The 68,339-nt window shown below is 38.1% G+C and overlaps 12 protein-coding genes and 1 long non-coding RNA gene across 15 annotated transcripts; 6 read left to right on the forward strand and 7 right to left on the reverse strand.

Moving 5' to 3' along the window:
- Nucleotides 1-1,032: 1,032 nt before the first annotated feature.
- Nucleotides 1,033-6,753, reverse strand: LOC121787471 (aspartate--tRNA ligase, chloroplastic/mitochondrial-like). Its single transcript, XM_042186201.1, has 15 exons — nt 6,352-6,753; nt 5,559-5,702; nt 5,102-5,211; nt 4,551-4,662; nt 4,364-4,435; nt 3,750-3,841; nt 3,351-3,471; nt 2,657-2,779; nt 2,318-2,513; nt 2,046-2,233; nt 1,882-1,953; nt 1,710-1,808; nt 1,569-1,649; nt 1,430-1,487; nt 1,033-1,346 (listed from the first exon to the last, which is right to left on the reverse strand). The coding sequence occupies exons 1-15, from the start codon at nt 6,709-6,711 to the stop codon at nt 1,186-1,188; spliced, it is 1,989 nt and encodes a 662-aa protein (XP_042042135.1). The 5' UTR covers nt 6,712-6,753; the 3' UTR covers nt 1,033-1,185.
- Nucleotides 6,754-14,321: 7,568 nt separating this feature from the next.
- LOC121785880 (RING-H2 finger protein ATL47-like) lies at nt 14,322-16,108 on the forward strand. Its single transcript, XM_042184347.1, has one exon. The coding sequence runs from the start codon at nt 14,890-14,892 to the stop codon at nt 15,817-15,819; it is 930 nt and encodes a 309-aa protein (XP_042040281.1). The 5' UTR covers nt 14,322-14,889; the 3' UTR covers nt 15,820-16,108.
- A 1,271-nt stretch (nt 16,109-17,379) lies between these two features.
- LOC121785730 (abasic site processing protein YoqW-like) lies at nt 17,380-21,260 on the forward strand. Of its 3 annotated transcripts, XM_042184150.1 has the most exons (9): nt 17,380-17,680; nt 17,793-17,946; nt 18,166-18,251; nt 18,472-18,584; nt 18,681-18,746; nt 18,937-19,046; nt 19,139-19,204; nt 19,412-19,841; nt 20,122-21,260. In XM_042184150.1, the coding sequence occupies exons 1-9, from the start codon at nt 17,577-17,579 to the stop codon at nt 20,181-20,183; spliced, it is 1,191 nt and encodes a 396-aa protein (XP_042040084.1). In that variant the 5' UTR covers nt 17,380-17,576; the 3' UTR covers nt 20,184-21,260. The 3 variants fall into 3 exon arrangements, with proteins under 3 accessions (XP_042040084.1, XP_042040082.1, XP_042040083.1); XM_042184148.1 differs by having other exon boundaries at nt 18,472-18,746; nt 20,122-21,173; XM_042184149.1 differs by having other exon boundaries at nt 18,472-18,746; nt 19,412-21,173.
- LOC121785732 lies at nt 18,524-21,277 on the reverse strand. The gene is made up of 2 exons (XR_006047039.1): nt 21,161-21,277; nt 18,524-19,157 (listed from the first exon to the last, which is right to left on the reverse strand). It is a non-coding gene; the product is annotated as an uncharacterized LOC121785732 (long non-coding RNA).
- A 45-nt stretch (nt 21,278-21,322) lies between these two features.
- Nucleotides 21,323-23,348, reverse strand: LOC121785731. The gene has a single exon (XM_042184151.1). The coding sequence runs from the start codon at nt 22,246-22,248 to the stop codon at nt 21,472-21,474; it is 777 nt and encodes a 258-aa protein (XP_042040085.1). The 5' UTR covers nt 22,249-23,348; the 3' UTR covers nt 21,323-21,471.
- Nucleotides 23,349-24,374: 1,026 nt separating this feature from the next.
- LOC121788080 (protein NUCLEAR FUSION DEFECTIVE 2-like) lies at nt 24,375-25,551 on the reverse strand. Its single transcript, XM_042186952.1, has 3 exons — nt 25,394-25,551; nt 25,124-25,218; nt 24,375-24,959 (listed from the first exon to the last, which is right to left on the reverse strand). Exons 1-3 carry the CDS (start codon nt 25,463-25,465, stop codon nt 24,557-24,559), a joined length of 570 nt encoding a protein of 189 aa, XP_042042886.1. The 5' UTR covers nt 25,466-25,551; the 3' UTR covers nt 24,375-24,556.
- A 3,647-nt stretch (nt 25,552-29,198) lies between these two features.
- On the reverse strand, nt 29,199-29,906 carry LOC121786934. The gene has a single exon (XM_042185526.1). The coding sequence runs from the start codon at nt 29,904-29,906 to the stop codon at nt 29,199-29,201; it is 708 nt and encodes a 235-aa protein (XP_042041460.1).
- A 3,589-nt stretch (nt 29,907-33,495) lies between these two features.
- LOC121787996 lies at nt 33,496-37,608 on the forward strand. Its single transcript, XM_042186849.1, has 4 exons — nt 33,496-33,941; nt 36,646-36,726; nt 36,928-37,067; nt 37,160-37,608. Exons 1-4 carry the CDS (start codon nt 33,627-33,629, stop codon nt 37,413-37,415), a joined length of 792 nt encoding a protein of 263 aa, XP_042042783.1. The 5' UTR covers nt 33,496-33,626; the 3' UTR covers nt 37,416-37,608.
- Nucleotides 37,609-39,262: 1,654 nt separating this feature from the next.
- LOC121787403 (benzaldehyde dehydrogenase, mitochondrial-like) lies at nt 39,263-42,502 on the forward strand. The gene is made up of 11 exons (XM_042186112.1): nt 39,263-39,491; nt 39,978-40,112; nt 40,195-40,337; nt 40,412-40,565; nt 40,645-40,874; nt 41,054-41,143; nt 41,235-41,408; nt 41,478-41,615; nt 41,704-41,841; nt 41,934-41,995; nt 42,076-42,502. The coding sequence occupies exons 1-11, from the start codon at nt 39,422-39,424 to the stop codon at nt 42,347-42,349; spliced, it is 1,608 nt and encodes a 535-aa protein (XP_042042046.1). The 5' UTR covers nt 39,263-39,421; the 3' UTR covers nt 42,350-42,502.
- A 3,193-nt stretch (nt 42,503-45,695) lies between these two features.
- LOC121786343 (UDP-glycosyltransferase 90A1-like) lies at nt 45,696-47,360 on the reverse strand. Its single transcript, XM_042184957.1, has 2 exons — nt 46,439-47,360; nt 45,696-46,287 (listed from the first exon to the last, which is right to left on the reverse strand). The coding sequence occupies exons 1-2, from the start codon at nt 47,336-47,338 to the stop codon at nt 45,787-45,789; spliced, it is 1,401 nt and encodes a 466-aa protein (XP_042040891.1). The 5' UTR covers nt 47,339-47,360; the 3' UTR covers nt 45,696-45,786.
- A 3,929-nt stretch (nt 47,361-51,289) lies between these two features.
- On the reverse strand, nt 51,290-51,736 carry LOC121786935 (RING-H2 finger protein ATL74-like). Its single transcript, XM_042185527.1, has 2 exons — nt 51,398-51,736; nt 51,290-51,295 (listed from the first exon to the last, which is right to left on the reverse strand). The coding sequence occupies exons 1-2, from the start codon at nt 51,734-51,736 to the stop codon at nt 51,290-51,292; spliced, it is 345 nt and encodes a 114-aa protein (XP_042041461.1).
- An 8,304-nt stretch (nt 51,737-60,040) lies between these two features.
- Nucleotides 60,041-61,887, forward strand: LOC121785861. The gene is made up of 4 exons (XM_042184330.1): nt 60,041-60,281; nt 60,642-60,887; nt 61,308-61,389; nt 61,483-61,887. Exons 1-4 carry the CDS (start codon nt 60,061-60,063, stop codon nt 61,816-61,818), a joined length of 885 nt encoding a protein of 294 aa, XP_042040264.1. The 5' UTR covers nt 60,041-60,060; the 3' UTR covers nt 61,819-61,887.
- Nucleotides 61,888-64,160: 2,273 nt separating this feature from the next.
- LOC121787793 (E3 ubiquitin-protein ligase SIS3-like) lies at nt 64,161-67,267 on the forward strand. The gene is made up of 10 exons (XM_042186633.1): nt 64,161-64,448; nt 64,664-64,702; nt 64,882-64,948; nt 65,049-65,122; nt 65,435-65,573; nt 65,665-65,757; nt 65,927-65,992; nt 66,370-66,492; nt 66,561-66,674; nt 66,746-67,267. The coding sequence occupies exons 1-10, from the start codon at nt 64,420-64,422 to the stop codon at nt 67,112-67,114; spliced, it is 1,113 nt and encodes a 370-aa protein (XP_042042567.1). The 5' UTR covers nt 64,161-64,419; the 3' UTR covers nt 67,115-67,267.
- The last annotated feature ends 1,072 nt before the right edge of the window (nt 67,268-68,339 follow it).

A 68,339-nucleotide genomic window follows, 5' to 3' on the forward strand; every position in this document is an offset into this window, starting at 1 on the left:
TCCAGTCAAGTTGTTGGACAAACTGTTGCATGAATTGCTGCAGTCAACAAATTGTTGTTGTTTCTGAGGTTAATATTGACAGCACCCATGATGCTCATGTTTAATGTTATATAGAGATCATTAACACTTCTTTGCTTGTGAAACTTGTTAAAGGTGCTTGTGGCTGACATCAATATTGGATACGAGGATATCGTCAACTCCCAGGTTAGTGAAAAATGCCAGTCCTCTGATATAAGGTTAACTCAATAATAGATAATTGCTATCAGTGGAAAATTGGAATGACTATAGAGTCTTTGAACTTTGTTTACATTTACCTACTGAAAGTTGATTTCGGTTCCAAATTCTTCAATTTATTTTAATTCATTAATTTGTTTCCAAATTCATGATCCTTGAGAGATATCTGATGAGCAACATTGTTTATTGAAGATGGGCATACACGAAAAGCGTGAAAGTGCTTGTGATATCTCATCAGATTGACATTGAAGAAGTGCATGATGGTGTTACACAACTCTTGTACCATATTATGTAATTTGATCACCACTTTTTCCCGATGATATTTGAATCATAATGTAAAACACCTTGCAAAAAATTGACTACTATTATGTAATTTGTCAATCACCACTTTTTGCGGTTTGAGTTTTTCTAGTTTATATCGACAAAAAAAAAAGTGATTACTATTATGTAATTTGTGTCCTCCGATTTATTTACAAATTTGAGCTTCTCTTGTAAATTATTTTTCGTGCCCTCATTGTTGTTTTGGGGATCTTATGCAATTTCCTACCCTTTTTGAATAAAATTATACTGCCATAATTTCAAGATCAGATCTAGGGATGTCAATCTAGCCCGAAATCCACGGGTTGACCCGAATAACCCGGTAAAACCATAAGGTTAGAGACAGAAAATCGCGACCCAAATGCAGAATAGGGCTACACGGGTTGACCCGTTCGGGTCGGCGGGTGTTATGTGGGCTGGCCCGGGTGGGTTGCGGGTTAGCCGGTACCATTTCAATATATTATTATCCAACCAAAAGCATAAAGTCCAGCAAAATTAGGCCTGCATTTATTGGGGCAATACATCAAAAGATGGTGTGCAAAATCAATGATCATCACCAAATAATTGTGTATACAAGAAGCACTTCCATTTCTGTGTGAAGGTTGTAGAAGCCTTGCAATAATTTAAGGTTATCTACAATGCGAGATCCTTGAGCTGCTGAGAATCAACAACGGAGGGTGCACGAGTGAGGGCACATCCGGCAGTGGATGTCTTGGGGAAAGCTATGACCTCCCTGATGGAACTAGCCCCACCCAATAGCATTACCAGTCTATCCAACCCAAAAGCAATTCCTCCTGCGAAAACGAGACAATACAGCATTCGTGTCATAATAAAAGATGACCAAATGGCGGAAAAAGATAGAAATGCCATTCCGTACCATGAGGGGGAGCACCCATATCCAGAGCCTCCAAAAGATACCCAAACTTGTTTTCAGCCTGCACAATTGGTTTTATGAAATGAACACATTCTCTAATGATCCTTGATGTTAAAACGTTTGATGAATGAGTAGGATCTACCTGTTCAGAAGAAATGCCAACTATTTCCAAAACCTTCTGTTGGACTTCACGCTTGTAAATTCTCAAACTTCCCCCACCAATCTATCAAAAAACATAGGCTCTGAAACTGCTTAACGTATAGGAATACAAGGATTTATTTACCTCGACCCCATTGTAAACCATGTCATATGCTAAGGCTCGGGCAGAGGCAAGGTCTTTCATGTCCTCAGGATGAGGAGCTGTAAAAGGATGATGCAAGGCCTACAAACAGCAATTATAAACATGTATCTTGGAATGAGCCTTTCAGTCAAGCTAATATAAAAATTGTACAAACCTCAAGCCTTTCCTCCGAATCATTCCACTCGAACATTGGAAAATCAGTTACCCAGAGGATCGAGTGCCTTGACTAGCAAACACATAGATAAACAACATAAATGTCACAACAAAAACTGCCATAGTAAGGAAATGTGGTTCATAAAATCTACCTCAACAACTTACATGATCAAACAATCCCAACTCATGTGCTACGTACAGCCTTAGTCGGTCCAAGGTTTTATTAACTGATGCATTGTTACCTACGGCAAACAGGATGAGATCACCAGGACTAGCAGATAGTATCTTCAGTAAGAGATCTTGTTCGGTTTTGCCCAAACTCGACACCAGTGCGGGAATCCCTTCAAATCCACCTGCATTAAACATTATATTATGATGCAATGGAAACATTTTCACCAAGTAATGCTAGCTAGTATGTTGTTGAGATGCGTTATTACCATGACTTGAAACCTTTAAGTACGGCAGTCCCTTTGCTCCAGATTTAATAGCTTCATCATAAATATCACCCTTTTTGAGAGCACTATTTGAGTACTTCTGGCTTCCTGAAGGAATGCATATTGCTTTAATGATGCCGTCACTCGACAAGGTATCTGCAAAAACCTTGAAGGAAGAATTCCTGAACAAATCCGATACCTGAAGGTTGAATAAGATTTCATCAAAATCAGCAAGTGTAAGGTGAACAACTGGTCAAGCTCCAGTCTCTTATATAGATTGATCTCATCTATGATCCTATTTACATGAAAACAAAGTACTGAGGCGTGTCAACAAAAGATTACATCTTTCAGTTCAAGATCAAAACGAATATCGGGCCTGTCTGAACCAAATCTGCTTGTAGCTTCAGCATATGTCATCCTTGGGAAAGGGCTAGGTAGTTCAACTCCTTTGATATCAAGAAAAATCTGCAATTAATTAAATAGTCATTACAGACTCGATATAATTGGGGAAAAGAGTTTAATCCACTTGGCCTACCAAATAAGCTAAAGCTTGAAACAGCAGTTGACAAGGTAAAAGTCACATTTCCAGTACAAGATTATCTATTCAAGAATATTGATGTGAAGACTTGTATGGAAGAAAAGATTATCAGATTCATGAGGCCAGATTTTTTAAGCTAGTTTAAGGGCTAACAAGTGACTGTTTGCATCACAAGTGTGGAGCTCTACAAGATCCAATAAAGAATAACCCAAAAACTAATTACATGCTTGCTTGAGACCATGTGTCTAACACCTAGAATACATATGACATTCTTTCATGGTTGGATAACTGATTTAAAGCCCAATCACACAACATAAGGCAATGACAGCATACAGTGGAGAATCTGGGTTCCCTCAAGCTAGCCTATCAACCTATTATGTTTCCCAACATTGACAAAGATGTACATTTCCAAGATATACTATCATATGTCAAACTTTCATCATGGACACTAGTACTCAACTGAATAAAAGTTATGGAATGCAATGAAGTCAGAGTAACCTTTCTAATCAAATCTTCATTCAGTTTCAGCATATCCTCCAGAGGAGTGAATGCTATTTCAATGTCAAGCTGTGTAAATTCGGGCTGCCTGTCTGCTCTTAGATCTTCATCTCTGAAACATCTGCATGGCAAGAAACAGAAGTTAATCCAGATATTGTTCACATCATAAGTGCCAATAAGGAAGAATGAAGGCATGCAGAATGTGGAGTCTTCTTTGTGAAGTAAGAAAAAAAAATTATGGTTGTTCATATTCTGGAACATCAAACCATATTTTCAACTGAAAAGCTAGAAATGACATTCTCAATGGGGGAATGTGTATTAGAGCTGATGCGGTTCAGACAGATACAATGAAATCAAAAAGGGAAAAGCATTTATTATCCCCTCAGGGAATTGAATTACCTTGCTATTTGATAGTATTTATCAAAACCAGAGACCATTAGCATCTGCTTGAAGAGTTGTGGACTTTGTGGCAAAGCATAAAATGTTCCGGACTTCATAGAAGAATTTAAGAGAATAAGCATCAGATCTTTATTTTTTAAAGAAAATCATACAATCAATGGCTATATGATGGCAAAAGTGCATTAATTGACTTGTTGCAAAAACATTCATGTAACCAACTCAATGTGCTGTATCAACTGCCACAAGGAAATGTTATACTTTTCTAGATAATCAAACCCAATAAGGTACCATTGGTCATAGACTCGGAATATAATATATTTAGTATATTTAAGAAGAAAATAATTCCAATAATACACAGGATAATTTAATGGGCTCATAAGTCGTAACAATCAAGTAATTACAAGATCAACAAAGTTCGAGATGAATGAAGCATAAGTTAGGCTGAAATTCTAGATATCTTTTTCCTTTATTACCACCAAAAATTGTCAGTAAGTACGACTTTGAGTAACTTAGAATTTCACTACTTGCCCCACTATATTAACAGGTTGACGAAATGCCAAATCATGAAACCATATTGAGACAGTATATCTCCATTTAAAAGTAGTCAAAGATACCTGAACTCTTGAAGGCACTAAATAATCCCTCGCACCTTCCGGTGTAGATCTAGACAGAATTGGAGTCTCGATCTACCTTACAACAATTAAAAAGTCAGGATCAAGATCAACACAAGGATTATACTCCATGGAAGCTCTGATATGCTTTAATCACAAATTCAGATGGACTGAATACCAAAGTAAATACCTCAATGAAACCATGGACATCCTCAAGGTATCGTCGAATGAGTTTAACCACTTTATGCCGCAACATTATATTAGAATGCATTTGAGGTCGCCGTAGGTCTAGATATCGGTATCTGATATTGGAGGTTTTTATGAGTATGTGAACATATTAATAGAACTCGAATTCTTCATATATATCAACAATTCAACCAAAGAACTTGAAGTCTTTACTATTGCTAAGTTGGTTAAAACACCCCCAACCAAACCCCTTGAACCCTTCCTCCAACCCCAAAAACAAAGTCAAGTCATTATCAATGCAGCAGATATGATTGTTTTTCTTCTCAACTCAGACATAAAGCTCAATTTTAAGACATAAGGTCAGTGCACAAATTCTGGATGTCTGACATATATAATTGACAGTTGAAAATTGAAATCGTTATTTAGCATCTCAGATACATAATTTCTTCATAGAAAATTAAACATTTGGAACAAGGGCAATGAATTCCTAGAGGCATTGCTACAATTATAAGTTATAACACCCCATACTAGCGGAGATCATGGAAAACGGGCTACCTCAATCTGATTTCCTCTTTGACTGACTCTTTTGCCTCGTCAGCAGTAGTAACCAAAAACGGCAACTTTAATTTCACCGCATTCAAAACTTGGACATGCTCAGCAGCAACCTGGAATTGAAAATCACTAATAACCATCGAGATATCATAAAGGTTTTATAATCTTTTTTTATTTTCTCCCATTAACATTTCTTAGAAGCCTTATTCTCCGTATACACATCCATATAGGAACTATCAGAGAAGCAATTATCTTCATTTGCTTAATCAACCAAGAACAAACACGATGGTTTTGAAATTTTAGAGCAAGAAAAATGTATAACGACACGAGAAACTCTCAAAGTCAAGACAAATATTTGACAGAAAAACCAGATAAAGCGGTTTGGTGAACAAACTATTGCCAATTTCTAGTGCTCAATGAAAAAAAAAACTAATGGCCTAAATTTTTCAAAAGAACTCACCTCTACGAAGCCTGTTTTCATCTTTTCATTTATAGACTCAATAGGCCGCTGCCGGATAACCCCTTCCACTGAAATCACATATTCAAGCCTCAAATCATTGACAACTGCATGAGCCTCAGGGAAATCATCTGGAAGAGTAGTAACCTGTTCATCAATGGATATAAGTAAAGAGAGAAAATGTAATGAAGATTGAGCAATAACAGATACATTTTGGAACTTTGAAACTTATAGTCTGTCATCACAATCTTCCTTGAAAATTGCATTAACAGCATTGATGCAACATGAGCTGCATAGCAGAACCTAGACAAATAGCTAGGCTAGGGAATGAATTACGACTACAAAGTCATGTAGTAAATTCCTATGAGCATATTATGTACTCCCTCCCGTCCCATCATAAGCGAGCCACTTCATTTTTGCACTCATTTTGGAAAAATGATACTCCCTCCGTCCGCGAATAGGAGTCCCGTTTTCTATATTATTCTATCTTACTTTACATTTTCTCAGCTTTAACTATTTTATAATTTTTTCAAAACGAGTACAAATTTTGCAACAATTTGGCTCAATTTTTTTGATAATGTGTGGTTGAGATCATTAAACTTTTGGAACAAAAATCATGGATGTGAAATGGGACTGGTTATCAAATTCGGTACCAATTTTCCACATATAATTAACCATTTTTTTGTTCAATTTCATTTGATGCTGTGATTTGCAAAATGCAAGGGCAAAATCTTGTGCGCTGCTCTAAAAATGGAAACTGTGCTAATAGATTTTGAACTTCCCAAATTTTTATCACCTGCACGATTCCGGTGTGGTCGCGAAGGGTGAGGAATGTGAGACCGGCGTGAATACGGTGGAGCGCCACCCAGCCACAAAGGCGAACCCGTTTGCCAACGTCCGGTTCCCCCAATTCGCCGCAGAAATGAGAGCGTCTGACCCATTCAAGAGAGCTGGCGTTGGTCTCAGCAGCGGGAGACGGCGGCTGTTTGGTGCTGGCAACACTGAGAGTTTCCGAAGCGGAAGCATAAATGGATGAGTGGAGGCGCCTGTGGAGGAGCTTGGAGGGGATCAATTTTGGGATGGTGAGGAGTAGGAGCGGAAGCGAGGACTTTGCACGGAGGGCGACGGCGGGGATGGAGCGGAGAAGACCGGACATCACGGCGTGAAACCCAAATTCATAAATTGTTTAAGTCTTATCTTTTCTGAGAAATTGACTTTAACGGTAATTTTTAAATCATAATGTAATTATTACCTTTTAAAATATGTCTTCTCCGATGTTTTGTTTCGGAGATCCAATTTTTTCCTATTTTTAAAAATTTTTAAAATTGTTTGTTAGCTGCCCATTTTTAAGGTAAAATGTAAAAATTATCTTTTAAAATATGCTTTTGTTTATTTTTTCTCTGAAGAGCCGAGCACGTTTGAGCTTTGAGCAAGACGGGTTTGAATTCGAAAACTTCCGCAAACATGTCTTTGATCTATCGGGCAGGTATTGCGAGGAAGATATTCAATTGGTTTCTTTACGTCTCATTTACATTGATGGTCCCGCTGATGCATATACATATTGTCCTGATCATTTGTTGGCTTTATGGTTAATTGAATAGGCTATAGAACTGGGAGCAACAGAATTTAGAACTTATCATAAAAGTAGGCATAATAGATCTGGAACTGGATAACTTTCGAAATATCAATTTAGATATAAAAGTAGGCATAATAGATCTGAAACTGGATAACTTTCAAAATATCAATTTAGATTTACTAACACGTGTTCTTGAGTCAAATGATATCAAGTAACTCTTGTTCGACAAAGGGGCTATAACTTTTGGAAATACACAACCAATAGGTTGTCTAAGAGTTACATGCCTTCACTTGTACCGCTACCGACACTTCTCCTTCCTCTCGCCTGACATTACGGTGTGGAAAGGGAACCAAAGAATTACCTCGCGGTGGTTCCTGATAAGAGTGGAACTGATTTTATAGAGCTCTTGCAATCGGTTGGAAATTGACTCCAACACATAGAATTCGCTGAAATTTGTTGCTAATTCACACGATTTAAGCTAAGTATTTAAAATTCAAATTTCACCACCCTTATGTTTTTCCTACTTCCACCACTGTTACCGCCTTCTGTGCGGTTCCGATATACCTACCACTGATGGCAAACATGATCATTAAATTATTTATTTTGAATTTTATCTTGATCATCTTGGATTATTTTTATATATCCATCATACGGGCATTAACTAGATGGGGCAAACCTCAACATCACTCTACAAATATTAGAATGAATTTATAATTAGATGGGGCAAACAACACCATCACTCTACAAATATTAGAATGAACTTATAAATATTAGAAATAATTACTTAGCTTCTTCACGCTCACTTGCATATTGATCCCTTTTCCTATTTATAAGCAACAATCTTAGCCGACTTAATAAACCTAGATAATTCTAGTTGGTTCCCTAAAAAATAAATTTCTTACTATTAAATATATCTCAACTTTCTTCTCCCATCTCTCCAAAATAGGTGAAGTCTTTTTTTCAACTATGATCTTGGTAATAAATTGATCATTGATAAGTAAGTAGGGCCGGCAATTTTTGACACGACACGATAACACAACACGAACCGGTACAAAATTAATGGGTTTGGGTCAGATCTTATTGGGTTCGTGTCCTTATCGGGTCGACCCATTAAGGACACGAAAATTTCGTGTCGTGTTCGTGTCGGGTTCGTGCTATCCGTTAACAATACGTGTTCGTGTCGTGTACGTGTCGGGTTCATGTTATTCGTTAACAAATAATATTTTAATATTATTAATTCTTATTATTTTTATTTTTCAATATTTATTAAATTGACTCTCATAGTTTCATATGATCATATCTCATTTAAATTATTTAAATATTTAATCACTTTCCAATACGTGTTGTTATCGTGTCGTGTTGACCCGAAGTGGTTCATGTCGTTAATGGGTTCGTGTCGTTAATGGGTTCGTGTCGTGTTCGGGTTTGAGGGTAGCGGGTCGTGTTCGTGTTCGTGTTTTCTTAACAGGTCGTGTTCGTGTTTGTTGTTATCGTGTTCGTGTCGTTATCGTGTCGACACGATAACGACCCGACACGCACGATTTGCCACCCCTATAAATAAGGATTTTGCATGTTTTTAATACCTATATTTAGTTCATTTTAAATGTCAATCATGCAAAATTATGTTCTTAAGTTGCATATGTTATACATTTTAGTATTTTGTCGTGTTTTTTGAGAAATATTTAAAAAAGATAGAAAAAGGTGCAAAAAGGCCAAGGTGTAGCAGCCTTGGTTCAAGCAGAGTTTCCCGGCAGTTTTGGAGTCCAATCAATGATTAATGCATACCATTCTCTTCCTCTTCGAAAAGAGCTTCGCGTGGATGCCTTGAACGTCTCAATCAGAATTCTGTGGAGAAAGTTATAACCATTCTACGAACATTGCGCAGTGCTGTCAAAGCTGACCGAAATTTATGCGGAAATTCAAGGAATAAAATAAATTGTTGCTCAAATCTCTCCTATTTATTGCAGGGCATGAAAATTATCAAAACTAAACCTTTTTTCCAGCCTATAAATACCTATTAACCAATTCATAATCTTTATCTCAGAGCATGTATTCCTTCTCCCTCCCTACACATTCTTCCATCTCATATTCCACATATAATTCACCCATCTTCCATTGGAGCGGAGCTCTGCAGATCCAGACAAGAGAAGGCTGAAGATTGAAGATTCAACCTTGGGTTTTATCAATTTGTTTCATGTCTCGTGTACTTTAATTGTTGATTTTACTTGTCTATGAGTAGAACATCTTTTGTGGAACTTTTGGTGAAGATATTTAATTGTTTTCCTTGTTAGCTCTTGCAGTTATTTGATTTATCCTTGTACTTTCTATATTCAATTGATTAGCTCCATTTTGAATACATGTTAGAGTTGATTAGAGTACTCGGGAGAAGAAATAATTGATTTGGAAAAGGGATAATTCACAATTGAACTCGGGAGAGTTGAGGTTTTACCTAAGGTCTTTTGATCTTAACATTTTTATTGGGAGTTAGGGGTTAAGGGTTAAAAGGAGACTTTAATCCTAACACCTAATCTACGGATTTCTCACCTCGGGAGGGGGTTTAATCTAGTATTGTGACCGACTTAATAACTCTAGAGATCGTCATTTAAGGAAGTCGATTGGAGAATAGCTCATGATTGTGTTTTTGGATCCTAAAATTCCAATTTCTTATGCCGGCTGTGTATTATGTGTTTCTATGCTTTCTTTTTATTTATTTATTTTATTTCTATCTAGTTCAATAAATCAAATCAAAATCTTCGTGTCTTTAAATAGTATATGACGTTTAGTATATGATAGTCAGTTGCAATCGTATTCTCTATATTCGGTATCCGATATCAACCTCTAACTATACTAAATCTATTATGTATGCTTGCAGATATTTTTAGTGCTAATAAAAATTGCATCAATTACTAAACAGTCAAAGTGTCAAACCAATTGACAACAAACATTATAAAAAATGTGATCAGGCATAAATGTATAGGGATGCACTTCAAAAATATCACATTTTAAGTTCACGACATCCTTCCAATTACATGCTGCCACGTGGTACTTATAAGCAACAAACTTAATTGATCACTTAGATGATCAGATTGCATAAAAGACAATTTATGTTGCATTAAATGCACTTTATTTTGCATTTTAGTCTATAATGCAAAATAAAGTGCATTTAATGCAACATAAACCGTCCTTTATGCAATTTGGGGTAATTCTTTTGTGTCATCCTTTGTCATCCTTTCTTGCTTAATTATGTTGTTATGTTGCATCTACTTGTCACATGGCAGTATATGGTTGGAAGAATGTTGTGACTCTAAGGATGAAATGAAATTAGTGCATGTATATTCTGATATTCATTCAGCTCTTCATTTTGTGAATGTTTGAAAAATTGATTGCACTCAATTCTTGCAGCCATGCTTTGCCACCCAATATTGTACGATGTGGCAACGGGCAAATAGTTTAAGAGGGGATAATTAAATATAAAATAAATAAATTCTCAAATAATACAAATTACTATAAATTTCAGTATTTATTTTGAAACAAATCAAAATTTATTAACCTGTGTGATAAAAAGCCAAAGTTAGATACCCATTATTAAATCAAATCATTAGTATTTTCTAAATTCTAGTACACTACAACTGAAAAAATACGACAGCAAAATTGGCTGTTAATTAACTGATGTATGGTCCTTTTCAATTCAAACCTTTAAAATTTTGACATATTTTTACTTACTAAAATAAGGTTATATGGTTTTGACGCATGATAAAACTACCACCTTCCGATTACGATTGATGCTAAAAACATGTTTATGATCATATGATAGTAAGCTCTTTGCAACAGTTTTTAGTTATCATCAGAAACACCTAAATGAGTTCATTCATTTTCTTGTGATTTGATGATGCTTGTTTGTCAAACTTTGCTAATTTGCAGCCAAAACCTCCGATGCCTTAGCTTTTTGATGCATAAAGAAGTCGAACATACTAGCTACTTAGCAACGAAATGCAGCCCTGCATAAGACCATCCACAACGGGACTCGCCGGCGTCTCGCGTCTCGTCTCAGCGAGACGAGACCCCGGCGAGACGCGTTGCAGCCTCCATCTCGTCCCGTCTCGTCGCGCGTCTCGTCGCGCGACTCGTCTCGCCGAGCCAGGAGACGAGCTGGCTCGCCACGCGCCTCGGCGACGTGGCGCAGCCCGGCGTCGTGCGTGACGCCCACTCGCCGGCCCGCGAGTGGGCGTCGTCACGTGCTGACGCAATAAATATTTTTTTTTAAAAAAAAATCGAATTTAAATAAAAAAAAAAAAATTTTGTAACGGTATTATTACCGTTTTTTTGTTTTTTTTTTTATATTTTTTTTGTTTTTTATTAAATTTTTTACTCTATAAATACTCCTAAACCCATCCTCATTTACACACAACTACACATCTATTCTTCATATCATCTAAATTTTCTCTCAAATTTTCGCTGAAATTTTCATAACCCAACTCAAGATGTCCGGCGACGGCGAGGGCAACTATGGCGGCTCCGGCTCCGGCGGGTGGGATCTCAACTCATTCGGCGATTGGGAGAACATGATCAACACATTGGGCGGTGGAGGTTCGTCAACGCCGGGGACCCAGGGTTCGGCGACGCCGGGGGGGTACCAACCACCCAATTTTGACCTTGATGCATATGTTCGTCCCAACGTCCCGCGGTTTTCGCAGGGATTATCCCAGATCCGGGAGGATTTTCCAGTTGATCCCACGCCGGGAGTAGGCCGAGGCGGTGGAGGTGGCCGAGGCGGTGGAGGTGGCCGAGGCAGTGTACAACCCCAGACGGGCGAGGACGAGGAGGAAGAAGAGGAAGAGGATCTTGGCCGACATCCGTACAACAACCTCGAAACGATGGCGGTGTACAACGCCTGGATCACGGTCTCGTACGATCCCATCGTCGGGAATCAACAAACCCGGAAGTGTTTCTGGGAAAAGGTTGTCGAGGTCTACCACCAAATAAAGCCGAACCGCTCCCGCAAGCGCACAGTTAAAATGATCCGCTGTCACTTTGACCGAGTCGACCGACAGGTCAAAAAATTATGCGGCATCTACTCGGCGGAAGAGGCGCGCTACCAAAGCGGCGCCACGGCCACCGACATTTTGACGTCCGCTTTGCGCGCCTACTACCAGGACGAGGGACATCAATTCAGATTTGTTGATGTTTGGCGCGCCGTCAAGGACGAGGAACGATGGGCCGGCGGTTTCCGCTCCAGCTCGGGCTCAAACTCGAAGCGCACGAAGCATACGGCGAGTGGCCAATACTCGTCTAGTGCTGGTGCGTCTGGTGGTGACACTGCTGAAGGCATCAGCCAACATGATGCTGAATCCCAGGAGTTTGCGGGTACGGTCGGCGATGCAGGAGGATCCGCGAGTACGCGCCGTCGGCCGCAAGGGACGAAGGCGGCGAAAGCGGCTAGAGCAAGGAAGGGCCGAGGCGAATCAAGCCAGCCGGCCTCAGGATCGGGCTCGCGAGGAGGCTCGGACACACTTATGGTGGCGTACATGACCGCCACAATGGCGGACACTTCCCGTTTCTCGCACTCCCAATACGCGGCCTGGTGGAACGGAATTGTGCATATGGCAGCACAACTTGGCCTTCCGACTCCCCCTCAACCTCGACCGCCTCCGGAGGATGATTAGCCCTTCCGATTAATTTTTTTTTATTTTGTGTGTTTTTTTATTTTGTGTGTTTTTTTATTTTGTGTGTTTTTTTTATTTTGTGTGTTTTTTTATTTAGTGTGTTTTTTAATTTTGTTTTAATTTTAATAAAGTGTGTTTGTTTAAATTGAATTGGGTTTTAAAAAAAATTATAAATTAAATTGAATGAATAGTAATTAAGAGACGGTATAGAGACGGTTAAGAGACGGAGCGTTGCAGCCTCCGTCTCTTAGTTAAGAGATGGAGGAAAAAAGGACAGTGGGGCCCTCAAATAGTGCTCAAATAGTAGTTAAGAGACGGTTTAAGAGACGGTATAGAGACAGCGTTGTGGATGGCCTAAGTGAATATGGTCTCCAAGACCTAACACTTCTTGATTCAAAGCAAACCAGCCTGCAGCTGTTGCCCAAAATAACGCGTTTGAGGCAGTCGAAACGAAAGATTAGAAAGCGCGAACAAGGAGCAGATGTTGCAGTTGGCCTTGAATGAGAGGTTTCTGACATGAGAAATTCTAGTATACGTATATAGTTAAGGCAAGAGAAGTTTGTTAAAGTTGTAAACAATAATTATATGACATGATTTTTTGAGGAAACCATGAAATTTGATCATTAATTATGTTTTTTTGGTCTTACTGCATTTTACTCTGTTGTATGCTATTTGATGTCGGCTGATTAAGACAGTGCTACATAATTATATGTTCATATTTTACCTTGAGGTTCAAGTATAATAGGCCATGAGAATCCTCTCAATCTTCTAGGAGTACTACACACTCCATGCCATCCTCTCTCTCTCTCTCTCTCTCTCTCTACTCACACACACACATTGCTTTACCCAATTAGAACGAACTAACTTGTTGAGACATTGGCCATAATTTTCTTGTTTTAACAAAATTTAAGAAAAAAGAACAAATTTTTACAACAAACTTTGTCTAAACTTCACTAACAACATATGCTACACGTAAGTGAAGAAATATTCTATACTTCACATATAAAACCAAAAAAGAACAATCTTTTACAAAAGGGGTTGCTTCTCAGTAACTCAGTTATCAGTTGGAGAAAAAAAATGACAAATTATGATTAGTCATAATCACCCTCTTGAATAGGGAATTAGTTGGCATGCGTGCAAGGCAAAATTAGCAGTGTTTTTTATCCATTGAAATGGACCCTCCATAAGCTCCTGTCCAAATTCATGTCTCCTTTATATCATGATCAAAATTTATTTATTCATTTATTACTTATATTACTAATTTTTAATGTGCCCTTATATTATCTTATTATAATGATTAATCATTGGTTTTCAATTAATAATTTATTACTAGTATTTTACATTTTAAAATATTTATAAGAAATATCATTCGAAGTTAGGATGTGAAGTCAGCATGAGGAATATTCAGAGAAGGACAAGACTTAAAATATTTGAAAACAAAAGATTGCCGAAATCTTGTACTCCATATAAAGAAAAGGTAATCGAATAAATGTGTCCACAAAATTAGATAAAGACACTAAATACACACCATAAGGTTGGTGAGAGTGACAAATGAGGGCACCCTTTTGCTGATATCAGTTTAACTAAAAGACAGAAACCATAGTTTCAAATTTGCCTTTTTTATCCAACCTTCTCTCCCTCTGTGTTTTTTTGCAAATTTCGGTTCACATTCTCAACTCCATTTTTTATTATTTTTATTTGTCAATCTTGTTTTGACATATTTTCTCTGGCACAGTCTTGATATTCTCAAAAAGTAGTTCCAATACTTACCAACCCAATAAATCCCTATGTAGATTGTTAGTCTTTTCTTTCAGCTCAATTCAGTTTCTCAGAAAGAGGTAGGTTGCCTGCAAGATCAGATTTTTATTCTCTCACTGTTACATATTTTGCATTCTTTTATCTGTTTTTCCTTTTAACTTCTTCCTGTCTGAATTCCATTTGAAGTGTCAATTTGAAAGCATGAATCTTGGCAACTTCTTTGAGTTATTTTAAAGCCCCTGTTGTGAACCATATTCTTGAATTCTGATTAGATACTAAGTTTTAGGCCAAAGACAGAATCTTGATTTCTAGCCCTGAATTTCAGCAGTTCTCATCAATGGGTAGAATTAGCCCAATAATTCTCCTAGTGATAGTGATTCTAGCAATTGGCTTCTTCCTACTTGGATTGCTACAGCTTGTGATTAGGTGTGTGATGAAAAGTCCATCATTTTCCTCAATCTCACAATCCAGCAGGTTCCCTGATGCTGCTTCTGCTGCTTCACACACATTCCAGAGGCAGCTGCATCAGCTTTTCCGGCTACATGACTCGGGCCTCGACCAGTCGTTGATAGATGCTCTGCCTCTTTTTTACTACAAGGACATCATAGGATTGAAGGAGCCATTTGATTGTGCTGTTTGTCTCTCTGAGTTCTCATTTCTTGACAAGCTCAAGGTCCTGCCTAATTGCAGCCATGCCTTCCACATCCACTGCATTGAAACATGGCTGCTGTCGAATTCGACCTGCCCTCTATGTCGAAGCCTAATCGGATTTGGGAGTTCAGCTGATAGCCCCTTGTTCAGCACTTGTGATTTGGATCACCAATGGAGCAGCTTGTCTTTCCCTGATGGGCCTAGTGGCTCATCTCCTGCCAATTCTAGGCCCGAGACGAGCAATGCTGGGGCGGCCAGGACGCTCTCTGTTCGTCTTGGGAAGTTTAGGAGCACTAATGAAGGAGTAGGTAGTGAAATCCAGATGCAAAATGAAGTCAGTAGCAGCAACCTTGATGCTAGGAGATGTTATTCTATGGGTGCTTTTCAATATGTTGTTGGTGACACCAACCTTCAAGTGGCGCTGCCTCGCTGCAGTGGCGTTGCAACGAGGGCTAAAGTGCGATTTGGCAGCGAGGAAGCGGATGAGAAGAAGATTGGTGTTAGGAGTAGAGGTGATAGTTTCTCTGTATCCAAGATTTGGCTATGGTCCAAGAAAGGCAAGTTCAATCCTACATCACAAGCAAATGAAAATATAGTAGTAAGTGGTTTAGTATGAAAAAGAGGTTGTTTTGATATGGTGTTTGGGTTAAGAGAAACTATAGTATTTTGTTTTCAATAGAGAAAAGCATTAGTCTTTTTACCTTAGCAGCAAAGATGACTAATTTTTTACTATAACTAATTTTGTACAAAGTACATGCATGTTGCAAGTTTTCACACAGATGAAGGTGAAAAAGTATGTGACAATATGCTTTATTTTTCACATACCATATTCTGTTTTTAGAAGAAAATTTTGGTGGGGTGTTAATGTGATTCATGTGTAAGGACTTGCTTAGGCTTTAGCCTTCATTTTAGGTGCAATTGATTGATTTTATGTTCATTTTGAAGCAGTATTATTATTACAAGTTTGAAGCCCTTTTTGACTAAGTTTTTAGTCAATACTCCAAAGTTGATCATATTTGTGAATTAGTGACATCTAATTATGAGGATTCTGACTAGTTTTCGTTCATTGGGGTATTAAAAATGGCATTTTATTGAGAGAAAAAAGTATGCATGAAAAAAAGGTAAATTGGTTAAAGACTTAGAATAAGATTTTATTCGACCTTTAAAGGTAAAAAGGGGAATGCTAAAAAATAAGGCAAGTCGAATTTTTTATTGCTTTCATAGTGATTAAAGATGTAAATGGAATTAGATTCTCACTTGCAAAATCGTTATCCTATCTGTGTCTTAACGGAAATATAACATATTTTTGTAATTATTTTAATTTAAACAGCAATTAAACCACCATGTAATCTTTTTTATACTCCATAAGATAAATCAATATTTGTCATACTTTTGACTATCAATGTATAAAAAAAATTTGAATCTAAATAAAAGAAACCGATAAAATTTATTACAACGGTAGACTATGCAATGGAGGCACCATCCGGCCCCAACTTCTTCGACATACACCTCAATAGATCGTGGAATAAAATGAAACATGTAAAAAGAAGATGATCAATGTTGGTTCCTCATCTACCTCGTAATGACTCAAACTCCTAATCTATTGATGAGAGAAAAAAGATCTTACCAGTTGAGTTGTGTTCCATCGTTACACTTAAAATAATACTAACCCTAAACAAAACAAATGTGATGAAATAAGGATGATAGACTGATAGTACCACTTACTTTTATTAAAAGTATAATTTATAATTGTAATCTTTATATTTAAAAGAAATATTATCATTTTATATATATATTTAGTAGTAGTATATATCCCACATCTTTCAAAATTGCGGAATTTTATCATTTTGATATGTGTCACATTTTTGTAAATAACAAATAATGGGATTAAAAAAATTCTTAATTGTTCCATTGACAAAATTTAATACTCCCTATATTATTATTATTTTATTTATTTTTACTTTCTTAAGCTTAAAATGACATTTAGTTGTCCACGCCAATACGCCATCACTATTAAGTTATCATGGGATAAGAGGAAAATTTTGAAATTTTGTAATTTATCATTCAAAATTTAAGAAATACAGATTAAATTAAAATATGACTAAATTTAATAATTTATATTTAATGAAATATTGTATGCTATAAATTATAATGATTCGTGGGCATGATCTCATATATTAGTAATTGTTGTTGTAACGCACTTCGAAAATCCAAATTAAAACAGAATAGAGTATACTCGAACTCCGATGTCTTCTTAAAATCCGGCCGTCCAAATGAATCGTTATCACCACCTCTTAATAACGATAAATCCAACGGTCGATCTTCACTCTCAGAAACCCTCAAAACACAAAGCCCGCGAAAGAGGAGAAAGAAATGCAAGCTATGTGTGGAAGAGGAAGGTGTACTCTGCGAGCGGATGGCATTGCTCAGGCCTGCCATTTCAACTCTCGCCCCATCCTCCATGTCCACATGGATCGGTATGTTCTCGCAAATCGCCCTTTGATTTTCGCTGATTCGAGTTTGATTTACTACTTGCTTCCAACGAAGAAGAAAACTGTTGATTTTGAGTGAAATTGGTTTATGAATTAGGTATCGGCCGTCGTACAACGTCGCGCCGGGGTTCAACGTGCCGGTGGTTCGACTAGACGATGGCGGTGGCGATTGCGTCGTTTCGCACTGCATGAAATGGGGGCTGGTTCCTAGCTTTACTAAGAAAACTGATAAAGTCGATCACTTTAAGATGGTACTATAGTAATGGCTTTTTCAATAGTAGTAGTCTCTAATTTGACTCACATTTGAGCAGGTGTGTGCATTTGATGAGAGAGAGTTGACTAATGCTGTAACCTCTAATTTTGACTTACATTTGTGCATGTGTGTGAATTTGATGAGATAGAGAGAGATGACTGGAACATGAAGGTTGTTTTTGTTTCGGAGCTATCTCACTTGTGCTGTGATTTTATAGTTCAATGCGAGGTGTGAATCGATAAGAGAGAAGGCTTCCTTTCGTCGACTTCTTCCAAAGAACAGGTGTTTGGTCTCTTTTGAAGGGTATGGCTCTCTGCAACTCTATGCATATTCTTGTTTGTTGTTGCTGAAAGTTCATATATAGAGTGATTAACACCTTAATATCATGTTTCTTGCACCTGCTCCAACATCATCATCATCATTTCTGAATTTTCTGCTCTGAAAAAATGTGATGTATGCTTTTATGATATACTCCTATGACTGTATTAGTTCCAGTTTTTACCTGATAAAATTATGTTTTCAGATTTTATGAATGGAAGAAGGATGGATCTAAAAAGCAACCTTACTACGTCCACTTTAAGGACGATCGTCCAATGGTTTTTGCTGCTCTATTCGATTCTTGGAAAAATTCAGAAGGTGAAATACACATTAATGAAGAACATGTCCATAAGACTACGACCAATGCACTTTTGCTGAGCCATTTTTGTACTGTTTTTCCCATTCATTATTCAGGAGAAACGCTTTACACCTTCACTATTATCACTACTTCATCCTCATCATCTCTGGAATGGCTTCATGGTTTGTACTTTCCCTCCTTTTGATGATGAAATACACTTCCACTTGAACAGATCATAATGTAGTTTGTTCATTCAAGTACAACATCTCTCAGCCATGGCTGCTGTTTTGGGGGATCAATTTGATTTCAAACTCATGTCTGTCTGCATTCGTATTCGCAGCAATTGTTTGATTATTTGTTACCCCATTGCAGATAGGATGCCTGTAATCCTGGGCAGCAAAGAATCAACTGATTGGTGGCTGAATGATTCTTCTTTGTCCAATCTTGACAAAATACTCAAACCATATGAAGAAACAGATTTGGTGAGAACCCAACATCTCTGGTTGTTTGTCCTTGATGATATGTTGCTGGAGATGTGAACTGGGATTTGAAAGAAATTGGCTTTTTCTTACAGGCCTGGTATCCTGTCACACCTGCAGTTGGTAAAATTTCTTTTGATGGACCTGAGTGCATTAAGGAGGTAATAATTTTCTATTTAGCACACACACAGTTATTAATCAGATCTAGACTTGATTTGTAGTTGGTCTCAATCACCATTAGGAAGATATGCTGCATTTAGTCAAAGTTTACTTAAATGTCATCATTCTGGAAATAACTAGATAATGATATGATATGTTACATTCTTGCATGTTGAATCTTGTAACGAGACTAAGCTCTCTTGACACAGGTAAAACTGGAGGAGACCAAGACAATCTCTCAGTTTTTCTCAAAGAAACAAGCAAGCAAATCAGAGGATCCAACATCTGAAAAAACACCGATCAAAGAAGAGCTCCAGGAATGTATTGCACCAAAAATTGAGAAAGAGGAACCTCAAAATCAGTCTACAGTTGAAAGCGCTGCAATGAAGGATGAAGCTAGTGTGATGGAAGAACCAAAACAAGAAATTGTGAAAGAGGAACCTTGTAGCCAAGAAGAATCTGTTACAAAAACAGGCAAGAGTGATACCAAAGATGCAGATCATGCAAAGCCATCTGCTAAAGAAACTGATAGGCTAAGGCTACTGCACATGAGTCCAATCAAGAAAAGAAGAATTGGGGCCAATGATAAACAAGGACAAGGGGCGGGTGATAAACAACCAACTCTATTTTCCTACTTTGGTAATCACTAATAGTCGGTTGGTTTGTGGTTTTGTTATATTAGCACATCTTATGTATATATTAGCTTATGGAGAATATTAGCTGGAGGTTCTGAACTAGGTTAGGTTTACAAGAATAGATTCACTAGAAATTTTTGTGTATAACCATCATTAGGTTCTTTGATGGTTTGATGTTCTAGTTATATCTAATTCTTGATCTGATTAAAAGCCACCCAATATGAAAAACCACCCAGATTTTCAAGTAGCTAATGAGTTTCTTTTTCTCTTGTGCTTCAATAAAGATGAGACATCACGAAATCTCTTCTTAGCAAGAGTCAAATCTCCCTTGCGTGCTGCAGTATAGCATAGTTCTCATAAAATTGGGGTTTTCAAATTCTCGGTAAGCTGGGTTTGAGCCTCACGGGATGAGTTGGACTGGTTGGTTTGCTAAGCTTCGTGTGCACTCTATTCGAGGTATTTTGGTCCTGGTTGGTGTTGTTGCTCATTGCCATTGGGTTGTTGAGACCTTCTGGATATTCTCATCTTCGTGTTGATTCTTTTTTGTAATAGACGAATACACTTTTTTCTTTATTGCCATTTTCTCTATAGATTTTTCGCCGTAAAGTGAAAACTAGGCTCGGCTCCTATTTCGCAATATATGCTGTCAAGGCTTTCCTTTTCATAATCAAATTGTAAGTGTAAAGTAAGTAATATAATGTGATAATTTCTTGAATTGTAGAATGTCATAAACTTTTGTTTACACTCGATTCAAATAAAATTCACTCACAAAAACTTGAACACATATTAATGGCGCAAGTTTCTATTGCACAAAAAGCTCGCAATCCTAATGTTTAGCATATCCAATTTAATTACAGTAAAAAAGGATATCATTTTAATGATCGGTCTAGTACCTACTACCTAGTTTACCATATTGTCACTTCTGATGAATATATCAACTTTAATTTTTTTTTAAAAAGTACTTCAAAAGCCAAAATTTTAATAGGAGTATTAGATTAAAAAAACTAGAAAAATATTTATTTACATACTTACTTTCTATAAAAAAATTACTCTTTTTCTAATAAATCTATTAAAAATGACTCCTTTTAACAAACAATCAGTCAAAATTTGCTGCACAGTCACTTTCGATAAATAAGTTTATTTTTATTTTTAAAATTTAATTTTAGTAAAAAAAACATACTATCAGGAAAGAAAATGTAGAAAATACTTGTCAAAATATCATGACTCATAGCAAATAATCCAAAATTAATCAATGGCTTTAAGAAAAACAGGTCTTTTTAGGTCAAGAATAATAGAAAAGGCACCACCCACTCACCCACTCACCATCCCATCATATCTTCTGTTATACCTCACCAATTGGGATAATGCAAAAACAATCCACAAAAAAGGTAAGCATGCCTTCCAATTTCACTAGTCCACATCAAAACTTTATACCTCCAACTACAAACAATAATAACAAAAAACTATTGAGAACTGAGTCCAACATTGATGAGCTGTAATTATTCATAATTGCGCCTACCCAATTTTAATATATAAAAAAATATACAGCAAGTATTAATTCACAAACAAGTAATGAAAATACAATACTTACAAATTGAAAATGATTGATTGTAGTGTATACGAATACAATACAGCTAGACGAAGGTGGCCCCATCCTTGCCCATGTCCATCGATCCCTTGGCGTATCTGGACGAGAAATTCCGCGACGCGTAATAGTAACCGTCGGCATCTTCCCCTTCCTTGGCGAAATCCCCAATTTGCCCCCCCGGCCCCTCGTCGAAATTCATCGCGTAGCTCAGTGGATCGTATTGGAAATTCGCGTGCTTTCCGCCGCCGCTGCGGTTCCGATTGAACCGCCGGATGAACGTCTTCCACCTCGGCCCGGCCACCAGCTCCGACCACTCGCGGATCTTCTTCACCGCGCCCACGCCGCGCGAGCGCATCCTCTGCCACCACGTCGTCGCGCCGGAGGAAGGGGAGGCGGAGTCGCGGTCGAAGCAGGGAAGGCTGAAGCAGCCGCGGCGTCGGCTGCGGAATTCGGAGGATTCGTCGGATTGCTCGGTGATTTGGATTGGGGATTCGCGAGGAGGCTCCATGACTTGATTAATTAGCATGTATACTTCAATATACAAACTTGTGTATGTAATTGTGTGCATATATGTGTGAGAGAGCGGCGGAGAGTGAAATGGTTGGCGAATTATTCTCTCTCTCGAGCTCTGGTTTTGCAGCGAATAACGGATGAAATAGTTATTGATGTTTCCGAAAATGGGCTTTACTGTCAGGGGACAGTATAGCGGCAGTTTGGGGGTCAAATTGTAATTGGCGGAACTCACTGGGACCGGAAACCAGTCCATCCTTTGTATACGTGTCATCAACAGATAAGGTTCAGTCAAAAAGTATAAAGAATCCATTAAATACGATCAAATTTGTTTCAACTCACAAATTAAAATAGTTAAGAAAAACAACGAAATTTAGATTTATTTGTAATTATTCCATTCCAAGATTTTTCGATTAAATCATAAGTATCCGATATAGTATCTCTCTCTAGATATGTGAAGAAGACAAATGCGCTTTATACTCTAATTCTAATTTTCTAGTATAAAATATTAACATGCAGCTTGGGTGCGCACATCTCTATTCACAATATTGACAACACTAATTAAGAAATTAAATATAAATTATGGAATTACAGATTAATTATAAGATTACTTTTGTGTGTATTATGGTTGGTGGCTTGGCACAAGCACAAGTGCACAACCCAAATATTAATGGTTTCTTTTATCAAATTTGATTGGTTTATTACAAGATTTAAAACCATCAACTTGGATTAAAACTCACTCTGTCACACCCAATTATCACCCAATTGGAATTAAACATGCTCTGCAATACCTAATTTTCCTTTCAAACAAAGTTTGAATAAGTTGTTAAATATCATTAGTTTGGATGAAAGATAGTTAGATACATTTAGTAAATTTGAATCTTCGACCACCTCATTGTTTTTATGAATTCAAATAACTAGTACTCCATTCTAGTTAAGATTAGGATAAAGAAGAGGCCTAAAAAAATATCCAATAAATACTTCAAATCAGACTCGGATTTAATTAAATGAATATTATTAGCACCAGATTATAGTGGGAGCCCTAAAAAATTAAATTAAGTTAATGATTGTTGGAAGACAGCCACCAACCTTGCCAAAAAAATAACATATGTAAAAGACAGCAGTCTCCTTTAACTAAGAACCAAACATATGCTAGAATATGACTAACTTGATCCTCTACAGTTAGCTGTAGCAGATGACTTTTTATAAGTAAAAACACAACTTTTTTTAAGACAAACATACATACATATCCACATGTGTTAATGTGTGTGATGGACATGGATAGTAGAATATCACAATGTTACATAATACTCCCTCCGTCCCCGAATAAGAGTCGCTAATTTCCTTTTTGGGTCGTCCCTCATTAAGAGTCACTCTTCATTTTTACCATAAATGGTAGTAGGTCTCACATTCTACTAACTCACTCCACTCACATTTTATTATAAAATCAATATAAAAAGTGGGTCTCACATTCTACTAACTTTTTCAACCAACTTTTCTTTACATTTCTTAAAACTCGTGTCCGGTCAAACAACGACTCCTATTAGGGGACGGAGGGAGTATTAATCTCCCAAACTCAAAAAAATCTGCAGAAATGTCAATTTCTACTAATGGGGCCAATATAATGACAATGATATATGCACCTAATATGCCATCAAATATCAGCAAATATTTGTTGACACACTTTTGTTACATTAACTTCTTCACCATGCCCATATAGTATCGCAATCAGGAGCATCGACAGATCACAGAGCAAAGAGTATATGCCAAATGAGATACCAAAAGTATCCAACAAGTTTGCACAATTATACATGAATAATTCTCATAGAAAATCAACATGAAGATACACAGCAAAGAGTTGATTGCAAGACGCCCGCTGTCCTTTTCAGCTCTTAAAATTCTCATTCCATTATATGTCTCTCATTCAAAAAATCCTAAATATGAGTATAAATTATTCACGCGTTCAAGTTCAAAGACTCCTAAATACGAGTACAGACTATTTAAAATTTTGAAAAATCAAATTTAAGAACTGCTTGAAACAAGTACTCCTATAACCATTCTATTCAAATCCGAAAATTCCAAGAAATCTTAAATATGAGTATAAACCTGTTTATTAATTCAAAACAGACTAAAAAAAATCCTAGAAATGAGTATAACTTTTCTAACCAAATTGGATCCAATTCCATGTATTAAAGTTAGATGCATAACTTATCCTAGACTTGCATCTGCAAGATGATAAATACCATAACATAAGATTCAATTGAATTCAAAACAGAGAATTGAAAGAGACCTATATCCCATCCCCTTCCCCAAAGAAGAAACTAAACAAGATATGGATGATACCTACATATATACTGCTCTAAGTAAACTATTGAACAAGGCCTTTCTCTTACAATATTGCATTGTCATTCGCAAGGCCAGGAACCCGACTCAGAGCCATTTATAAGACAACTGAAAGGCTAGAGAGTCCAGCCCTCAGCAAAGCCACCGTTGTCATTTCACCACGAAATACTCAAAACACAGAGTCAAGTAATATACACATAACACTACTTAATTCAAACACATAAAGCATACACCATTGGTAATGGTATTAAACAGATACTAGCATCAACAACCTTTACCTACAATGTTACCACGCTCCAAACTCCACTGCGAGTTTTCCCATAGACCTCCCCGGCCACATCTGAGCTCCCAGAATCAATGGCAATTGCCCCAAAAAGAGCACGGAACGCACCACAGACCACAGCAGGAGCTGTGGCATTGGTCTTGCTCGCGACCCTCACAACGTTCTGCAAACCAAGCCGGATCCCATCAGCATTGCAGGAGCCCTCCACCTTAGCCGCCTCAGCAATCGCAAGGTTCAAATCCTTGGCAGAGATATCCACATCTTTCCTTATCGATTGCAACGCGACAGAGGTTTGAATGACACTTTCCCCCAATACGCTTAGAGCCTTGTTGTTCTCCTCAGAGTAGGAGGAGTGCGTCATTGCTCGTCGCAGCAATCCAAATCTCTTAAATGTGTAGCTACAAGCTCGTTGCATAAGCATTTCATTAAATTTGTAGTATTACCACGTTTAACCATAGAGCAAAATTTCAACTCTGTACGAAAATGAAATACAAACAAATGGTGTGCGTGAGTGTGTGTTGGTGAATACACAGTAAATTAAAAGCGGAAATGGGCAGATTACTTGATCTGATTTTGCAGATTGGCGAGTGCGATTGAGAAAGATGTTGACACTCTCAACGAGAGCTCCGGCAAAGATGATTCTTCTTCAGAAAATGCCTATCGCCAAAAAAAAAACCGAATAAATGGGAAAGGAAACACACGCACGCATACAAATGAATTTACATAAGCAGTGATGATGACTGATAAGTGAATATTTGAATGATCGAAGTTCACGTACCACATTTGATTTACTTATTGATTTAGAGAGAGAGAGTGAAATTATTTTAATTACCTGCGCCGAGGAGGAAAGGAGAGTGATCAAGAGAAAGAGGAGTGTAGCAGAAACCCTAAAATGGGAACCCATGTTCTTGCTTCGTAATCGTTGCTACGACGATGGAAACATCAGTGAATTTGAGAAGTGAACTTCCGAGTGATTCTGGGCTCCAGCGAAGTGGGCTATCTTTTATTGGCCCATCAGAAATGGAATAATAAGATTTATTTTATTAGAGCGCAAATATGAGACCACTCATTGCCATGGGCACCGCCTCTTAAGACCATCCGCAATGGGCGGACGATGGCACGCCCGATGGCGCGCATCGTCCGCGCCATTCATCGTCCGCCCCCACTGTGAGTGTGTGGCATAGGCCGCGGACGATAGTCGCGGCCTATGCTTCGGGCGCGACTTAAACCGCGGACGATGGTCATCGTCCGCGCCATCGTCCGCTCCATTGCGGACGTCGCGGACGATGGTCGCGGACGATGACCATCGTTCGCGACATCGTCCGCCCCATTGTGAAGGCCGCGGACGATGGCACGCGGTTTCGTTTTTTATAAATAGCGTTCATTTGTAATATTTCATTTCACACGATTTCATCTTCGAAACTTACATTTACATAATTACTACGAAATGGATTCAAGCCCCAATAGCCCTACGTTTAGCGGAGAGGCGCATTGGCCGGGTACAGAACCCGGCGATTATCGTTCGTTCGGCGACAACACCCATTACGATCCCGATTTCAGTACGGAATCGTATGGGTTGTCTGATATGGAGCCGTCGCCGCACCGCCCAACCGCATCGGCCGATCCCGCCCCCGCAGCGACCGGTGCCGCCAAGGGGAAGGCGAAGCGGAACCGGCAGCGGGCGCAGAAGTTGCCGCCTCCCGGTGACTGCAATGAGTACGCCCCCGGCCGTACGAACTACACCGGCGACGAAACTCTCACTTTGGCCCGGTGTTGGGTAGATATATCGGAAGATCCGATATTTGAAAACAGTTAAATTAATTAAACAAAACAACAAAATGATGATGTGGCGCGCCTTAGGGCGCCCCACTGCTGATGGTCTAAGCACACACAATATATTAGAGCGAAACCAATACCATTGCCTCCTAAGCACACACAATATATTAGAGCGAACACAATACCAGTTCATTGCAATGTACACTAACTACCCTAATCGCCATAAACACATGAAGTCGGAGGATCCAACACAACCCCTCCACCACCTCTGATACCACTCCTCAGCCACCAATTTTCCGCTGCCTCTTCCAAATCAGCGTTGAAGACATATTTTCTAAGAGCATCAGCAGTGGCGCGGAATTCCCAAAAACACCTCTGGCCACGTCATACGGACTTCTCACTGCACTGTCACGTCATAAGGAATTCCCACTGCACAGTGGCGGACATCCTCAAGGACATCCCGAAGGACTTCCCACAATTAAAAAAATTCACAAATTCACAAATTAAACAATTTCCGGAAGTAAGAAATTTATGGAATTAAATAGTCAACACGAATACGGAGAAAATGCAACCACTTTATTTAAAAAAAAACATACTTCATTATTAAAAAATACATAATTACTAAAAAAATTACATTATGAAAAAACATTTAATGCAATAAACAGGAATTCCGCGCGGACGTCCGTGGGAGTCAACGCAATGGTGGACGTCCGCGCGGCGTCGCGACGGAATTCGGCGTAAACGCCGCGGAACTGCGGTGTCCTCGGCGGAATTCCGCGCGGCGTCGCGACGGAATTCGGCGTAAACGCCGCGGAACTGCGGTGTCCTCGGCGGAATTCCGTATCCGTGCCTACCATGCACAATGGCGGACGTTCGCCGCGAAATTCCGGCACGCCGGTCGGAATTCCGCCGGGCTGGCGCCATTGGTGATTCTCTAACCCCAACAACTTCAACCTCACCCTCCTTGACCACCTCATCGCCGAGCCCAACATCGCCAATGGTCGGCACCAACCGGAATCTCCATCACACTATCAGATCGTCCAATTTCAGCCGTGAGCCTAAAATGTCTGAAACTTGTCACTAGGGGTGAGAAAAAAAATCAAAAACCGAATATCCGAACCGAACCAAACCGAAATTTTGAAATTCGATTCGGTTTTTCAGTTCGGTTCGGTTTTGAAAATATAAAATTTCAGTTTTTCGGTTCGGTTCGATTTGGGCGAAGAAAAAAAACCGAAAAACCAAATTATATTTTAATATTATATATATATATATATATATATATATATATATATATACACACTACCTCCGTCCCTAAAAATTTGTCTCACTTTGACCCGGCACGGGTTTTAAGAAATGTAATGGAAAGCGAGTTGAAAAAGTTAGTGGATTGTGGGTCCTACTTTTATATATTAGTTTTATAATAAAATGTGAGTAGGAATGAGTTGGTGGAATATGAGGTCCACTATCAAAAATGGTAAAAAGTGAAATGAGACAAATTTTGGGGGACGGACGAAAATGGAAAAATGAGACAAATTTTCAAGGATGGAGGTAGTATATATTACTTAAAACTCTAACCCTAATTCTTTCTTAACCATCCGTCGCCGACTCGCCATCTCTTCTCCACCCGCCGCCTGCGCCTCCGCTCTCCAGCCTGACGCTGGCGCCCCTCCACCCCAGTCTCCACGCCGGCAGCCTCCATCCAGCAGTCGAGGCACACGAGGCTGGATGCATTTCCCGACAATTTAACCGCTACCAGCGTATTCCTCAGTACTGTGATAGGATGCTACATAGCTCCGGCCATTTGAGTAAAAGTCACCGCCGTGGGAGGAAGGGCGCTGATTGGGCTAAGGTACATAAGTTCTTCATTGATGAGTGGGACTTGCGCCACGACATGTTCCAAGCAACTTTTGACTATGCAACGGCGACAATGGATGGTCGCATTAATCCGGGCTATATGGCATGGTACAATAGGATCACCGTGCCGTACCTAGTTCAACCTGGGACACAGTCAACTGAAGGGATGAACGAGGCAGCCCCTTCTAATTTATTGGCGGTGTGATGTTTTTGTATATAAAAATGTATTTAGTTTAAAGTTTGTATTGCTCACCGTGGTATGATGTCATTTGTATTTGTGTTATCTAGGTTGAGACCCTTCAGGGGATATGGCATTTGACCTCTGAACATGACACAGACCCTCGGTTACGGCAGATTCGAGAAATGGCTGCTTCGGCACTTCGTGCGATGAACTATGCTGCGATGGAGTATCCATCTTCTCAACGGCGAAATGTGGTCATGCCGCCACGCCCACCAACTTCTCTTCGTCATGGACTGCCGGGTGTCCGGACGGGTGGGCAGGGGATTACGCGACAGCATAGGTTGTCGCAGCAGCAGCAGCCGCAACCTGAGTATGCGGTACCAGAGCCCTTGAGTCCGGAGTACGATCCACCAGGATGGTCTCAGCTGAGTGGTGCAAGCCACGAGCCCTCGCAATGGGGAGCACGCGCGTCATGTGATTCATTCTTTGGCGGTGTGTCTGATTGGGATGCAGCTCAACCAGGACGTGATACGTACTTTCAGAATTATCAATATATGGATCTGGTGGGGTAAGAAGAGGGTCAGGAAGAAGAGGGTCCGGAAGAAGAGGGCGGGGAAACATGCACGTAGTAGCTATCACATCTCATAATAACTGTCGTAATATGTTGGTATTTGTTTATCAAAATCATAATACTTGTCGTAATAACAATCATAATAACTGTCATAATAAAAAGCATAATGACTGTCGACAACATCTCACAAATGATGAAACATACACATAGTAGCTATCACATCTCACAAATGTTGAAACATACACGTAGTAGCTATCACATCTCACAAATATTTACCACAACTTTACTGAACGACACCGGCTGAGCAATTTTTCGGTCATGCCCCTCTATCCCGCAATTTCTGCAACGGCGGGGAGCTCTCAGTTCATCTTCCTCCTGGACATCCATTTGATTAAGTATCCTCCTTCTTCTAACTCGGCCACGCGTTCTAGGAATCAACTGCTGAGGGGTGATGCACAACTTCCATGAAGGTGCAACCCAATACTCTTCGTGTCTTGGTGCATCAAATGAAACTTGAGTATAGTACTGTGATCTCCATGTACCTAGGTAGTACTTCTCATCAATGAGGTCAATCATAACATGACCTCGGTCTCTAGCAACCGCACAAGCATGCGAACAAGGGATTCTCCACATCTGCCACTTACCACAACTGCAACTCGATTCCAAATACCTCACTAATTGAACACTGTTGCCCTTTGACACTCCTTGTACGATTCTTCCTCGAGTTCGGACATGGTACTTCCCTGTATCTCGGTCAATGACAGTGATGTAATGTTTTCGCCCCTTTGAGTCATTCTTAGCAAGTTTGTCCCTCGCCCATGGGGTTAATTCACCTTCGATGTGTTCGATTGTTGTCTTCTTCTCCACCCACCATTTTACCGTCCTCCAAAATGTCAAATCAACCAACGCTCTAATCGGTAACTCTCTCACACCCCTCAAGACGTTATTGTAGCACTCCGACATGTTTGTTGTGGCCACCCCCCACCTAAGTCCACCATCGTAGCACAATGACCAACATTCTTTGTAATCCTATTCAGCATTCGAACCGCACCACTGTTGACATCATGTAGTGCTCGACGTCTTCTGGCAAATTTACGTTCCTGAGAACTGACCCCCAACTTCCATATAATGGCCTTCACATTGGGGCCCTTGTGCTTCTTCAACACATTTGCCCTCACATGAAGCAAACAAAATTTGTGGTGTATCTGCGGGGCCCTTGTCATGATTTCAGACTCCATTGCATTCAAGAGTCCTTTATGCCTATCTGATATAATGCACACCTCCCTCTCGTATTTCACCACATGAGTTCTGACATGATCCAAAAACCACGACCAACTGTCATTGGTTTCTTCATCAACCACAGCATATGCAATAGGCAAGCATGTCTTGTTAGCATCAAAACCACAAGCAATAAGCAACTTACCTTTAAATCTTCCTCGGAGGTGAGTCCCGTCCACTGTTAACACCGGTGCGGCCTTCTGGAACGCATGTATTGCAGGCCCAAATGCCCAGAAAACATAGTTGAACACCATTGTACGCCTCCGACTCAACAGCTCGTTATGCTTCCACTCAACAATTGTGCCCGTATTCTGTGACTGGAGTTCAAACATGTAGCTTGGCAACTGCCTAAATGATTCCTCCCATCCACCGTACACAAACTCTATAGCCTTTCTCTTTGCATACCATGCCTTTTTATAACTGATTAACACACCAAATCTGTCTTGAACATCAACTATTATTGAGAAGACCTTGAAATCGGCACATTGTCGCACATGATGTCGAATCAACGGAGCTATCATTGGGGATGAAAAGTTAGCATGATCTCTATTAGCCCGATGGCCTACACAAGTATGTCGATCCTTCCACTTCCTAACTTCCCACATATCGTCATGCGACCTTTGTGTAACTGAAACCTCCCACTTACATTCCCTCGCCTTTTCAGCGTCGGTGGTGCTGATGATGTCTGCCCCTGTTACTGTCGTTCCTGCTGGAAATTTGCATACAGCATGCCACCTTCTTAATTTGCTCTCGACAACCTTAAACTGTTTTTCATTCCACAAACTCCACATAGTTATAGCAGTCTTCACGTGTAGCTTGGAATCAAATTTTGTTCCCAACACAATCCGATGCGGCTCATTCTCATTCCAATACAAAAGGCTGTGTTAATTACCACTCACATCATCCGATACTCCAGAAGGACGACTTGGTAATTCACGAAAGAATCTAAACCCACTAGGATTGTATTCCGGAAGTGGTTGTTCACCTTGCATAACAGGTTTACATGGTACTATCTCATCATCAGAACTAGCACCGACATCATCAGCACCATCACCATCACTGACATCGGGGTCTGGCTCTGTCTCAGATAGTGGCCTTGGCTCATCAAGATCATCTGCAACATCTACCTCATCATTCAATCCAACACCAACATCAGCAACATCTACAACATCTCTCTGCTCATTCATACTACGATCAAAGCTCATTTGATCCACCCTCGCAGATGATCCAACACCACAATCAAAACTCATTTGTTCAAACCTCGCAGATGCTCCAATACCATAATCAACAACTGGTGAGATTTCTGCACTCCTCACCGGTGAATACTCAACAAATAATTCAATACACCCACTTGAATTTTGAGCATTGTTGAACATAAACATTACACTTTCATCATTGCAAATCACAGAACATGTATAACTCATACCGGAAGCATAGACTATACATTGTCTCCATAATAATTCAATTGTGTGTTGGTTCATATCTATTCCCATCGCATCACAGATCATTGCTACCAACCCAGAATAGGAAACACCTGAATTTAATATGATGGAGCTCCTCGCACGAGGTGGTTCATAACCAATACCCATATGTGGTAGTTGAACTACTCTACCACCCCAATACAAACTCACAAATACTTGCATGATTTCTGCATAAAAAACATTTAAAACAACGACAATTAGGGTCATTTTTCCTACAAGCCCTAATTTGTATAAATTGGGTAAAACTAACAAATGAAAGCACAATAAACATGAATAATGATGAATGTAGCTAAATTGATTAACAAATTACCGGATCTTATGGAGAAATTGCCGGAAATCGCCTGAAAACGCCGGAAATCGCCGAGAGAGGAAATGAAAGTGTGTGAAAGTGCGTTATGTGAGCTGCGTCTGCCTGTAGGGCGTTAAAAGCCGCCTTAACGACGCATAACCATTATGCGTCGTTCTTTAATGACGCATAACCCTTATGCGTCGTTAAGTGACGCATAATCCTTGTGCGTCATTAAAGAACGACGCATAAGGGTTGTGCGTTTCATTAAGAACGACGCACAACCATTATGCGTCACTCCCTCAATTAGAATGAATTTATTCTCCTTCATTAATTTGGAATTCCATTATTTTTTAAGCACAAAAGAAGAAAGAAGTCGATAATGCAGAGGCAAAACACTCCACTGCCAAGTCAATTTTCAAAGTGGGCATAACTCATAAGTTTCTGTAAAGCTCCATTGAGATTTACAAAATTATTTAGTGGATTGGGAGAAACCATTGATGTTATAATTTTCTCCAATTTACAATTTAATGCTATAATTTTCTCAAATTTACAATTTAATGCTATAATTTTCTAAATCTTTTTCTTATAGATGGTGAATAATGAAAGTGAAACAATTGGAGATAGCATTGTAATTGAAGTTACTTCCCGGGTGGATGACAAATGAGATTAAAAAAAGAGAAAAACTATGGACAAAAGATTTGTCCAAAGTTCTTCTATTGATACTTGGAAATTTGATCAAGAAAAGATTGAGAAGGCTTGAGCTTTTATGATAATTGTCGATGAGTTGCCTATTGAGTTTGTTGAAGGAAGTGTTTTCAACCCTTTGTTTCTTTCAACACTTTGTTTCTAAGATATGTCGTCGTTTAAGATTCCATCTAGAAAGAAACTTGGCAAGATAGAGCATGGTATTTGAAACTTTGGAAGATTAAGAGTGAACACTTATTAGTTAGTATGAAATTTTATTTTGGTTGAGATTGATGTTGTGGCTTAAATATTTACATTTTGTTGGTTGATAGATGTTAATCATGTTAGGCTTATATATATATTTTTTTTCGGTTTTTTAGTTTTTCCATAAAATTTTGGTTTTTCAGTTTTTGGTTGAAATTCCAAACAATTTCGGTTTTTCAGTTTAATTCGGTTTTTTAGTTCGGTTGTGTTTTTCAGTTTTCGGTTTCGGTTCGATTATAGTTTTAGCCTAAATTCGGTTTTTCAGGTTCGGTTCGGTTTGGGCGAAAAACCGAACCGAAACCCGAATGGACACCCCTATTAGTCTCATGTTATCAAGTAACTTAAGTTTTTACGCTAATATATAGTCCTATACACTAAATAATTAATGCTACATCTTGGAAGCAATTAGTGATTAATAGCATCAACTGCAATTTCCCCTTTAAGATATCAATAAAGTTTTCTTCCCTCAAATACCACCGAAAGTTATCTACTAATCTTAAATGAATATTTTATACTAGTATTAATAAATGGCTTACCCCCATAAAGGGAAAAAAACACTTCATTTAAATAAAAAAATTAAATACATTCTCCCACAAATCAATTCGTGAACACATTTCTATACATTTTCCAAATACCAAAATTCAGCGAATCCCAAATCGTGCAAAAAAAAAAGCTTCACATCACAGCATGCCGGGCCCGGGCCCGCACATGATCTACGCAATCGGGTCGGGCCAAGGGCTGATGCATGTTTCGAACGGGCGATTCGGGCCGCATCACTGCGTCACCTACGCCATCAACGCCTTCTTCGGGCCGGACATAGGGTCGTTCTGTGAGTGGCTGAGCTCAATTATGGGTTCGGGCTGGTTCCTAGGCTCCTCCGTCGAGCAGTGGATCCACGACCCGTTTTACTACGCTTTGATTCTGGGCTTCCCTCTTTCACTTCTCTACAGCTGGGTTTCCCGATTTCTCCTGCAAAAGGGCGTTCTTGATTCTTTCTCTGGGGTCAGTATCAACGCAACTTTCAATTATAATGGTGAATTTTAGTTTTTTGAATGTTTTTCCTCATTAGTAATTTCTTTACATAGACTTGGATTAACTTTCGGTTGGAATATGTATGAATTTTGCTGGCGAATTTGGAGATTTTAAGCCATCACCAACTGAAATTGAATGAACCAGAAGAATGTGAACGGCATTGGAAATTTATTAATTATTGATCCAAAAATTGCGATCTTTTTGGTAGGTAACCCTAAAAGGAATTGAAATTTTGAGTTTGATTAAAATTTTGTCCAGTGCATTTTTCCCCAGAAAATTTAGCTGAGATTTTGAATTCGATGCATCATAGGCTATTAGAGCATAAATAACCCCGTCCCAAGTTCCGGCCCCAAGTCCCCTCCACGTCATCATTCCTCTACAGTTGCGGCCCGGCCTGAGAAGCCTCTAACCCTGCAGGCCGCAACTCGGGCAGCAACTAATAAATGACACTATTCACAACTCCAACATATTTTAAACATAAATAAAAAACGCCGGAAATTTATAACACAGAAAATTTAATTTCGCCGAATACTGCAAAATTACAACATATAAATTTTAAAACTGAAAATAAAATATATAAAAACATAACGTCAATGCTGGAAAACGTTGGTGCGAGTCCAAATTTCTTCGATTAGATCGGCTTGGAGGCGAGTGTGTTGTTCCTCTTGGCGCATCGCAGTTGAACGGGCCATGACATTGAGGATGTCGGGAGGAAGGCCCTGCGCGGGCGGCTCGGTGACAACGTAGTCACTCCCGGTGCTGGCGAGCGGATCGCCGCTCCACGATGTGACGTTATCTTGCTCGTCCTCAACGATCATGTTATGCATTATGATACATGCATACATGATGTCGGCGATGTGTGACCGCTGCCAACCACGGGCCGTTCCCTTCACGATAGCCCACCGCGCTTGGAGGACTCCGAATGCACGCTCGACATCTTTCCGAGCCGCCTCTTGCCTTCGGGCAAACATTGCCCTCCGATCGGTTGTCGGAGCTGTGATAGTCTTCACGAACACGGGCCATCGAGGGTAGATCCCGTCTGCCAGATAGTACCTCATACTATACCGACGTTGGTTGGCCGTGAACTCTATGTTCGGTGCTCGCCCGACACACAAGTCGTTGAACAATGGAGACTCGTTCAACACATTGAGGTCGTTGTTGGACCCCGCGACACCAAAGTAGGCATGCCAGATCCACAATCGTTGGTCGGCAACGGCCTCCAAGACAATCGTCGGATGTGTGCCCTTGTGCCCGCTAGTGTATTGTCCTCTCCAAGCCGTTGAACAATCCTTCCACTGCCAGTGCATACAGTCGATGCTTCCAAGCATCCCCGGGAAGCCGTGGACCCGCTCGTGCATGTCGACCAACTTCCTAACGTCGTCGGTCATTGGCTTTCTCAAGTACGTATCCTTGAATTCTTCGATGACTGCCCGACAGAATCTCGCGAGACACTCCCGTCCAGTAGGCTCGCTTACATGAAGATACTCATCGAACATATCTGATGTAGTTCCGTAAGCGAGTTGACGAATGACAGACGTGCATTTCTGCAACGTCGATATACTTTGACGGCCCACAGCATCTGTAGTTTGGCCGAAATACATGTCACGAGATACAACTGCGTTGACAATGCGTAGGAACAAAGGCCTCCGCATCCGGAACCGGCGACGGAAGATCTGATCACTCCATCGCGGATCTCTTGAGAAATAATTCGTGAAAAGCCGCAACGCAGCTGCTTCACGGTCCCGGTGAATATACATCCGGGAACGTGGTACCCGGGTTTGTTCTTCGTTCCAAGCTTGGAAGCGTTCAACTTCGTTGTTCATTTCTTCTTGGATTGCCGGCAGCGCCTCGCCTAACACCTGGGTCAATTGATCTTCGAATATTCTTTGACGAGGAGGCATTTTTTGGAATTATAAGAAGAGATTTGAAGTTGAATGTGTATGAAAATGGAGTAGTATTTATAAAAAAAATTCGAATTTAAAAAAAAAATCGGTTGCGGCCCGGCCCGAGAAGCGTGTAACGCTGGGCCGGGACTCGCGGATGCGGCCTGGCTCCCGAATAACGCAGTCCCAGGCCGGGCCGCGGGACGGGCACTAGGCCGCGATCGCGGCACGGGGACCGGCCCAGGCCGTGCCGCCTCCTCCTTCAACGCGGGGGACGGGCCGGGACTCGCGAGATGCGGCCCGGCCCCAAGCGTTATTCATGCTCTTATTGCCTCCATTTAAACAAAAATATGATGCTCAGTTAAATATTTTAAAAGAAACTTGGTTTGCTCCAATAAATGGAAGAATTTTACAATAAACAGGAGTATGTATTATGTGTATACAAGCTGTTTTGAAGTTGGGTCAGTGTTGATTACTTGATTTTAAGGCTATACTTGTGTTTATAAGATAGGAAATTTATGAACTATACTAGCTAATGGCAGTACGAAAATTATTAATTGTGCTGAAGTATGCGCGAGTGGAAATAGTTTCCGATCATTCTTCATTTCGGTTGTCTTTAGAGAAATGCAGAGGACTATGAAGTTCAAACTGTTTTATGTATTCTGAGTGTGTCTCAGTTGACAACGGTGAATGGTACAGTATGCATTTTGTATTCGGATCTTTCTATTCAGTTCTAACTTTGTTCGTTATAAATGATGATTTTGTTACTCATCAAGAGTTTTCTGGTTTAGGTTCCCTTAAATGCGAGACAGTGCTTCTTGTTGATCTTTGCTGGATCTTTGTCACATTTTTTCTTAGATCATCTGTTTGAGGTAATGCTACCGCTGATTTATGTCTTTTTATCGATCTGTGGTTAGAATTAAAGGCTGCTTGATGTTTCTTCATGACTAAATTATTTCTATATATGAACATTACTATGGTAGTGAAGTTTTTGAGGTTTGCTTATGTGGTGCTCGTTGTTTTGAGGCGTGCTTTGGAGTGAGTTTCTTGAACGGGATTTCATTCATTTACAGGAGAATGGACATTCTTCCATGTATACTTGGATACTGAGCACAGGCTGGTGGAAGACCCGAGCACCAGTCAATCCCGATGCTGTTGTTGTTATTGGCCTTCTCTGTGCAGCCTTAATTGGAGGTTTTATATACATCTACAGGTTTCATGGATTCCTCTGTCAGTAATTTTGTCGAGATCTACCAAATGGCTATCGTGAAGTTTCATTCTATCGTTGCTCTGCCCCTTTTGCAGAGTGAAGCCCCTGAAGTCGGTGAGAAGGCAATACCACAAGTCGCTGAATTTGACCTTGGCAGTCGCAGTTGCATACTGCCTGTGGTGCGCGAGCCAGATTTATTTGGTTAGGCCTCGTCGTGCAGCTGTTGGGGAGGAGGCTGACTTGGGAGTCCTCGTGTTCCTGGGCATCTTCTTCTTCTTTCCGCACTGGCTGTGCGTATTGTCTATGAACGCGAAGGAGATCGTTGAAACCGCGGATCAACTCCCCCATTGAAAGTGAGGGAAAGAATGGGCTCACAATCACAGTTCATCTTTATATTTCAAATGTACATTAAACGAATATTTGAAGAGTGTTAGCTGCTTAATCAATATTTCATTAACTACTACTCCTATAGTCGAGTTTTGTGTTTGACAAGTTTGAGTTATATTCTATAATAGAGAATTAGTGTGGTCCATCATTTGGAATATGTCACTTGTTCTTACTCCTATAGTCATATTTTGTTAGTTAGTGTTTTTTGTTTTTCGACTTTTAGTGAATTTAAAAACATTTCCCAATTTTCATTTTTTTTCGTTAAATGTCCATAACTTTTAAGCAATTATGATAAAATGTTCTTTTATAGTACAAAATTTGATCACAAAAAGTTGTGGATATTTGATGAAAAAAATTAATACTGCTTCATCAATACTGTTTTAGCAAAAATAACAATATTGTTTTAGCAAAAATGCTACTAAAATTTAGGGACAAAAATCGAAAGTTGTGGATATTTGATGCAAAAAATTAAAGGCCTCGTATATAAATTGGGCTTTGTATTGGTAATCAAATTATTTTATTATTTATAAATAAACATACATAGGGAAGTATACAAATAATTTTTTCTTTAAATCAGTTAAGCTATTTTATTATTTCCAACTTTCAAAAAATGATTTTTGTTTTGAAATTTCTACAATTTGAAGAGTTGGCCATAAAATGTGAAGCCACTTCGTTAACATCTAGAAAGTGGAAAGAGGTTGATTTTGTAATTACAATAGTTCGAAAGCCGAGGTAACAACTCTCCACCCCATTCTTTCTCTTATTATTCATATGATAAAAATAACAAGATATAAAAATACCCGCATAAAAGAAATAATGACAAATATAGCAAAATATCATTTTTTATTATTCAAAATATTTATGCCAGTTTTGTAAATTGTATTCTTTCTAAATTTAGAAAATCAATTCTAATTCTATTAGCTGGTTTTGAATAGTTTTTCAATAAGTTGAGGTAGTATGAAAATTCTATTTTTATTATAGTTTTAAGTTAAATGATACTATGATGTTTTGCGATCATTTTTATTATCGCAATAATAAATTAATAAGTATGGCGAGTTCATCAGTCAAAGTATAAGTAAATAAGACGTAATATTAAGGATGGTAATTAAGTGACATGTGTAAATAAAAAATAATATTTATTTATTCAGATCGGAAGTCTCTCAAAGTCAAACGATTAGTTTTTCAAAATATCTTTTCAAAAGGTACAAGGTCCATCAGTTATTATATTACATTATCTCTATATCTCCTTCTTTTTTTGAATAAAATAATTAAGTATTATTAAAAAAATCGATCACAAGAAAATTCAGAGGCGTTTGTCTTCAAACATAATCACGCAACCCGTTTTACACTATCTCACTGACTATATTCCACATGTGAAGAATAATTAGTTTACTAAGTACTTTATTTAGCATATCACTTTGAGTTTTTTCAAGTGCAAATTCCCCATGTGGTGTTCTGTCAATTTCAAAAAAAATGTTGACGGATGATAACATTTTGCTCAAAATTAGAAAAAAAAATGTAATTGATTTGGTATTATTTCCCTTTTAATTTGGTGAAGCATGTCTCGTTTGTTGCACCAATTTCTCTAGTCGCTATGTCATTAATTATTAAACGCTACGATAAATCATCATTAAAAGCTAAATGATAATGGTTAATAAAATAATTGGGTGAGGCGTGGAAAGCTATAGAGATAAATAGTGAAATGCAGGATAAAGACAAGTCACCTTTGTTGAATTTGGAGATTGAATAAGGCCGTGTTTGGCTCATTTCTGTATTGCTCTTATATTAGTATGGATTTAGACGTCATAATGTAAACGGTTATCAGATTATAATTCTGAAGTATAGTACCTTTCCAAACAGGGCTTTTAAGGGGGCTTTTGCTGGAGTGAAGAGAAGGGTGACTATACATTTCACCATTTTCATCACATCTTCAAAACTTTGAAGGCTCGCAAAAAGGAAAAAGATTCTCCATGGCAGCTCGAAGAATCTCCACCATGCTCTCCCGCTCTCTCTCTCTGACCTCATCTGCATCTTCATTTGGTGATTTTTCAATCCATCTTCACCTCAACTGTGTGTTTTTCATTTGGTGATTTTCTCCTGTTTGTGTTTTTGCTAGTGATTCAAAGAACTGTTTTAGGACTTTTGGAGTTAAAGGGTGTGGGTAATCTTGATAATCCAAATTAAAGTTGTGATCTTTTTTGTTGGTTTTATAATTAAAGTTGTTGGTAGATTCAGTTTCCTGTTTTTGCTAGTGTGATTCAAGCAAGTGTTTTAGGACTTTGAGAGTTATGGGTGTGGATAATCTTGATAATCCTAGTTAAAAAGATGTGATTTTTTTCTTGGTTTTATGTTTTGATGATGAGTTTGTGTATTTTCTATTGTGTAGTAAATGACCCTTTTTAAAAATATTCTTGCAAAGAATCCAATTTCTGAGCATCCAAATGAATTGATTTAGACCAAAATGATTCTATTACCTGATATAAATGCAAAGATGTTTTTTTTTAATAATTGATGTACTTTTTATAGGTAGGAGATATGGAATTGGAAGGGGAATGCAAAAATTTAGTACTGCTGCAGTTCTTGAGGAGCCAATAACCCCTCCTGTTCAAATCAATTACACAAAGCTTCTCATCAATGGCCAATTTGTGGATTCAGCATCTGGTAATAGAATTTATGCAAGAATTAGTCTTTCTGCATATTTCAATTTATATGGACTTAATCAGCAGCAATTCTCTCTGTTCAGGAAAAACATTCCCCACCTTGGATCCCCGGACCGGAGAAGTCATTGCCCACGTTGCTGAGGGCGACAAGGAAGATATCAACCGTGCAGTCTCTGCTGCTCGTAAGGCCTTTGACGAAGGACCATGGCCTAAAATGAGTGCTTATGTAAGAATATGTGCATTTGCATTTCCCTGCATTTGTTAGGATTGTTACATATCTGATGGTGTTTGATGGTTTAGGAAAGGTCGCGTATAATGCTGCGTTTCGCTGATTTAGTCGAGAAAAACATAAAAGAGCTAGCTCAGCTCGAGACATGGGACAATGGCAAGCCATACCAGCAAGCTTTGACAGCTGAACTTCCTATGTTTGTTCGACTATTCCATTACTATGCTGGTAACGTAATGAGTGGCCAATATGTTGTCGTTCAATGAGGCAAAACTCGTAAGAGTCTGGTTGTGTTTCGTGTGTGCAGGTTGGGCGGATAAAATCCACGGAATGACAGTGCCTGCTGATGGGCCCCACCACGTTCAGACTCTGCACGAGCCAATCGGTGTTGCAGGACAGATCATTCCGTGGAACTTCCCGCTTCTCATGTTTGCTTGGAAAGTTGGCCCTGCCCTTGCTTGCGGAAACACCATTGTCCTCAAGAGTGCTGAGCAGACGCCCTTGACTGCTTTGTACGTCGCCAAATTGTTCCACGAGGTAGCTTTCTTTTTGTCTTTGTTGTTCGTGCAACGTATCTTTATTCGTAACATGGTTGAATTCGACAATGTGATTAAATTGAACTTGTTGGTAACAACTTACCTAGATTGGGATAAGATAAGTACATATTTTTGTTATACTCATCGCCTAAGGTTGATTTCGCTTCGACTTTTCATTAGGCCGGCCTTCCTGAGGGCGTTCTCAACATTGTGTCCGGATACGGCCCAACTGCCGGTGCAGCTCTCGCCAGTCACATGGATGTAGACAAGGTATTTTGTGACTAAAAACATTTAATTTTGTGACATCTAAGTTTCAAACTCTCAACTTCATTTTTATGAAACCTCTGCTGCTCTTCTGCAGATTGCCTTCACCGGATCAACCGAGACGGGTAAAATCATCCTTGAGCTAGCTGCAAAGAGCAATCTGAAGCCGGTGACACTTGAACTCGGAGGCAAATCTCCGTTCATCATATGCGAGGACGCTGATATCGATAGAGCCGTGGAGCTAGCACACTTTGCTCTATTCTTTAACCAGGTTAAATCAACTATCTCACTTTGATGATCAAATACTCAACTTTGATCACTCAAATCTACCATCAAACAGGGCCAATGCTGCTGCGCTGGTTCGCGCACATTTGTCCACGAGAAGATCCACGACGAGTTCATTGCAAAGGCTAAGGCGCGCGCTCTTAAACGCACAGTTGGTGACCCCTTCAAGAAAGAGATCGAGCAAGGTCCACAGGTAACTTTCTGTACTAGTACATTGTCACCTTGTTCGTCGTATGATTTGCTTAGTCGAAGGTTATGATTTGCTTTCGACATCTTATCAGATCGACTCGGAGCAGTTCCAGAAGGTTCTTGGCTACATAAAATCCGGCATTGATAGCAATGCCACTCTGGAATGTGGAGGGGAACGGTTTGGATCAAAAGGCTACTTCATTCAACCAACGGTGTTCTCCAACGTTAAGGTATGGTCGTCTTCACACTCTATATTTGGTATCAGAGTAGGTCCAAGTCGATGTGAATCTGTTTACGATCCTCATTGACGAGTGTGAAACAGGACAATATGTTGATAGCACAGGACGAGATTTTCGGGCCGGTCCAATCCATCTTGAAGTTCAAGTAAGTCTTGCACTACTCTTGTTAATTTGGTTACACGTTTGTGCAAGTGTGGCACGAGTGATCGATGTTGGGGCGTGTAGGGACATCGACGAGGTGATCAGACGAGCAAACGCTACGCGGTATGGGCTAGCAGCGGGCGTGTTCACATCTAACATTGACACGGCCAACACGATGTCGAGGGGGTTGAGGGCCGGCACGGTGTGGGTCAACTGCTTCGACGTGTTCGACGCGGGGATCCCGTTCGGAGGGTACAAGATGAGCGGCATCGGGCGGGAGAAAGGGGCCTACAGCCTCAACAACTACCTGCAGGTGAAAGCTGTGGTTTCCCCTTTGAAGAATCCTGCTTGGTTGTAAGATAAAACTGTTAGCTTCAGACTTGGATGGATAAAACATTTTTAATAAGGTCATGTGCTATTTTGATCATGTAATTGTCTTTTTATTATGATATTTGGGTTATGTGTCCCTAAAATTACAAACTTTGATAGAAATTTGGGTATTTTTTACAAACTTTTGCATTGCAAACTCATCAACTTATGCAGTATAGCTAATTTTCTAAATTTTGGAATCAGTTGAAATTTCTATTTTTAGGAGATGGAGAAGTATAATGATAAATATTTCAAAATGAGATATTTATTGACGGATCGAATAAAATATATCATGATAATTATGTAATGTGGCACACAAATGAAGTAAAAACCCTGATCAAAAGCTCGTTGATTACAAAATAAAAATTTATCACCAAAGTCAACGTAACCTCCCAAATTGCACTTAATTTGTGGTTCACAAATACCTAAATCCAACTCACTTAGCTTCAAAACCACATATTATCAATTCTCGGATCCTTTTATGTAATTTCATCAGAGATTAATCTTAGAGAAGTTTCATATTCTTTGTGCAGATATATTCATGGGCAGATCCTTAATTAATTAGAAAATTAAGGATGTTGATTATTCGATAATAATTTAATTAAATTAGAGTCGAATTTCTGTTTCTATGGTTCAGTTATTGGATATGAATGACTTAAAGTGATAGACAACAATTTTAGAGTCAGCATATGCTTGGGAAGCAAACAAATAGACACACTAATCAATGCTATTAATAATGGAGATGTTATTTTTGACTTTATACTTAGACCACAATATTTTAAACTATAACAACAACAGTGCTCCTATCTTCGATATTTAGTAAATGAATACAGTACTAGAGATAGAAATACAAAAGAGAGAGAAACTATTTTTGAAATATATGTTTCGGCCAATCACAATATATATAAGAGTAAAGGCCAAAATTGGTCCTAAACATATAACCATTTTACGATTTTGGTCCTAAACATTATCTTTTGGATTTTTTGGTCCTACACATATGGACATTTGATCATTTTGGTCCTGCACATATGGAAATTTGATCATTTTGGTCCTCCGTCAATATTTTCGTTAAAAACTAACGGTCAACATTATCTTTTGGATTTTTTGGTCCTGCACATATGGATATTTGATCATTTTGGTCCTGCACATATGGAATTTTGATCATTTTGGTCCTCCGTCAATATTTTCGTTAAAAACTAACGGTCAACGGCCGATTTTTGACTAAAACAATGGGTTGGGTCGGGTCGTGTTTGGGTTACACGTTAAGAAAAAAAATAATTGTTTTTTATTAATTAAAAAATTATAAAACTTTAATTTTTAGTTATTTTTGTTGATTAAAATTATTATAACGACTAAAACATGATGTTATTATACGATTTAAACATGATATTACACGATAAAATAAAAAATTACCAAATTAAAATAATCATTTTTTAATCAAAATAATAAAATTAAAGTATACTAATATTAAATCTATATAATAAAATTAAATAATTAAAAATTATTTTTAATAAAATCTATACTTTAATTTTATTAATTAAAAAATATTAATTAATTTTTTAAGAATATTATGCTTAGATTTTAACGAAAATATTATGCTTAGATTTTAAGAAAATATTATTTTTTTTCTTAACGTGTAACCCAAACCCGACCCAAACACGACCCGACTCAACCCATTGTTTTAGTCAAAAATCGGCCGTTGACCGTTAGTTTTTAACGAAAATGTTGACGGAGGACCAAAATGATCAAAATTCCATATGTGCAGGACCAAAATGATCAAATGTCCATATGTGCAGGATCAAAAAATCCAAAAGATAATGTTGACCGTTAGTTTTTAACGGAAATGTTGACGGAGGACCAAAATGATCAAATGTCCATATGTGCAGGACCAAAAAATCCAAAAGATAATGTTTAGGACCAAAATCGTAAAATGACTATATGTTCAGGACCAATTTTGGCCTTTACTCTATATATAACCAAATAGAATGATTTTCGATATGAATATCATATAAGGAACCCTGAAATTTTGTGTTTAAAAAAGCCCAATTACATTTAATACTCTATTCAATTAATGATATATTGATCAAATTATTTACTACTACTGTAAATTATACTCCATTCGTCCCACAAGAATATGTACTCTTTCCTTTTTAGTTCATCCCATAAGAATATTCAATTCCTAATTTTGAAAACTCTTCTCTCTATTAAGGTGAAATCCATTTTCCACTAACAATACTTTAATTACTTATTCTTTCTACCTCTCTCTTATTCGTATCGAACTTATAGTGCATATTCTTTGGATACTTAGGGTGTAGTATCCGATAAAAACCTGCGTGGAGCCCAGCTACAGCAGCTGAGGAAAACCAAACTTATGTCGACATCCCAAATAATTTTGGATGGATTCGTCTTGCTGAATATGTTAGAATATCGTCAGAGAATAAATAATTTTATGGGGTACGAAAAGACTGCAATGGAAGTTGTCTTTCAAAATTGCATGATTTAAAAATTAGTTATAAATAAATTTGTTATCTGTTGAAAGTTGCATGATTTAATGAAGTAATCAGTACCGACTCAGTTGAGATTAATAATCTCTTATGATCTAAAAAAACAAATGAGAGTTCTATAAGATTTTACATACTTAACAGCGATCAACCTTGTTAACAGATTTTTAGATTAGGCAAACTGTGAGCATTCACAAACAATGTTTGTCCACCCCAATAGTCTCTATTTTTTCTAGTAGTTATTGATGGAATATAGACCCCAATAATAATCAGTTAAATATTAACTATGTTTCTAGAGTCGAACTTATATTTCTGTTTCTGGGGCTAGGATTAATACATTGCATGTGAACGACTTCAATTTGATAATATAATAAAACAATTTTACACTAAGTTTGATTTTGAAATTCACCGTATGCAGCCAAACATCCTAATTAATGCCGATTCTTTAACTTTTACAATTTAAATTTATTAGTGGAGACTTTATGATATACAGCAAAGTCAACTTCCAGCAATTAGCAATTAGCAATTTTTATTTATTATTGTTACCCCAAGGGATTTACATGGGCATATTTCCAAGTTCTATCTTTAAATTACGTTTAGAATTTGGATTTATATATGGAGTCAAAGTTCTATCTTTCAGTTACTTCTAATATATATGGAATATTTCTTTTCATTGACTCTTTTTTTAATTGGAAATTAACAGAAATTTAATAATCGCATCACGAAATAATCGAACACTAGCTTTTGGCTTTAGAGATATTTTTCGTTTTCTTTGTTATATTGAATGATGGTCTACAAAATAGGATGAAGACAAATTATATTTTTTATAAAAAATTATAAAATAAAAAAAGTAATTATAAATATTGTAACTGTAATTTTAACTGTAGTGTAGTAATACTTTAAATATTGTAATAATACCAGCACATTACACACGCGGCAATATGTCCGTGCGAAGTCTCATCTCATCAATCAGCAAATCCAACGCCCGCACCGACGACCCCCCTTCCACGACCGCGCCACGTGCCGCCTCACCCAACTCCAGCATCCTCCGCCGCGCCTCCGCCCCCCTCTCCCCTCCCATCAGCTCCCTCACCGCCCTCTCCACCTCCTCCGCCGCCACCAACCCCCTCACCGACCCTCCCCTAGGCATCGCCCGAATCCCCACTCCGAGCTCCTCCGCCACCAGCCTCGCATTCAGGTGCTGCTCCGCCATAAACGGCATCGCCAGAATCGGCACGCCGCCGGCGATCCCCTCCAGCACCGAATTCCACCCGCAGTGGCTCAGAAACCCCCTCACCCCTTCATGCTTCAGCGCCTCAACCTGATCAACCCATCCCCTCACCACAATCCCCCTTTCTCTAACCCTAATTTCAAAATCCGTTAGAAATTCAACCGTCTCCGCCTTCAAAACCCACAGAAAACTCACCTGTATTGTATACTTACGGTTAATTTTAGTGGTAATAAATAGTGCGGCAGTAAAAATATCACACAACTCCAACAATTGCAGTTAGTTTTAGTACTAATAAATAGTGCAACAGAGACTGCTTTTCTCGTCCTAATGTTTTACAAAAACTCACCTCCGATCGCTCGAGCCCAATCGCGATCTCCCTCAACTGCTCCGGCGACACCTCCGCCTGAGTCCCAAACGCCACATACAAAACCGGTTTCCCTTCCGCCAATTTCTCATCCAAAAACCGGAAGTGCGCCGCCGCCGTGCGCGGCGGTGGCGCGGCCGAGCAAAGCGGCCCGATGCAGTACATTTTCGGCCCGATTTTCTGATCCCAGCAATCAACATAAGACCGCTCCATCTCATAAAAAGTGTTGACGATCAAGCCGTCGCTCTTCGCCAGCGCCGCCATCTGCTCTTTCATGAAATCAACATAAGGCCCCTCCGGCGCCGCCGCGTTGAACGGCGGATCGAAGTCATTCCTGGTCAGCATGATGCCGGGAAACCCCGGCATCGGAAAGGCTTCATCTAAATCGGCGGAGGCGGAATGAGGCTTTTCTCGGCCTAGGGTTTCATACATGGTGGAGGAAAAGGCCCCCATTCCGAAGAAGCCGAATCTCGGGACGCTGAATTTGTTGGCGGATTGGAGAGTGAACCCTAGGAATGAGTCGGAGATGATGCAGGAGAGCGGAGGGTGGAGGTTTTCGAGGGCGGATTCGAAGCTTTTCTGCATGAGTTTGGTGGAGTTGGCGAAGGGGACGAAGGAGGACTCGTAGAGGAGGTTTTGGGTGTTTTCGACGCCAGGAGGGACGCCGGGGGTGTTTTGCGGGAAGGGGAGGTCGACGACGGAGATTTTGGTGTCGGAGAGGGCGGCGCGGATGGGAGGAGAGTTGGAGGCGGTGGTGAAGATGGTGACGGCGGCGGAGCGGAGGTGGAGGAGGCGGGAGAGGTGGAGGAGGGGGATGATGTGGCCTTGGGAGAGGAAGGGGAAGATGGCAAAGTGTAGAGTTGGGGGTGAGTTAGAACCCATGTTTTTTTTTTGTGTTGAGACAAATTTGTTTAAGGTGTTAGGTTTTGTAGAGTGGGGGGGTGTCACTTTATAGTTTATACTCCCTTCATTTAATTACTACCATTAATCTCATTAGATATTTACAAAATGGCAAATTGGGATTGTGGAAAGGACAAATATCGCAATGATCGTTTCTCTTTTGCAGTAAATTACGTGCTGATATGGCAACCGGTCTAAAACACGTGAATAAAATGGCGTTGAGCAAGAAGAAAATGTCCAGTTAAGTTCGAAACGATGGTTTGTTCGCATCTTTTAAACTTGTTGCTACATCAACACGTAATCTGTTGGAATTGAAGGATGAGATAATTGCAAAAATTTCATCTTTTGTATTTTTCAGATTTTGAAAAGTGAAGAACATATTAGAATTTGGTCATATTTTACTGGTACTTTTTAAAAATAGTATTCCATAATTTAAGTATTATTAGTGAAATATGTGATTCACATTATTTCAAAGATAAATTTATCAAGAAAATAGACTAATATTTATGGATTATTTAAATTGGAAAATTTAAATTATTAATTGTAGACGAAGATGAATGCAGGTAGACTATGAAATCAAATTCAGTTGATAAAACTTTTTTTTTAAATTTTATAGGTTGGAAATTGATGCACTACAAATGGAGGTTATATATAGCATTTAATGAAATCGGCTAAATTAATTGGAGTTTAGTCCCGACGGCTCATTCTAGGAAGATCTTCTCTAATTTTAAAATCATATTTATAGTTATAAAATTGATACAGTAGACATTCGGGTTCGGCTTATTTTTATGGTGATAATATATGTTGGAGATTTCACCTTTCTACAGCTCATGATTTGTGATGCTTTTTGATACGAGAATTTGTGGCGGGATATTTAACTTTTTCGTTATTGATTGCATTCATATTTTGTAGTAGTATAATGGCAAAACCCTTCTTTAATTCCTTGTACTTTGATTATTTATTTTTATAGGTTCTTATGCAATTTTTTCGTTTTAGTAAGTCATTGTACTTTTATATTCGATATATTTCAATCCTTATTTGACGGAACCGTTAACTTTTCTGTTATAAAATAACACATCATATATTCCAATTATAAATTAATATTCGAACTTCAAATAATCAAACAACAAATTTCTTTTAACAATTTGGAATTCTTTAATATTTTTGTTTTTGTTTTTATCTTTTTTATATTTATGTTATGTTCATATTTTCCAACTAGGATATTAGGTGTAATATATTTAAATAATTAACATATGATGTGTTATTTTATAACGAAAAAGTTAACGGTTCCGTCAAATAAGGATTAGAATATATCGAATATAAAAGTACAAGGACTTACTAAAACGAAAAAAATTGTATAAGGACCTATTGAAATAAACAATCAAAGTATAAGGACCTAAGGATGTGTTTTTGCCAAGTATAAAAATAATATTTCATCCGTCTAATTTTAAATAGTAGTAGTAACTTAATTATGTTTTTAGACGTCTCATTTAAAATAACATATTTTTATAATTAAAAAATATCACTCTATTAAATTTTATTCTACTTTCAGTTAACTCAGAAATACCAGTATTTTCGTATATAAAATTATGTGCTAGAATAACACATTAGATGGGATGGAAGGTGATAAATATTTCATCTAGTCTCCGACTCATCTATAGGTACAATACTTTTTCCATGCTAAAAATAAATTAAAGCCGCTCTAGGTAAGGCCAAGCTAGAATTCAATATATAAAAGGACATAATAATAATAAAATAATAATAATAATAATAATAATTTCTCCGTTCCACAATAAAAGCACTATCTTGCCATTTTCGTCCTTTCCACAATAAAAGTTCTATTACATTTTTACAATAAATGGTAAGTAAGCTCCACGTTACACTAGCTTACTCCACTCATATGTATAAGTGAGACTCACATTCCATTAACTTATTCAACTCATTTTTTTTTACATTTTTTAAACCCGTGCATGCACAATATAACTCTTATTATGGAACGGAGAAAGTAATATGATGGAGTACTTAGTAATAAATATGTTAACAATATAATAAAACTTGTCCAAGCATGGCGCTGCATGCCCTTCGTACTCGGTATTAATAATTGAAGAACATGATGAATATATAATTGTATTACATTTAATCTGTTCATCCAAAATATTGACTTGAATCCTCTACATGTCCCACTATTAACTTAATTTTTAATAAGATCAACTAAAATTTGATATTTCCCATAAACTTTAAAATTAGTATATAATATCATAAACTTTGCACTTTGTTTGGTATTTCCCACAGCATGTCTATTACTATATTTGACTAACTTAGGAGTCATTTTTATTATACTTGACACAATTAAATCAACTTGATTTTCAACGTGACTTTTTATCATAAATGCTATGAACTTAAAAAGTGATTTAAAATATCATAAAACGTATCACGGTTGCCTACGTAAAATAAGATTTTGGTGAAAATATCTTATTTGGGTGAGTTTGGGAAATACCAAATAAAATGCAAAGTTTGTGATATTATTGACCAATTTTAAAGTTCATGGGAAATACCAAATTTTGGGCAAAGTTCATGGTTTTAGAGACCAATATCCCTTTATTCTTCCTCTATGAAATGTCACATTTAAAAAAGTAATGTTTACAAGTCAGTCTCATATTTAATATTTATTTCACTTACATTTTCTTAAAATATTAGTAATAAATGAAAATGAAATTCGTATTCAATTTTTTAAAACTAACTTTCTTATATAATCTTCCTACCTCTAAAAATACAGACTTTGAAGAAGGCTTTGAGAAAAAATTGTGAAAATGACGTGTAAATAATGAAAACCTACGTCAATGATAGTGTAAAGCGTCATGAAAAAAGACAGATTCCAAAATTATAAATAACTAATTTTGGTTGATGCACTAATATGACAAAATAGGACAAATTGAGTATTTCTTAAAACGGCTCATTTCATCATTCCGCGAGTACTAATAGCCTCATTTTTTTCAATTTAATTTACCAAAAAAAACTACTAATGTCTTTCTCTCACTAGTTTTATGTCTCTCTTACAGTTTTTCGTTGTCTCCCATTTATCTATTTCAAACTACCAATATTCCAATTATTTTTTTCTCTATCTCTATTTAATTTCATAGTAAAACATATATAGCCTATAATTATATTAATAGTGGGTGAATGGAGTGCTAAACTCCCACATTTTAATTGGATAGGCCCAGTTTTTATTGTTAGGCCCATTTTTAATATACCGGTATTAAGTTATTGTAGGCACTCTGAGGCTTTATTGGGCTAGAAACACAAAGCCCAACACCATTTAATTCATAAAAAAAACTTAATTTAATTTAGGTATATAAATATTACCTTCGTCCAAAAAAATTAGACTAATTCCACTATTTTAGGGTGTCTACTAAAATTAGACCAATTCTAAATATGAAAAGTTTTAAACAAATACTAACCCTACACATCTTTCCAAATGTGGACCCCACAATCCACTAATACTACTTCCACCACTTTTTTCCCTCACCGTCTCTTACTTTACCAATTGTACATTAAAACCGTGCCATCTGTAATCTTGTCTATTTTTTGTGGACGGAGGTAGTATATAATCCCCTACCAGATCTCAATCTGATCATAAATTTAGCCTAGATGCACGCCTTGATAGTACACCAAGCCGAGAAGGGTGCGAGTGTTGTGCTCCTATTGGATGCTTCTTCCCCCATATATATCCCCTATAATGTGTCCACACAAAGTGCACTACGCACTCTATGTAGTGCTACGCTCTTATGCATTGCTAAGGCCATTAAGTCCTTATCGTACAATTATTCGATCTCGTATTACTATTCAATACATGAACAAGATAAACTTCAAATACATCTCCATATTTCAAGAGCAAGATTCTTTTTTATCCATACCAAATAAAGTGATCACAATTCAGTCCTAAAAAAAGAAGAACCAGAGCAAGAAATGAATGAATCACTACACCACTTCAACTACATCTATTCTAATGCAATGTGAAGAATTTACAGAAGCTCTACATACTGGACAAGCAGCAGTCTTCAAAAGCCAAGAATCTATGCATTTGGCATGAAAACTGTGATTGCATTTTGGCAAAATCCTGCATTTTTCACCCACAGCAAAGATCTCCAAGCAAACTGCACACTCCGAATTCTTCGTCATCTCTTTCTCCTCCTCCGCTTTGTAATCGAAGCATGGGAGCTTCTTGATCTCCTCCAGCTTCATGCTCGGAGTTTGGTAAGGCGAAGACGGCCTCCCAGCTGTCAGATCATCACTAAAAGCCCATCTCACAACACAACAATGAATGGTTACCAAAATGGCTACCACAAAAAATAGTATAATCATAGATATGATTATTTCCATAACTATTCCCCTCTTCTTCTTTTTTCTAGTGATCAATTTGGAATTCTTGATATTTGCAGAGATATTTATATGTGGATTCCAGTATCCAGGAAGGAAAATGGCTGGAATGATTGTTATTTGAAATTTTGGTAGTTAATTATATTAATTGAGAAGATAGATTGTTATTTAATGTTTCTACCTCAATTTAGAAATGGAACAATTTCTTTTAGAGCAATAATTTGGACTAACATGAGTGTGTGTGAATTTTGACTTCTTGTGAAATTTGTTTGTTTGAAGGGGAAGGTCAACTGAGGCTGGTGTCATGAGATTACACGATCTTGACAAAAATAGGGTTTAATTTGATGTTAGCTTAATATTCAAGTTGATAGTATATGTATAATACTATTGACTATTGAGTCAAACATCCATACATCCATACTCACAATGATATCAGCATTGATGATATTCTCAATATTTGGTTTTCTTCTTTCTTTCTTTTTATAGGAGAGACTACAAAATATTTTATTTTTCAATTTAGTTCATCCACTAAAATGAATTTGATTTGAAATGGGAGTATATTTAAGTTGACTTTGTGATTTAAATAACTTTATCTCTATAGATTATCTAATGTTCATAATAGATTTTAATAAATGAATCTAATATCCTCATAATCATTTCAGCAATCGAATTTTTACTTAAAACGCTCACACTATATGCGTTTTTAAGATGCCGATATTTAAAAAATTCGCACTATAATTGACGTGTTTTTTGCCGTTTTTGTAAATTACCAAAAGATTCCCATTTGGAGATATATTTTTTTTTGCTTTGGATCAGTAATGTGGAGATAAGGTTCATATACCTAATATATTGGTGCAATATTATCCTCAAATAAACGTCTAGTAAATTAATAACATTTGTGTCAACGACGACTCCAATCATATATTGCGAGAATTGGGTCAAACTCTTGTCACACAATTTTATGTGTTCTATAATGTTCTGCTAATAAATTTACTTTTCCTAATATTTATTATGAAATAAAATTTTATCATTATATAAATAGATTAGAATTTTGAAAAACATACTGTATTACCGTATTTTTGGAAAGATCAACCACACTACAAAAATTGGAATTTACCGACGGATATTTAGATTGACATCAATCTGTCGTTAGTTATTGACGGATTATCAACAACATATATCTATGAGGAAAATGTGTAATCGCTATGCATGCATTTTCTTTGTTTTGGCATTTTGGATGTGATTAATTTATTTGTGAGACTATTATTATTTTACAAATAAAGTTTATGACGCTTTTATTGCTATTAAAAGTAGATAATTTTTTGTAACAAAAAACAAATAGATCATTTTTTGAAATATGATAACGGACTCTCACTTTATTATTTTGAAGGAGAAACCTTAAGGTTAGAGCTTTTCTGTCGTTGATACTCTAATTAATAATTTAACAATAACCTTTTTTTTATCATAGCAACGGAAATAGCAACATTAAAAGTTAGCCGTAAAAATAATAGATTTTAATATTTTCTTCAGTTTTCCACGATAAAAATTTTGAATTCCTATTTGTAATATTTTGTTGATTTGACATACGTGTTTAAATTAATGATTATTTGTTAAATATTTTAGAAAAATAATAAAAGTTCATAACTGTCTTCATCCTAGTAGAATTTTCGCACATTACATTCCAGATCCCATGGAATTTTTTTAAAGAAAAAAAAATTCATTATTTTAAAAATTACGAAACAACTTAAAATTCAATCAAAATTCATGATTTTTACATTTACCTTCAACAATAGAAAACTTCTCCCTCCTTCCACACTATTCATTTTGACCATTTTTTTGTTACATATAAATAACTCTCCTTTTTACGGCATTGCCACGTCAACCGTGTTTTATTTTAATGTGACATTACTTTTTATAACTGTTGAGATTATGGTTAGCCACAGCAGAGTCGCGTGTGCATGGAAGCAGAAGGATGGAGTCGTGTGCATGCGGATGCATGGGAACTTAAGGTGGAGAATGCTACATCAAAGCAAAGAGTTCAAATGGTTGTTGAACTACTAGCCGTTGGATTAGTTAGTTATAATCGAATGTAGAAGTGAAGTCTTCTTCACGTGATTTCTTCTTTGCTTGTATAAATAGTTTGTTAGTTGGTTCATTGAAGAAGAGATTCATTCAAAAGAGTGTAAACACTTGATTCATCCATTGAATAAGTTTTCTCAGATTCACTCTCCAAAACTTCTTCATCTCGGTTTTCATTTCTTGTTCATTTTCATTCTATTGTTTTTTTATTCAACAATTAGCTTAACCATTTAAAATTAAATAGTACTAATATTTAACATAATTTTAACTATCCAAACAAATTAGATCTTGACGCTAAAGAAATGTGTAAGCTTCATCTTTTGAAAGACACCATGAACTACGAAGGGATGTCCTGTTGAATAATCATGTGGAATTAATTGAATGAATAAATGTGTGATGTTTCAGAACCACATGAGAATGAGATCGAACAAAAAATTATGAGAATCCAACAAATCCTGCAAAATCAGCCAAAGCGCGTGGAGTTGAAATATTATTACATTCGGTATTTATCGGATACACAACTTAACAAAGAATTAGAAAGCGAGAATCCAGTAAACATGTTTATTACTTGAAGTACTATAAATTAGGCGATGTTAAACGGATGCATGAAGGGGATCAATAAGATATGGTTATCTGCGTATTGTTAGTGTACAACTACAAGTGAGAGAGATTATTAAGTATGAACCCTGAAAGGATGTAAATCTAACCCAATATGTTCATTTGTTTTTTATACATATTTGGAATGTGTTTCTTAGTGTGATTAAAATTAGACTCTCTAATTGCATATATATTTCCAACTATTTATATTTATTTCATAACTTTCGCAATTCAAATCAAATTAGATAATTTAATAGTAGTAGTTTTTTTATGGAGACGTCCAAGACAGGGAAGTTTGCTGTAACTCTGATAATTCATTTTTTAATGTGGTTATTACAAATTAGACTACACATTAGGCCATCCACAACGCTGTTCCTAAACCGTTCCTTAAACTACTATTTGAGGGCCCCACTATACTATTTTACTCCATTCCTTAACTAAGGAACAGAACCTGCAACCCTCCGTTCCTTAATCGTTCCTTAAATTACTATTCATTCAATTTCATTTTTTATTTTTATTTCCAACTCAATTCAATTAAAAAAACACACTTTAATAAAAAACACACACACTTTATTAAAAAACACACAACATTAAAACAAAGTTACAACTTAAACTTAAAAAAATTAAAAAGCACACAATTAAAATCCTAAAAAAATAAAAGTACACAATTTTAATAATTTCATCCGCCAAAGTTTGTCCAAATGTGTTCAATTAGATCCTGTTGGAGTTGGGTGTGGGCGCTAGAGTCGCGTGTCCTTGCACGAACAGATAATCGTTCTTGTATAGACGGATGCGCTCCACTTCGAGGCAGACTACTTGCGGTTGAGCTTCCGGGGGATTCGGGGTTGAACCAATTTCCCGCCTCGGGTCCTTCGTCTTGGACAATCATGTTGTGCAAGATTATGCACGTATACATGATGTCGACCATGTTCTCCATGAACCACGTACGAGCGAGGGCTTTGATGATGTTGAAGCGCGATTGGAGAACCCCGAACGCCCTCTCCACATCCTTGCGAGCAGCCTCCTGCTTCTGCGCAAAAAGAGCATGCTTTGGGTTCGTAGACCCACTGCACGTCTTCACGAAGGTAGGCCACTTCGGGTAGATGCCATCGGCGAGATAGTACCCCATTTTATAAAGCCGGTTGTTGGCGACGAAGTTGATCGCCGGCGCTTTACCATCCAAAACTTCGGTCAAGAGGTCGGACTGTTGGAGCACGTTTACGTCGTTGTTCGACCCGGGGACCCCGAAGTACGCGTGCCAGATCCAAAGGCGGTAGTCGGCAACAGCCTCGAGTATAACGGTTGGGTGGGTGCCTTTGTGGCCGCTCGTGTAGGACCCCTTCCACGCCACCGGACAATTCTTCCATTGCCAGTGCATGCAATCGACGCTGCCGAGCATCCCGGGGAATCCGTGCACTGTTTCGTGAAGGTTGAGCAGGAACTGACAATCGGTCGTGCTTGGCCGCCGGAGAAATTCGTCGGTGAAGGCTGCCCGGACGGCTTGGCAGAATTTGAGCAAGCACATTCGCCCAGTGCTGTCTCCGATGTGGAGGTATTCGTCGAACATGTCGGCCGTTTGTCCAGTCGCAAGCTGGCGGATTGCTGCAGTACATTTCTGCAGCGTCGTGTGGCTGGGACGGCCGACCGCGTCGAACCCTTCCTGGAAGAACTCTTCCCGGGCTGCCAAAGTATTCGCGATGTGGAGAAATAACGGTTTCCCCATGCGGAAACGGCGACGGAAGTACGTATCTCCCCAAACCGGGTTATCGCAGAAGTAGTCGCGTACTAACCTTGCGGCGGCTTCCTCCCGGTTACGATGGATGTACGTACGGGGAGCGTCGTTGGGGAGGCGCGGCTTCTTCCGCCTCCCGTCGTCGATCTTCTTCAAGTGATTGTGCCAATATTTGACGCATTTGTTCAAAAGGATCCATTAGTTTGATTAAATTTGGGAGAAGAAAAACAGAGTTGATTTGAGATGAAAATTGGGGTGGAAATAGAGAGGATTTGAGAGGAATAGATGTGTGTTTGTGAGTGAAATGAGTATGAAATAGGAGTATTTATAGAGTAAATAAATTAAAAAAAATTAAAAAAAATTAAAAAACGGATACAAAAAAACGGTCATAATACCGTTGCAAAAAAAAATTTATTAAATTCGAATTTAAAAAAAAAATTAATTATTGCGTCAAAAAACGAAACCCACTCGCGGGGCAGCGAGTGGGCTTCACGCGACGAATGGGAGGCCGCCACGTCGCCTCGGCGCGTGGCGGAACGGGTCGTGCCGCGTGCCGCGGCAATGACCCACGGCACGGCATAGGCACGGATCGGCGACGGTTCGGAGGCTGCAACGCTGGTCCTTGGCGGGACCGTTCCGGCGGCACGGCATCGGCACCGCAACGCTCCAGCGTTGCGGATGCCTTAGCACCGACAAATTATAATATAGCGTAGGGCTGGCAAAATACACCGTAATACCGAAATACCGCACTTATCGTACCGAAAAAATACCGAAAATACCGAATTTGCGGTATACCGCAAGTTGCGGTACGGTATGATACCGTACCGATATCTATCGGTACGGTAAAGGTATAGATTTTCCTATACCGCGGTATACCGCAATATACGGCATTTACGATATTTGCCAAAAATTTGATATATATGTAGTATTTAAAATTTACATAAAAAATATTTAATATGTTAAAATCCCTAACCATACTTTCATATTTTAGTTCAACCGCCCCCAACCCCAAACATACATATGCAAATATGCAAATCAAGTTCACTGTATAGATTTGATTATGGTGTAGTTTTAATCTTTTGGAAATTATTTAAATAAGTGAAATTTTATTTTAAATATTTGGCTATAACAGAATTTTTTTGGTATGAAACACAAGTATTAAGGTATGTCATACCTTATTTTGGTATACCGTACTCGATATGCCATACCTTATTTCAGTATAATGTAAAAGTACGGTATACCGCAATACGGTATGGTATACCGCATAGACGGTATGGTAACGGTATCGAAAATAATCATACCGAATTTTGCGGTATACCGCAATGAGGTATACCGGAAAATTCGGTAAGGTATAGGTATGATATTTTCTCATACCGCAATTTGCGGTACGGTATGCGGTATGACATTTTGAGTGCGGTATACCGTACCGTGCCACCCCTAATATAGCGTACCAAGTTGTACGTACAGTACGGATGATATATGCATTTAGATTAGTCTTTCGCTGGAATTTAGTTGAAATTCCGATTTCCACATAGTTTAATATTCCATCGGAATTATCTATATCTGAAATTATGAGCAAAAGATGATAAGTAATGGAAATTCAAATTTAATACATAATCGAATAAAAACTTTAATTAGTATGGAACTCGATCTATCAAACAATTGAATCATAGAACACAGAAATGAAGTAGTAATAAATTTGAGAGTCACAGCACAAGGTGCATTAACACAGTAACAAGATCAATTTAGGGAAATTTTGTTAGGAAATAAAGGCACAAATAATCATGAATAAAGAAAAAGATGAATGCACGAATTATTTACCCAGTTAGATACTATATTTGGTAGCGATATCAAGTCAAAGTGTTTAACTATACAGGAGTATAATTTTTGGCTGCGAGAGTACCATGAAAAACAGTTCTATGTTATAGTATTCAATAATCCTAAGGCCATCCACAACGTTGTTCCTATACCGTTCCTATACCGTTCCTTAAACCACTATTTGAGGGCCCCACTGTACTTTTTTACTCCATTCCTTAATTAAGGAACGGAACCTGCAACCCTCCGTTCCTTAACCGTTCCTTAACCGTTCCTTAAATTACTATTCATTCAATTTCATTTTTTTTATTTCCAACTAAATTCAATTAAAAAACACACTTTATTAAAAAACAAACACACTTTATTAAAAAACACACAACATTAAAAAAATTACAACTTAAACTTAAAAAATAAAAAGCACACAATTAAAATCCTAAAAAAATAAAAAGCACACAATTAAAATCCTAAAAAAATAAAAGTACACAATTTTAATAATTTCATCCGCCAAAATTTGCCCAAATGTGCTCAATTAGATCCTGTTGGAGTTGGGTGTGGGCACTAGAGTCGCGTGTCCTTGCACGAATAGATAACCGTTCTTATATAGACGGATGCGCTCCACTTCGAGGCGGACTACTTGCGGTTGAGCTTCCGGGGGATTCGTCGTCGAACCAATTTCCCGGTTACGATGGATGTACGTACGGGAGCGTCGTTGGGGCGGCGCGGCTTCTTCGGCCTCCCGTCGTCGATCTTCTTCAAGTGATTGTTGCAATATTTGACACATTTGTTCAAAAGGATCCATTAGTTTGATTAAATTTGGGAGAAGGAAAGCAGAGTTGATTTGAGATGAAAATTGGGGTGGAAATAAAGAGGAATAGATGTGTGTTTGTGATTGAAATGAGTATGAAATAGGAGTATTTATAGAGTAAATAAATAAAAAAAATACAAAACGGATATAAAAAAACGGTCACATTACCGTTGCAAAAAAATTTTTTTTATTAAATTCGAATTTTAAAAAAAATTGAATTATTGCGTCACCGGGACGAAGCCCACTCGCGGGGCAGCGAGTGGGCTTCACGCGTCGAATGGGAGGCCGCCACGTCGCCTCGGCGCGTGGCGGAACGTTTCGTTCCGCGTTCTTCCGGAACGGAACGCGACACGGCATAGGAACGGCATGGGCACGGAATGGCGACGGAACGGAGCCTGCAACGCGTGCCGCCGCGGAACCGTTCCGCCGGAACGGCATAGGAACCGCAACGGCACAGCGTTGCGGGTGCCCTAACTATAATAAAAAAACAAATCATAATTATAATAAAAAAACATACTAAGTTATATAGCCCATAAATATAAAAGGAAATTTATCATATATACGTGGATCTTTATCCTTTGCATGTCATATTAAATTTCTATTAATATATAATATAAAATATAAAATTAAAGGGCTATTAGGCATTAGCCTATTAATCATGAAATTTTGTCCGAAATTTAATACTTCCTATAAACTTAACCCTTGACCGCAAAAATCATGAATCTATAGATTTACGCAGCGAATTTCCCAACAGTTTAAAAATTTGGTGAAATTTAATAGAGATTTTAAATCTCAAAATGCACGACACAATGTCCTTTACCAGTAATTACCACTATTAAAAGCGGCATCATTTTTTTTATGTTATTCAACGACCTTTCATATCAAATTTAATTTTAAAAATGTCAAACTTGTGGAAAATTTATTATAAGGTGTAAGTTCATGATGTAGTGTAGGTGTAGCGATCAAATATTAAGTTAGTGAAAAATAGTAGTATCAATTTTTGACCAAAGTTTGTGATTTTAAACATCATTACTCCATAACAGTTTATTACACGTGTGTTTTTTTCTATTGTATAATTAGTCATTTCGAATATCTTCTACTATATTGCAGCATATTAATATGAATCAAGATTTTCAGAACTCAAAAATTACAAACAACACAAGTTTTTGCTAGGATTCCTCAGGAAGACCTCACTCAACTGCACACACCCACGTGCTATCACGTGCTTCAGCCCAAAGATATTTTTTTTTCCACAGTCATCATAAATCAAGAATCTTAACCGTTAACTAACACAACACAATGCTTGCCACAACAAAACCGGTATCAAATCCTCCCACTCCACCTCTATTTTCATCGGATTCCAAACATTCCCAAATCATCTCCATCAACCGCCGCAATCTTCTAGCTTCCCTCTCCTTAACTCTCGCTCCATTTCTCACACTTGATGAATTCAAGAACCACTCACAATATGCACACGCCCGTGGCCTCTTCCAAATGCCCCCTGTTCGCCTCGTAAACAGGTTTAATCTCTCACACCAAAAACAACTTTTTTTGTCAATACTTGAGTTTAATCTTGCTTTAATTTCATTCCAGACGACAAATTCAAGAGTTTCTTTGTTACATGTAGATGTAGGTTTTTGAGTTGGGTGTATTGTGGTTATTTGTTTTGGGGTTGAAAAATGTGATCTTGATTTGTGGGTTGTGTTTGTATAGGCACTATTTGATCTCAGTATTGTGTGTACTTCTTTTGGGGGGTTGAAAAATGTGATCTTGATTTGTGGGTTGTGTGTTTGTATAGGTACTATTTGGTCTCAGTATTGTGTTCACTTGTTTTGGGGGTTGAAAAATGTGATCTTGATTTGTGGGTTGTGCTTGTATAGGTACTATTTGGTGAGAGCAGGGGAGTCTCAGTATGAGGGTTTGGGCATAATCAACACGAATCCGGTTGCGAAAACATCGGTGGATAATGGGCTGTCTGAGAAAGGGATCAAGCAGACAGTGAGGGCTGCACTGGAGTTGAAATCAATAGGGGCATGTGAAAGCAATTGCTGGATTTGGCCTTCTATTACTCAGAGGGCTTATCAGGCTGCTGAGATTATTGCTTCTATTAATGGCATTTCTAGAAGGTTCTCACCTCCTATCCCACTTTGCTCATTTCACTGCTTTGAGATTAAGATCAAGATCAGGGAGTTTCTAAGCTACTCCGCGTGTTGAATGTTGCAGTGTTGTGCGTTTTATCTTGCTCGATGTGCTCTTTAATGTGTGGTTGAAGTCGTGTTCGAACTCTGAAATAGACTTACTTTGTTCTGTCTTGAACTAGAGAATGGCAAATGCAAACTTATCCTTTTTAAGAGTGGATGTGATTAATGACACAATTGTGAAGTGTGAGATAAGGAATTTTGCTTATTCCTACATTATTGCACTTGTCCTTAAAATCATGTGAAATATATGTCACTACATGTTTATTGGCAGTATCTAGAATTGATCAAAAATTGGGATGAGAAGCTCCGAATTCAACAATTTAAAACGCTACTATATTGTTGCAGTTATATAGTACCCGAATACAGCTTCTTGGATGCTCGTGGATTGGGCGCGTACGAAGGGAAAAAACTAGATTCAGTTTCAGAGGTAAAAATACTACTCAGTACTTAACTTATTATGTTAGGGCTAAGCATATTGGCTGCCTTCCTATCTATAGTCTTTGGTATAAACCATGTTTAGGTATATGCCTCGGATAGCCTCTCCCCGAACATTAAGCCACCACCAGTAAGCGATGGAACACCAAACGAGAGCGTTCAGGATGTGTTTGTTCGCGTGACACAGCTCATGTCGATTCTTGAGACTCAATACTCTGGAAACACGGTGGTTATAGTCTCCCCGGATTCAGACAACTTGTCGGTGCTGCAAGCCGGGATGGTTGGCCTTGAACTACGAAGGCATATGGATCTTGCTTTTGGTCCAGGTGAAGTGAGGCTTGTTGATGCAAGCAGCATACCAGCCTACAAACAGCCTGCATCTGCAGTTTACAAGTGCTTCAATCCTCCTAACTGCACTTGAGAGTTGCTCGAATTCGTGTTGTTATTGTAGATACTACTTCTGATGAAATATGAGTTCTGGCTTTTTATATTTTGAAAAATATTACTCCCTCCGTACCACAATAATTGTCACTCTTGTGGGCACAAGTTTTAAGAAAGGTAAAAAAAAAGTTGGTTATAAAAGTTAGTGGGATGTAGGACCTATTTTTTTATATTGATTTTATAATAAAATGTGAGTTAAGTGAGTTAGTAGAATGTGAGACATACTTACTATTTATGCTAAAAATGAAGTGTGACAATTATTGTGGGACGGACTAAAATGGAAAAGAGTGACAATTATTGTGGGAGCAAACATCTCAGTTTCAGTTTCAGTTGTTCTTTACTGTTTATAGTTATTAAATTAAAGAAATTAAAATTTGTTTTTCTGATTACATATTTTCATGAAATAAAATCGATATGGCAGTAGGGAAAAACCAGAGATAATTCGAGAAAAATCACTAAATTTATTATTATTAGTAATTTAAGGGAAGAAATAGTAATAGAGATTTATTAATTATTTTATTTAAATATGATCATATACACTATTCAGAAAAAAAGGTTTGAGTTGAAATTGCATTTTAACTTTTATCGAGTAAGCAACCAATTAATCTCGTAAATTAATATTTCTAGATCAAATTGTAATTTAATACTAATACTCTATTACGTGATTGGTTGGTAAGCCTATTTGGCCGACCTACCTAAACCGACCTAACAATGGACAATACTTTAAAAAGAAAATAAAATTACTTATTTCCATAAAATAAAGAAATTCAGTTTCATCGTAATGCAATTCACTTTTCTATCCACATATTGTGGTAGTAGTAACAAATTACATGCGAGGCAATCCTATAGAAAACTACATGTTTCATTAAATTATTATTTAGGCTTGTGTTTAATACTTACCCATAAAATCGATTAGGTCATCCATAATGGGGCGGGCGCGACGCTACATGTGAGGTAATCCTATAGAAAAGTACATGTTTCATTAAATTATTATTTAGGCTTGTGTTTAATACTTACCCATAAAAGCGATTAGGTCATCCACAATGGGGCGGATGATAACCTGCCCAATGCACCATAATGGGGCGGACGATCGGGCGCGCTATCGTCCGCCACTGTGGCACTGCGGGCGACGAACGATGCATTGTCTGCGCCCGACGCTTAGTCCGCGAACGAAGCGCGGACGATAGGGCATCGTCCGCCCACTATGGGCGACGCGGACGATGCAACGCGTTTTAGTTTTTTTTTTTTAATTCGAAAATTTTGTTATATATATACCTCAGCTTCACTTTTCATTTGTAACTTTTCGATTAACTTTTAAACTCTCAAATTACGCTATAAAATGGATTCCGGTGGATACTCAAGTCCTAGTAGCCCGATGTTTGGAGATGGCGCACGGTGGCCGGGTACACAACCTGTCGAATATCGGTCGTTCGACGCCAACACGCAGTACGATCCGGACTTCGGCCCAAGCCGAGCGCCTCCAGAGGTTGAGCGATGAGTTGAACCGGAAGTTGGGGCTTTTGTAGGATAGTCAATTTTTTTATTTCCAACTCGTGTAACTTTTTTTTTAAATCAATGAATTTTTTACCGTTCTTTTAGTTAATCGTTGTGTTTTTTAATAAGTTTGCATTTATATATTTGAAAACATTTAAATTAAATAACAAAACAATAGTAGGAGGTGGAAGGGCAGGAGGATAAAAATGCTGACGTGACGGTGCATAGGGCGGGCTTGTGGATGACCTTAATAGTACTACCTCCGTCCCCCAAATATTGTCTCATTTTGACCCGTCACGGGTTTTAAGAAATGTAATGTAAAGTGAATTGAAAAGGTTAGTGGATTATGTGTCCTACTTTTATATATTAATTTTATAATAAAATGTGAGTAGAAATGAGTTAGTGAAATATGTGGTTCACTACAAAAATGGTAAAAAGTGAAATGAGATAAATTTTGGGGACAGATGGAAATGAAAAAATGGGACAAACTTTCAGGGACGGATGTAGTATATAATTAGTGATAATGTTGTAAGACAATAGGAATTGGCTACTTTTTTGGATGTATTAAAAAGAAAAATACATAACTATTTTAGAAAAGTACAGAAAATATTGATATTATTTACTTATTAGCTTACCTAAAAGAATATTTAATTATGGAATCATGATTTTGTTCTGTTAATGAATAAATGGCATTATCCTCTTCTTTTCTTTTCTATCAATTGTTTGAATTAAACTGTATTTATTTATTTAAGTTATCCTAAACCGTATTATTCCTGTAAACTATTTAATTTTACACCAGTGTTAAAAGAGTAATCAAGGGTGAGATTTCGGTAGTCATTTCTAAATGGAAAAGAAAATTACTCACAGAGCCCAAATTCACAAAATTTCCTCTGCTTTCCCTTCCCAGAAAAAAAAACTTGAAATCTTTAATCTTGTCGGCCTCAAAATATAGTTTCTTGCATATTCGATTTCTACACACTCAGCTCATAGTTCCGCTTTGTTGTTTACTTTCAATTGAGCTCAGTTTAATTGGGAGTTCGATCGGAGAAATGAACATCAAATCTTGAATTCGCAGCTGAAAATTCAAATGGCGATCAAAGGGGTTGATTTCAAGTGGTATGTCTTTCGCTGCAACTTTTAACTTCCATTTCGCTGAGTAAATGAGGCAGAAACTTTGGTTTCGCTTTTGATTTTGTTTCTGTTTTTGTTTTTTCTTCATGGGTTATATAGTTCCTGTTCAATTTCTTGAATTTGGGAGAATATGTATCTAGGGTTTCAGTTTTTATGGGTATCAGTTCTGGATTTTGAATTTGGGTTCTAATTTCTTGCAGGTATGATGGGTTCTTCTTGTCTATGCTAGCTACAAGTGTGTATCCTTTTGATGAATGGATGTTGTTGAATTCTTTTCTTGATTCATGATATCTATGAAGTTCTGTCAATTTCAGATATTGGGAGGTTACGTATTTGTAAAATCTAGCAATATTTTTCTCATGATTGATAGAATATAAAAATGATTATAATTCATATAGTTTCCTTGACTGAATGTTAGAATCATTGTGGCAATCAATTGGAAGAGATACCATTCATGTGCTAACCCGTTGCACATATGGATTGTGGTGAGCTTGCTAAGCTTTCAAGAAGGCTAAATGGGGTTTATTGAAGAGAGTATTGAGGTTGTTTATAATCACAGTGTGTTTTCTCTCTTCATATTGTTAGGTTGACTATACGAGTGTGTTCATTTTCCGGCTCTTGATGTTTGTTGATAATGGGTTGGCTGCTGGAATGGGATTGTAAGGACCTTTCTTCTCCCAGCCTCTGTTTTTTTCATGATATATTGTAAAATTTATACTCTAGGACGTGTGGGTTATAGTTCTTTGCCGTCTTTATTGAGGATGTAACATATTGATGTAAATCTTGGTCTCAACATCATAGGAGAATCATGGATTAGTAATAGTAAGAGGTCAAGCTATATAGTAAGTGGTGCGTTTAGATAAAGAATAGTAACAGATGTTCATTCACTGGCCATAATGTTCAAATTCTGGAGATGCTTTTGCTCGTCTCTCCTTTATGTAATAACCTTAGCCTTGTTGACAATTGCTCAGAGATCTTGGTTGGCAACAGAGATATAAACGTTTTTACGGAAGGATTGTTGTGCTGTCCATCCTTGTTCTGCTACTTTATCCCTTCCTTCTGGCTTGGACGGTCATTGGTACTCTTTGGTTCAATCGTTCAAGAACCTGCGTAAGTCTCCCCTTGTCTCGTCTGAGCATGAGCTAGTATATTACACTGCTGTAAAACTGGAACGAATATAATGTTTAGAACCATTTTTCAGTTGCCAGAAGATGGTCAAAAATGGGGTTTCCTTATTTGGCTGCTATTCAGCTATTGTGGACTCGTGTGCATTGCTTGCATCTGTATGGGAAAGGTTAGAGATGCCTTTAGTTAGACCTTACCTTACTTTATCCGAGCTTTTGTAGGCTTCTTTTTGCACGTGAATGCGAAAATAAGATGATGACGCTAATGTCATGTGTTTTAACAGATTGTTCGTTTTAACAATTTTTTATTCTAAGTTTATCTTCCTTCATATCTTGCAGTGGTTAACAAGGAGACAGGCACATCAATTGCGTGCACAACAAGGGATCCCTGTTTCAGAATATGGAGTAAGTTCGTTTAACTTCTTGTTCATTCAATAGCTTTAAACTTGGATGTGCAAAATTTACTACACTTAGTCAAAGTGGTCCTAGTACAATGTTTTTGCTCGGCATTCCATGACAATGAGTTCACTAGTTCTTATGAGCTTTATCTTTAGTGGAACCTTCACATGGTGTCTTTGTGGGGAAAGATTGCATATGTTGAAACTGCACCGAGTTAGGGCATTTATGTTTCTATAAATAGAGATTAAATGTCAGCGGTTCTCAGTGATAGTGGTATAATGTTGATTTTTTTTATACACTGATTTATTCTCCCTCGAATATCACTGATTGAAATACGAGCTGTGTCTAACCTTTTTTCCCTCGATGGGCTGTTTTTCCTATAGGTTCTAGTCGACATGGTTAGAGTGCCAGATTGGGCCGTTGAAGCTGCTGGGCAAGAGATGAGAGGGATGGGTCAAGATGCAGTAGCGATGTACCACCCAGGACTTTACATGACCCCAGCTCAGGTAACGAACGAGCAGAAGTCTACCTTCGGCTTCAAATGAATGAGCTTCTGATTTCTTTTGACATACAGAGAGAAGCAGTGGAGGCACTTATTCAAGAACTTCCAAAGTTCAGGCTCAAGGCAGTTCCAACTGATTGCAGTGAGTGTCCAATATGCTTGGAGGAGTTTCGCGTTGGAAACGAGGTAAAAAAGGTCTATTTTGGTCTAACAAAGGCGACGATTTGTGTGTTTACAAGTCTGACTGTCTGTTGCAGGTTCGAGGTTTGCCCTGTGCTCACAATTTTCATGTGGAGTGCATCGATGAGTGGCTCCGGCTGAACGTGAAATGCCCCAGATGCCGTTGCTCCGTCTTCCCGAACCTCGACCTGAGTGCGTTGTCGAACATCCCCACAGATACAGAGAGGCCACCGCCCTCTACCAACCTTGTCACTGCTGCTCCATATGTTAGAAACCAGACTCCTAGCCAAAGCTATCTGTTGAGAATGCAGGGGTTTCTCCGCCCCGTACGGTCGGAGAACGGCAGTGAGGGGGATGCTGCAGAAACACAGTCGAGTCGAGGGACGTCGCATAGCTCGGAGCACGTGCGAGTGGTTCTTGACGAACCGGCTCCGCCTCTGCCTTGAGTTGGTTACTTCGATTCTCGTTAGCCTAACCACCCTAACTCGATTGCTTACCGTTTGCAACCTCTTTCCCCTGTCATCACCTCTATTGTTAGTACTTTACAAGCACAGTACTCTCTTCTACTAAATGAATGAAAAAAGGCTGAATTTTGTGTATCCTTGAATCTTGAAATCAAGATTTTGTTATACTAAATCAAGAATCTTGACATCAGACAACATTAGTCTGTTTATTTTGTTTATTGGAGCTGCAAAATAATGACAAAAAAAATTCTCAGACTAAATCAATAATCTTGAAAATAAGATAACATTAAGTTAGCTTAGCTTCATTAACAATTTAACATACAAGGATTTGGATCTCGAATAAGAAAAACAATATTAACTCCTCTTTCATAATCGGAAATTGAATGGATTTAAAACTTTCCTTGTGCGAGTAGCGCTTATTTAAATTTTGAAAGTCTCCATTTTATGTGGAAACTTTCCTTCTCTAAAGTGAGTCGACAATGATTGAATTGAAATATGGAAAGTTTTTCCCCTCGCCTTTATATATGTATATAGCCCTAAACCTAAGAGTCTTCTCTCATACTTGGAATTATTTGTCATAAATGGAGAGTATATTAGAAAGGGAGGCATGGAGCGAGTTTGAAGAGGAGAGTGATGATGATGTTGCGCTGGAGAATATAGTAGACGAAACCATGGAAGAGCACGTGGAGGAGGAACTGATGGAGATATTAGGGCAGCGATGGACCTGCTATGACTACCCGACGACGGTGATCCAATCGACTAGCAACCGGCGCCTTGTCGGTGGAACTAGCGGTTGATCTCGAGCTCGCTCATCTCGAAGCGCCCGGTGACATGGCTGACCAACTCGCTCACGTTATCGGTCATTACTTCCGGATGTTGATGCGGGAATGGAGAAGAGACGGATAGGAAGGTGGCTCAGCCGTGGCAAGAATTTCTGCACCGTGGGCTGTATAGGAAGGTGGCTCAGCCGTGGCAAGAATTTCTGCCCCCTCTGCAAAGCTACGGCTATTAATTCATGTTCTTCTACATGTGTTTAGTGATCACATTCATATTCACTTACTTATTATATATGGAGCTTTATTTTTGTTGCTTGATTAGATACATTGATTTAAATTTGGAGAGTTGTTATTTGGATATGCCTTCAGTTTGAAACAATGACACAATTATAAATTTAAATAAGTCGGTGACAAGAAATGGCGATCTTCGA

This window comes from Salvia splendens, chromosome 22 (assembly GCF_004379255.2).
Source record: "Salvia splendens isolate huo1 chromosome 22, SspV2, whole genome shotgun sequence".
Taxonomy (NCBI): Eukaryota; Viridiplantae; Streptophyta; class Magnoliopsida; order Lamiales; family Lamiaceae; genus Salvia; species Salvia splendens.

Coding starts and splice junctions, on each gene's coding strand:
- LOC121785730 (XM_042184148.1), top strand. CDS start 17,577: ATGCAAGCTATGTGTGGAAGAGGAAGGTGTACTCTGCGAGCGGATGGC. Junction 18,747..18,936: donor ATCTCTGGAATGGCTTCATG/GTTTGTACTTTC, acceptor ACCCCATTGCAG/ATAGGATGCCTGTAATCCTG. Junction 19,205..19,411: donor GACCTGAGTGCATTAAGGAG/GTAATAATTTTC, acceptor CTCTTGACACAG/GTAAAACTGGAGGAGACCAA.
- LOC121785861 (XM_042184330.1), top strand. CDS start 60,061: ATGCTTGCCACAACAAAACCGGTATCAAATCCTCCCACTCCACCTCTA. Junction 60,888..61,307: donor ATTAATGGCATTTCTAGAAG/GTTCTCACCTCC, acceptor ATATTGTTGCAG/TTATATAGTACCCGAATACA. Junction 61,390..61,482: donor AACTAGATTCAGTTTCAGAG/GTAAAAATACTA, acceptor AACCATGTTTAG/GTATATGCCTCGGATAGCCT.
- LOC121787996 (XM_042186849.1), top strand. CDS start 33,627: ATGCCGGGCCCGGGCCCGCACATGATCTACGCAATCGGGTCGGGCCAA. Junction 33,942..36,645: donor TTCTTGATTCTTTCTCTGGG/GTCAGTATCAAC, acceptor TTTCTGGTTTAG/GTTCCCTTAAATGCGAGACA. Junction 37,068..37,159: donor GGTTTTATATACATCTACAG/GTTTCATGGATT, acceptor CCCCTTTTGCAG/AGTGAAGCCCCTGAAGTCGG.
- LOC121787403 (XM_042186112.1), top strand. CDS start 39,422: ATGGCAGCTCGAAGAATCTCCACCATGCTCTCCCGCTCTCTCTCTCTG. Junction 40,566..40,644: donor ACTATTCCATTACTATGCTG/GTAACGTAATGA, acceptor TCGTGTGTGCAG/GTTGGGCGGATAAAATCCAC. Junction 41,996..42,075: donor CAATCCATCTTGAAGTTCAA/GTAAGTCTTGCA, acceptor TGGGGCGTGTAG/GGACATCGACGAGGTGATCA.
- LOC121786934 (XM_042185526.1), bottom strand. CDS start 29,906: ATGTCGGAGTGCTACAATAACGTCTTGAGGGGTGTGAGAGAGTTACCG.
- LOC121788080 (XM_042186952.1), bottom strand. CDS start 25,465: ATGGGTTCCCATTTTAGGGTTTCTGCTACACTCCTCTTTCTCTTGATC. Junction 25,219..25,393: donor TCCTTTCCTCCTCGGCGCAG/GTAATTAAAATA, acceptor TTTTGGCGATAG/GCATTTTCTGAAGAAGAATC. Junction 24,960..25,123: donor AATCTGCAAAATCAGATCAA/GTAATCTGCCCA, acceptor ACGAGCTTGTAG/CTACACATTTAAGAGATTTG.
- LOC121786343 (XM_042184957.1), bottom strand. CDS start 47,338: ATGGGTTCTAACTCACCCCCAACTCTACACTTTGCCATCTTCCCCTTC. Junction 46,288..46,438: donor TTGGGCTCGAGCGATCGGAG/GTGAGTTTTTGT, acceptor TATACAATACAG/GTGAGTTTTCTGTGGGTTTT.
- LOC121786935 (XM_042185527.1), bottom strand. CDS start 51,736: ATGGAAATAATCATATCTATGATTATACTATTTTTTGTGGTAGCCATT.
- LOC121785880 (XM_042184347.1), top strand. CDS start 14,890: ATGGGTAGAATTAGCCCAATAATTCTCCTAGTGATAGTGATTCTAGCA.
- LOC121787793 (XM_042186633.1), top strand. CDS start 64,420: ATGGCGATCAAAGGGGTTGATTTCAAGTG. Junction 65,574..65,664: donor TCAATCGTTCAAGAACCTGC/GTAAGTCTCCCC, acceptor ACCATTTTTCAG/TTGCCAGAAGATGGTCAAAA. Junction 66,493..66,560: donor TTTACATGACCCCAGCTCAG/GTAACGAACGAG, acceptor TTTGACATACAG/AGAGAAGCAGTGGAGGCACT.
- LOC121785731 (XM_042184151.1), bottom strand. CDS start 22,248: ATGGATTCTTTATACTTTTTGACTGAACCTTATCTGTTGATGACACGT.
- LOC121787471 (XM_042186201.1), bottom strand. CDS start 6,711: ATGTCCGGTCTTCTCCGCTCCATCCCCGCCGTCGCCCTCCGTGCAAAG. Junction 1,954..2,045: donor AGTTGGGATTGTTTGATCAT/GTAAGTTGTTGA, acceptor TGTGTTTGCTAG/TCAAGGCACTCGATCCTCTG. Junction 1,650..1,709: donor TGGTTTACAATGGGGTCGAG/GTAAATAAATCC, acceptor GTTTTTTGATAG/ATTGGTGGGGGAAGTTTGAG.